Source organism: Cannabis sativa, chromosome 9 (assembly GCF_029168945.1).
Source record: "Cannabis sativa cultivar Pink pepper isolate KNU-18-1 chromosome 9, ASM2916894v1, whole genome shotgun sequence".
Lineage (NCBI taxonomy): Eukaryota > Viridiplantae > Streptophyta > Magnoliopsida > Rosales > Cannabaceae > Cannabis > Cannabis sativa.
The window spans coordinates 29,630,403-29,702,491 of NC_083609.1; the positions used below are offsets into that span (position 1 = coordinate 29,630,403).

Genomic DNA, 72,089 nt, shown 5'->3' on the forward strand with positions numbered 1-72,089 from the left:
TCTACTACCGAGAAAGAGTTGCTTGCCGTAGTATTCGCACTTGACAAGTTTCGTTCCTACCGGAGTCGGTTCCCCTATCACGGTCTTCACCGACCACTCGCTCTTAAGTACCTCCTTTCCAAAAAGGATGCTAAGGCACGCTTAATTAGGTGGATCCTTCACATGTTACGAATTTGACTTGACCATCAAGGATAAGAAAGGAGTTGAAAATGTGGTAGCGGACCACCTATCTCGTTTAGAGTTTTCTCGATTCCGCCGATGGCCCCGCTATCCAAGATGACTTCCCCGATGAACATCTACTACACCATCACTAAGTTACCATGGTACGCTCATATTGTTAATTACTTAGTGATTGGTGAGCTTAACGCTTCTGGAATGCACGGGATAAACGTAAATTTTTGGTCGAGGTCCGTAACTTTTTTTGCGATGATCCATATCTTTTCAAGGCACCGCCCGACCAAATTATGAGACGTTGCATTCCGAGATGATGAAATTTTTAGTGTCTTGAACTTTTGCCACAACGAAGCATGTGGTGGTCATTTTTCTATGAAAAGAGCCGCAAAAATCTTACGGTGTGGTTCTATACTGGCCCACTTTGTTCAAAGACACTAACAATATCTGTCGATCTTGTGAAAGGTGCCAGAAACTAGGTGCGCTATCCCGACGACACATGATGCCATTGAACCCAATGCTCGTAATAGAATATTCGACTGTTGGGGAATTGATTTTATGGGACCGTTCCCACCTTCTTCTACAGTTGCACTTTACATTCTCCTCGCCATAGACTATGTCTCCAAGTGGGTTGAAGCCGTGCCATGTCGAAATGCGATAACACAACCGTTTGTGAAATTCTTAAAAGAAAATGTGTTATCTCGTTTTGGCACACCACGAGCTATCATCGTTGATCAAGAGCACCCATTTACGCAACCACTCTTTTGAGCATTTGATGCAAAAGTATGGTGTACTTCACAAGGTTGCATTGCCTTATCACCCACAGACAAATGGCCAAGCTGAGTTAGCTAATCGTGAAATTAAGCAAATTTTAGAAAAGACGGTTAACCCTGACCGCAAAGATTGGTCCTCCCGACTTCTCGATGCTCTTTGGGCCTACCGCACTGCTTACAAAACTCAGCTAGGCATGTCTCCTTACAGACTAGTCTATGGCAAGGCCTGCCATCTCCCTGTTGAACTGGAACATAAAGCATACCGGCCGTAAAAAGCCTCAATTCTGATCTCAACGCAGCGGGCCTTAATCGTAAGCTTCAATTGTCAGAAATTGAGGAGCTACGGAATGATGCTTATGATAACTCTAGGATCTACAAGGCTAAATTAAAAGCGGCTCATGACAAGCAGATCTTGAGAAAAAAATTTGAGCCAAATCAGCGAGTGCATCTTTATGACACTCGCCTGCATATCCACCCTGGGAAACTGAGATCCCGGTGGACTGGGCCGTATATTGTAAAACCGCTGTCTTCCCGCGGTGTTGTTGAGGTCGAAGACCCAACCGATGGGAGAAAATTCAAAGTGAATGGCCAGAGACTGAAACACTACATAGAGAGGGTGCCCCAGCCTATCGAGGATATCCTCGTGGTCCGGTTTACCAGCCCTGAGTAGTGTTTCCCTGATCTTGTAGACAGGTTTGTTCTCTTTTTCCTTTTATCTTTGTCATCTTATTTTGTTATTTGTTATCATTTTTTTTGTTTTTCAGTTTTTATGTTTTTAGAGGATCAATATCGCTGCTATCCATGGTTGCTTGCTCTCGAGGTGTTCTCTTTCCCTATTCTTTTAATTTTTATATCTTTAGACATTGAGGACACTGTATTATTTTAGTTGGGGGTGGTGAGCATATTCAAGCATGTTTCTTAATTTTTGTCATATTAATATTTTCATGGTCAAATTTTTCAAAAATTACTCATTTATTCTTGTAAAATGTTATTTTCAAGCCAAATTTACTATCTTTGTTACTTAGAATTTTTCTAGAGTTATAAAATGCACATACCAAACTTTGTGGTAAGATGGGTGTTAGCACGTATTTGCTTAGAAACTTTGCCAAGTTTAAGTGTTCATATTTTTGTGAGTGGCGAGATTTGAGAAAACAACTTTTGAATTTTTATTGATTCTTAGACATGGTTATCATTATTTTGGATATGGTACTAGGGTTTTGATTGGATGTTGCTTTAAGGGATAATTTTTATAGACAAATCTTATTAAGGAGCCTTTTTGTAATTATTTTCTTTATGTGCAAAAAAAAAAAAAAAAAAAAACCAAGAGCAACATTTCCATCATTATATCCAACATGTTGCCTCTTGTTCAAAAAAAAAAATAAAAAAATGAAAAAAAAAAGTTTGTAGTATTTCATTTTTTTATTTTTTTTTGTTTTGGCTCTTAGAATAAATGTAAAAGATTGTCTATTTTTGTCCCGAAAAGCTGGTTTGTGGTACTCTTTATGGTGGTTGTCCAAATAATTCATAACCTATCTTCGTTTCAATGTTTATTCAAATGTTTGTCCTAAATTGATCTATCCAGTTCGAGTGCTCACTTTTCATTTTCCAACTCCATGAGTGAAATCCTTAGCCATGAATAAATACTTTCAAATACCTGTGAGGCTAATGGAGTTGAGACTTTCACTTAGTACATTTTTCGAAAGCATTTATGTGTTTTGGTTTGCGGTAAGAAGGTTCGGGTTTGGTGCACACACTCACAACTCTAGATTTATTCAAGGTAATTCTGTATAGTTCTTATTGGCTTGTTACTAATATTTTGCTTGAATATTTGTGCCATTTTTTTTTAAAACTTTTGACCAAGAAAATATTTTATTGACATTATTTTTGTTCGCTTGAATTGCTAGAGACTAGCAATAAGCTAGCTGGGGGTTGTGATTAAAGCTCAAATTTGTATATTTTAAGTATTTAATTGTATACATAAAATTAAGTTAATTAATTATTTTCACGATTTTAATTATAAAATTATTGTAGTTGGAAATATTTAATTTAATTTAATTTTTATGTTATTTTTGAGCAAAGTTGTGTAAATGAAAATTGTGGCAAGTCCAACAAAATAGGCCCAACTCCAATTATTTATCCATGCATTTATCTCTCTCCAATTAAGGATACATTAACTTGGACAATAGCTTCAACGAGCAACTACAATAAAATATTGGCCCATGATTCAATTCAAGGTGTGGACAACTTCTTTAATCAATTAATGGGCCTGCGTTTATGATGTTTTCACCAGCAACCAAAGCCCAATTGAAGAAGCAATCGTGTCTTTCTGTGAAGTTAGAACCACGTTAGTCAGTTTCACACGCCCAACATCCCAACTCTCCAGTTGTGACACACGTCTCCCACGTTTCCAATTTGCTCAGAAATAGAAGCCACTCTTCTCAATATTTTGTGGCATTTCACCCACTATATGGTACACGAAAATAGCAAGTATTGAGAGCATTTCATCACTATAAATAGACCCAAAGCTATTGAGAAAGCATCAGATTTTAGTAGTGTTATTATACCAAAATTTTATCTTTTCTTTATTTTACTTTATTAATTTTGGTGTAAAGACAATGCCTTTTCTAGGCTAATTTCTTTGGCAAGACTCAAGTGTAAGTTCATGTAATTTTTATTTTTCTAGTATATTGATTCTCTTTGTTCTTCATTTCCATATTTATTATATTAAATTTCTCTTCTTCTAAATTGCACTTTAAATTTAATAGTACCTTTTATATAAGTTCAGTCATGCTTTTCTTATGTAAGTTAGGCTATTAATTATTAGGGTGTTTATTATATTATATGATTTTTACTGCATTAGGTGGTATTTTGTCGATTTAAATTATATGATATGATAGTATTTTTAGAAGTAGTATTAATTTAATTAGAGAACATATTTTTCTAGTGGGCTTAATTATACACATTTTCCAACTATAATTAATGGTGTAGAATTATAGTTGAGGTTAAAGAATCAATTTTATTAGGAAAATATAATTGCATGTACAAAGCTTGTGTCTTCCATAATCATTTTCTGATCACTTCTCATTTTAATTACTTGTTTAATTTTTAAAAATCATTTCTCAATATTCTCATCACATTCAAGGTTCATATTTTATTCTTGTAAAATTACTAATTGTCCTTTTGAGTGTATTTTTCCTCCCTGTGGATACGACATATAGCCCGTTTACTACCGCGACCGCAGTGTAACTAATTGGGCGACATCATGTCACTATCTGGTTGGTCCACGTATATTGGGAAAAATCAGGGGCAACATTTACCCCCCAAGCCTTGTTTAATTGTGAAGTGAACAAGGCTTGCTTAGGTGCCTCCGGCTGGCTCCTCGGTTTCCTGGCACGTGCTTTGGGCGCGTGATGGCGTATTTAATGATCACCATTACTGCAGCGATTCACTTTTTGCAGGCGTCGATTCGTTTCTTGTCCATTAATTGATACGTCGCATTAATGGGTGTCAGACGGACACTCAAGCGTTTCCACCGTCTTGATGACGATCCAATCCAACCGTTGGATCCTGGGAATTCGAATCGTGTGCCTTCCCAACCGTTCGATTAGTAGCTGATCACAGCTGTTTCACATGTGTTTTGGCCTATAAAAGCCACCCTTCTTACTTCATTAGTTTACTTTCAGAATTTCACCAAATTTTCTTAAGTTTTCCAGAGAGAAAAAGAAACCCTCGAACAAAAACCCTCAAACACCATAGATTTCTTACTTATCTTCCTTCGCCGCTGCCAATCAATTCTTTACCGACGATCAACAACAACGCTCAGTTCTCAAGCTTTATGTAAGTTCTTCGCATCTTGTACTTTAGTTTACTGTTTGTGTACATCACATGCTTTACTGTTCATCTGCTTTTTCTGGGTTTGATGTTTGAGTTTCTGGGAATTTCTGTTTTGAGCTTTTGTGTAACGCATTATGTTCCTCCTTCGTGGTGTTCGAGTTACTTCTTTTCTTCGTATTTTTAGTCGAGGACCCATCTTTTTCTCACATAATGACATTCAAGGGTTTAGAGTAGACTTTGTCTTCTCGATTTTTATCCCTTTTCGTTTACTTATTCGTATTGTCGCCATCTGTGGGATTCTTGCACCCGACTCTTGTCAAGGAAAACATTCTGGGCCTTTCTTTTTGACAAGTGTCCGGAGGGGGCCTCTTTCCAGCGGTTAGGGGACCCCCATTCCGTTTTCTGAATTAGGATTTGGTTTGGGGCCTGACTGCTGGATTTTTTCAATCTTTTTCAGAACCAAAATGTCTGCATCCGGTTCCAAGTCTTCAAAGAAAGGGGGGAAGCGTCTGGCCACCATGGAAGAAGTTATGAAGGGTCCGGTGGCCCAAGAAGGGCATAGGTCCCGCGCCAATGGGTGGGAAGCGGCCGAGCTTCACTCCACCTTAACTTGCCCTCACCAGCTGGAACATATCGTGGTGGTGGCAGGTATCAAGCCTGCGACCTCCGGGACCTACCACCGGCCGCCCTGGGACGCGGAGACGCCCAACCACAACTACGGGGGCTTTGGAGCCTGGAGCCAAATGCACTTGATGGCCGGGGCCATGCTTCCCCTTCAAGATTACTTTATTAATTTTCTTGTATTTGTCGGCCTCGCGCCATACCAACTCATTCCCCAAGCTTACCGCCTACTTTCAGGCTTATTTATTTTTTACTCTGCTCGGGGCTGGGGCTCTCCCAGTCCGGCAGAGATTTTGTATTTTTACGAACTCGTTTCTGTCCCTAAAAAGGGAGATAAGTTTAAGGACGGTTTTTACGGTTTTCGGGCCCATCCTTTGAATGAGGGCCCGGTCCCTTTTAACTACCAGAAGCATGTGAAGGAATACCGTCACCGTTTCTTCTTCTCCTCCGGGTTCTAGGCTGTGGAGCATCCGGAGCTTCTCACGGAGTGGGTTAGGATCCCTCCTTATGCGCGGACTGAACCTACTCAGCTTTTTCTCCAACAGGCTAAGACCTTCGCCACATATGACAAGAAGGCCCTCGACGTCGGGGAGTTGGTCACGACAGAGCACTGTCGGAAGGCCAAGCTGATCTTGGGGCATCAGTCGGTGGACGACTCCAACCTTTCTAAAGTCGTCTGTCCTAATGTGAGGGCTCCGGTCGCAGAGAAGGTATTCCGGGATGACATCATCGCCACGGCAGAGGATAAGTACCAGAAGTACCTCTTCAAGAGGGAGCAGGAGCGGGCTTATAATAAGGCCCAGGTGACCACCGGAAGGGCCCTTCGTATTGGAGCTCCGGTGGAGCAGAGGACCCCCAGACCAAAGCCCGTGGTCCCGGTACCGAATACGGGGGCTCCTGATGCCAGCACTTCGGGTTCTGGTAAGTCTCCTTTAATGATACATTATGTCCCTTCCGTCCGTGAGTATGCTAGCCTTAGGCCTATAGGGTTTGATGAACGTCTCCATAGGTTTAGGATGCCTTCCACTCGGTGGGGGAATCATGCCAAGGAGTATTATTTCTCCCACTTAGACGATTATTTAGGTCGGTCCCGGATGGGTTTTGGACCTCCAGTGCCCGTTCCCTTGGACTCTTCAGCCTATCTATCTTCTAGCTGGTTCCGTCCCTCGGACAACTATCTTGGGGATGATGCAGCCAATGTTAAGATTCGGGACTTTGCTAGGGCTGAATTAGGGAGTCAGGGTAGGACTAGCTTGATTGCCTTTTTGTTAAGTGTATGCTGTTTTCACAGGTGTTCTAACACTTAACCTTTTCTCTTGTTGCAGCAGCCGTATCCATGGATGAAATCTTGGCCACTCTTGCTGGAGCCCATAGTCCTGGTGCTTCCCCTCCTCCTACTTCTTCTCAGTTGGCCACTCCCGGGAGGGCTTCCTCCAGTGCCCCTCCGAGCACTATTGACTTAGTGGACGAGGAGGAGGTACTTCTTGAGGAAGCTGAAGAAGGTGAAGAAGAGCAAGAGATTGCTCTTGTGCGCAAGCGCAAGGGCAAGATGGTAGAAGAGGAGCCTTCTAAACGCCCCCGAAGGGTGGACACTCCGGCCCCGAGTCATGACTCCGGGATCCCCTCCGAGGCGGAGGAATACACAGTGCCTCTCAACATTGTGTTGACTCCGAAACCTAGAGACGAGGAGAGGCAGAATCTTCGGATAGCCAAGCACAACTATGCCCTTGATGAATACACCCGGGGGCATGCCGAAGTGGAGGCCTTGAAGAAGGTCCTACGGGAGGAGCAGCAAAACGTCCTCAATGCGGAGGACTTCCGAAATCTGTGGGACCTGAATATGAATCCGCTGACGGACTGGTTTCATCGCTTCCTGGGGCCTACCTTGGCTGCTTTTGCCGCGGAGATGACCAGCGAGTATGTCTCTCATATGACTCAATTCCCGCCCAAACGGTACGCTGCTTGTGCATCCTTAAACTCCGTCTACCAAGTTCAAGATATCAGCAACGCCATGACCGCGGTAAGTACTTGATTCACTTCTTTCCTCAATATTTTGTCTAAGGCATTTAATCTCACTCTTGTCTCCTTTTTTAGATTTCTACGGAGACCAGCCGCCTCTCCAAGACCATCGTCAATCGTGGCTTTGTCCTGTCCGAATTTGGGGGCATAGACGAGGTCGTGAGGATTCTACGGGACCTGTTCGCTGAGAGGAGGGCGATCCAAGAGGAGGCTGAGCGAAAGGAGGCCCTCGCTAAGGCGAAGCTCAAAGAGGAGGCCAAACAGAGGGAAGCCCAGGCGGAGGCGATGCTCCGAGAGGAGGTCCTGTGGAGGGATAGGCTGGAGGCGAGGCACCGAAAGGCGATGAGGGCGGAGGGCGAGGCCACTGCCAAGGCCAAGCGCGAGCTTCGGGAGGCTAAGGAGACCATAGACGAGATGGCCGCCAAGGTGAGGTCCTTAGAGGAGTTGCACCAGGCGGACTTGCAGTCCAGGAATAACTTGGCCGTGGAGATGAAGGAGCTAAAGGACTTCAGAGATCAAGCCTTAAAGAAGGCTAAATGAGATGAGCTCCTGTCTCCCGTCTCCTGTAGCCGCTATGTCAAGCGTTTCGACGACGACGTCTATATGGCCTGGCAGACAAACAACCAAAACATCAAGCTCGACTTCTATCCCAAGCCTGAGGAGGCTATTGCTAAATTTCGGGAGAAGAAGAAGAAACTTGATGCCATGCTTGAGGCGAAGTTGGGGCCTCGCCTTCCTCCTCGCGCTGACTAGGCCGCGGAATCCAGCCCAATTTGCCAAGATTATCTTTAATTAAGTAGCTGCTTTATTTTCCAAGGGGAGACAATTATCTATGGCCTGTCCCCGGGCCCCTTGTATTGTATATATTACTATATTATATTTTTTTTGACCTCCCCTTAGGGCTAGGATTTTTATATATATATATGATCCTTTTTTTATGCATATTTCTCTTTTGGACCTGCCCTTTGGGTCAGGATATTTCTTTTTGACTTTGTTTTTACTTTGAGCCTGTTTTATATCTGTCCGTGCGGTATGCCTTAGTACCCGCCTGAGTGACATGAAAATTTTGTTTTTAAGACACTCAATTTTATTATAAAATTTAGAGGTTGCATACATTTGGACGGTACAAATTCTTTAAACAAGGAGTAAGTCAATTTATTTGAGCTATTGGTAATATTTCCGGAGGTGGTCAGCGTTCCAGGCCCTAGGCACAATGGTTCCATCCATCCTTTTCAGCTTATAAGTTCTGGAGCCGATCTCATCCTCGATTTCATATGGCCCTTCCCAATTTGGCCCAAGTACTCCCACTCCGGGTTCTTGAGTGGCTGGGAAGACTCTTCTTAAGACCATATCCCCAATAGCGAATTTTCTGTTTTTAACTTTGGAGTTAAAATATTTGGTCACTTTCTTTTGATAAGCTGCCATTCGTATTTGCGACTCGTCCCGGAGCTCTTCAACCTGATCCAGCGCTTCCTGTAATAAAGCTTGGTTCGTAGCTGGATCATAAGTCATTCTCCTGTGGGACGGGAATAACGTTTCTACCGGGACCATTGCTTCACAACCGTACGCCATTGAAAAAGGCGAGTGGCCGGTCATGGTTCTTGGGGTCGTTCGGTAGGCCCATAACACTCTTGGCAACTCTTCGGGCCAGTTATTTTTGCAGGCCAGCAGCTTTTTCTTCAGGGTGACCTTTAGGATTTTGTTGACTGCTTCTGCTTGTCCGTTTGTTTGCGGCCTTGCCACCGCGGAGAAGCTTTTTACGACTCCGTGTTGGTTGCAGAAGTCAGTGAATTCTTTGCAATCAAATTGCTTTCCATTGTCAGAGACTATCTTGTGAGGCAAGCCATATCGACACACTATGTTTTTAATAACAAAGTCTAGTGCTTTTTTAGCAGTTATAGTCTTCATTGGCTCAGCCTCCGTCCATTTGGTGAAGTAGTCTACTGCTACTATTGCATACTTTACTCCTCCCTTTCCTGTTGGTAGGGACCCAATAAGATCTATCCCCTAGACCGCGAAGGGCCAGGGGCTAGTCATCAGGGTAATCTCATTGGGAGGAGCTCTCGGTATGTTTGCGAACCTTTGGCACGAATCACATTTTTGGACGTAGTATATGCAATCTTTTTTCATTGTTGGCCAGAAGTACCCTTGTCTCAATATTTTCTTTGAAAGACTTGGTCCTCCTGTATGATCTCCACAGAACCCTTCATGGACCTCTAGCATAATTTGCCTAGCTTCAGGGTCCGATACACACCTTAAATAAGGCATGCTGAGTCCTCTTCGGTAGAGAATTTTATCCATCATTACATAATGGTGAGCCTGATACTTAATCTTTCTGGACAGTGCCCTTTCTTGGGGCAACTCACCTTTTGTTATGTATTCTATGATGGGGACCATCCAGTTGGGTTCTTGCCCAACCGTTGCTATGGCCTCTTTTATTTTGATGCTTGGCTCTGCCAAGCGTTCCACGGGTACTACCCCCAGTTCCTCAATCTCGTTGTCTGAAGCTAATTTAGCCAGACAGTCCGCGTGAGCGTCTTTTCCCTGGGGATTCTTTCTATTTTATAATCCGTGAACTCGTGGAGCAGTTCCCAGACTATCGCCACATACGCGACCATTCTTTCTCCGCGCGTCTGATACTCTCCCGACAGCTGATTCACTACCAGTTGGGATTCGCTGTAGACTTCTACTCTTTTGGCCCCCACAGCCTTTGCTAATCTCAGCCCTGCTATCAAGGCTTCATACTCGGTCTCGTTGTTTGAAGCCGAGAAGTCGAACCTGTTAGGTTTTATGCCCTAAATAAAACTCCATTTCAATGTAATCTATTTTATTCAACATCAATAAAGAAACAGAAGTATTTTTCATTCATTTGTGTATGTTTTGGCTCACTTTATCAATTGCTTGTCTAATTGATTTATAAATTCATCTTAAACCCTTTTCACATACTTGATCATGTTTATTGTGCTGTCATCACATTGGAAAGTAAACATGACTATGTGAATAAAGTTTCCTAGATTTATCAGACACAGGGTTTTACTGATATGATAATCTACAACAAGAGTTTACTTGTATTTGGAGAAATACTATGTTCTTTCCAGAACATTGGTTAAAGTAAAGCTCAGGTTGGATGCATGGAGTATGCATCGGAAGGGACCGATATTGAACTTTGATTTAGATTTAATTAAACTTACCGTAAAATCTATTCAAGTCAATATCGCCAAGTTGATCCTAGATCAAATGATCTTAATCCTGTTATGATTAGGCTCAATCTTGAAAGGCTATTCGTGTTCTTTGATTTTTTAGTTAAGCCTGCTTTTAGGTCAGGGTGATACGTACATTTTGGGAACACGGTAGTGCAATTGAGTGGGAGCGCTAGCATAAACATGGAATCTATAGCTTCTATCTGGCAAATAGTAAGCAAACGATGATCTCCTTCGAGCTTGACCAAACAAAAATAAATGGTGGAGATCTCATTTCACATAAGCTGAAATATCATTTATACGGGGTCAAGTGTTTTAAGGATAAAATACATAGTAGGGTGTTACGGTAATTTAATCCCTTTACTGTGTAGATCATTCATATAGAGGATCATTGATCACATTAGGATTATAACAATGGATAACTAATGATGTGTCTATATGGTGGAACATATAGAGCATTCTATATACTGAGAGTGCAATTCTAAGTTCTATGCGTGGATTCAACGAAGAATTAATAAGTTAGTGAATTTTAGTGCTAAATTCTTGATCTACTTATTGGAAGCTCGGTTATATAGACCCATGGTCCCCCCACTAGTTGAGATAATATTGCTTGTAAGACTCATGTAATTGGTTTTGATTAATCAATTATAATTCACGAATTAGACTATGTCTATTTGTGAAATTTTCACTAAGTAAGGGCGAAATTGTAAAGAAAGAGTTAATAGGGGCATATTTGTTAATTATGATACTTTGTATGGTTCAATTAATAAATATGATAAATGACAATATTATTTAATAATTATTTATAGTTATTAAATAGTTAGAATTGGCATTTAAATGATTGAATTAGGAAATTGGCATTTTTGAGAAAATCAGATACAAAAGGTGTTAAAATTGCAAAATTGCAAAAATCAAGGCCCAGTCCACCTAGCCATGGCCGGCCACCTTTACAGGTATTTTAAATTGATTTTTTCATTATTTTAATGCCATATAATTCAAACCTAACCCTAGTGGAATGCTATAAATAGATAGTGAAGGCTTCAGGAAAATTACACTTTCTGAATCAGAAAAACCTGAGCCTCCACTCTCTTCTCTAGCCGCCACTCTCTCTCTCTATTCTTCCTTCATATTTCGAACCTCTCTTAGTGATTAGAGTAGTGCCCACACACATCAAGCAATACCTCAATCATAGTGAGGAAGATCGTGAAGAAAGATCATCAGCAAAGGAGATTCAGCATCAAGGATTCAGAGAAGAAGATCCAGGTTCAGATCTTGATAATACTCTGCTACAGAAAGGAATCAAGGGTTAGAGATCTGAACGGAAGGAGTCATTATATTCCGCTGCACCCAATGTAAGGTTTCTTAAACTTTATATGTGTTTAATTTATCGTTTTAGAAAGTTCATATTTAGGATGTTAATAAACATACTTGTGAGTAGATCTAAGATCCTGGTAAAATAATATCCAACAGAACCGTAGGGCTGCCTGGAGTCGAAGTCCACTCGGAGATATCATTGCAACCCTCGCTCCGGATCCATTTTTGTTAGAGGCTCCGTCCATAAATACCTTCCATGCTGGGACTGACGGTGCCGGTATGTTCGCGTTTGCTTCGGCTTCATTACATTCGGTGATGAAGTATGCTAGCGGTTGCCCATTTATGGAAATACGGGGTACGTAGTGTAAGTCGAATTGACTTAACTCCATTGCCCATTTGAGGAGTCTTCCGGACGCCTCTGGCTTTTGTAGGACTTGCCGGAGTGGGTGATTGGTCAACACCTTAATTGGGTGAGCTTGGAAGTAGGGCCTCAACTTCCTCGAGGCCATTAGGAGGCAAAAAACCAGTTTTTCAATGACGGGGTACCGCATCTTCGCCCCTATCATGCGCTTACTGACGTAGTACACGGGATGCTGAGTTTTCTCTTCTTCCTGGACTAAGGCCGCACTGACCGCGTGCTCAGAGACGGCCAAGTACAGAAACAAGTCCTCTCCGAGAACGGGTTTTGACAGGACTGGAGGCTTGGCCATGTGCTCTTTCAATTTTTTGAATGCCTCCTCTCACCCTTCAGTGTTTATTATTTTTTCTTTTTCCTCCGGGTCTAGGCTCTTTCCTAGCCGGAGTACTTTGGTGGAGTCGAGGTCGCACACTGATATCTCCCATGTTGGAAATTATTTTACCAGGATCTTAGATCTACTCACAAGTATGTTGATTAACACCCTAAATATGAACTTTCTAAAACGATGAAATAAAAACATATAAAGTTTAGGAAACCTTACATTGGGTGCAGTGGAATTAAATGACTCCTTCCGTTCAGATCTCTAACCCTTGTATCCTTTCTGTCGCAGAGTATTATCAAGATCTGAACCTGGATCTCTTTCTCTGAATCTTTGATGCTGAAACTCCTTTTGCTGAAAATCTTTCTTCACGATCTTCCTCACTATGATTGAGGTATTGCTTGTTGTGTGTGGGCACTACTCTAATCACTAAGGGGTTTCGAAATATTCAAGGAAGAAGAGAGAGAGAGAGTGGCGTCCAAGGTAGAGAGAGAGGCTCAGGTTTTTCTAAATGAAAAGTGTAATTTTCCTGAACCCTTCACTACCTATTTATAGCATTCCACTAGGGTTAGGTTTGAATTATTTGGCATTAAAATAATGAAAATATCAGAGGTAAAACTCCTATAAAAGTGGCCGGCAATGGCTTATTGGATTTGGGCCTCACTTTTTGCAATTTTGCAATTTTATCACTTTTGTATTTGATTTTCTCAAAAACACCAATTTTCTAATTCAACCATTTAAATGCCAATTCTAACTATTTAATAACTATAAATAATTATTAAATAATATTGTCATTTATCATATTTATTAATTGAACCATACAAAGTATCATAATTAACAAATATGCCCCTAATAACTCTTTCTTTACAATTTCGCCCTTACCTAGTGAAAAATTCACAAATAGACATAGTCTAATTTGAGAATTATAATTGATTAATCAAAACCAATTACATGAGTCTTACAAACAATATTATCTCAACTAGTGCGGGGACCATGGGTCTATATAACCGAGCTTCCAATAAGTAGATCAAGAATTTATCACTAAAATTCACTAACTTATTAATTCTTCGTTGAATCCACGCATAGAACTTAGAATTTCACTCTCAGTATATAGAATGCTCTATATGTTCTACCATATAGACGCATCATTAGTTATCCATTGTTATAATCCTAATTTGATCAATGATCCTCTATATGAATGATCTACACTGTAAAGGGATTAGATTACCGTTACACCCTACTATGTATTTTATCCTTAAAATACTTGACCCCGTATAAATGATATTTCAGCTTATGTGAAATGAGTACTCCACCATTTATGTTCGTTTGGTCAAGCTCGAAGGAGATCATCCTTTGCTTACTACTCGCCAGATAGAAGCTGTAGATTCCATGTTTATGTTAGCGCTCCCACTCAATTGCACTACCGTGTTCCCAAAATGTACGTATCACCCTGACCTAAAAGTAGGCTTAACTAACAAATCAAAGAACACGAATAACCTTTCAAGAGTGAGCCTAATCATAACAGGATTAAGAACGTTTGATCTAGGATCAACTAGGCGATATTGACTTGAATAGATTTTACGGTAAGTTTAATAAATCTAAGTCAAAGTTCAATATCGGTCCATTCCGATGCATACTCCATGCATCCAACCTGAGCTTTACTTTAACCAATGTTCTGGAAAGAACATAACATTTCTCCAAATGCAAGTAAACTCTTGTTGTAGATTATCATATCAGTAAAACCCTTTGTCTGATAAGTCTAGGAAACTTTATTCACATAGTCATGTTTACTTTCCAAAGTGATGACAACACAATAAACAGGATCAAGTATGTGAAAAGGGTTTAAGAAGAATTTATAAATCAAATAGACAAGCAATTGATAAAGTGAACCAAAACATACACAAATGAATGAAAAATACTTCTGTTTCTTTATTGATGTTAAATAAAATAGATTACATTGAAATGGAGTTTTATTTAGGGCATAAACCCAACATCCTCGACGTCCTCCATTAGTTCTACGATTTTTTCGGATCCCACACGGGGATCCAACTCGTCTTCTTCAGCCATTTCTGGCTCAATAGTTTCTCAGACCATCAGCACGGGTAGGTGGGTAGCAACATTATAGCATTGCCTCGCCTCCCCTTGATTTCCTCTCACCGTCCCTATCCCAGCTTCCTGGGTTGGGAATTTCAGGCACAAGTGCCGTATCGATGTGACTGCGCCAAAGTCCACCAAGGCCGGTCGGCCGAGGATTGCGTTGTAGGCTGTCGGGCAGTCCACCACCACGAACGTGCATTACTTGAAAGTGCTCTAGGGTGTGTCCGGGCACAAGGTGACTGGAAGCCTCACTTTTCCCATTGGGATAAGTGTTGTTCCGTTGAACCCCGTGAGTTGGGAACCACTTGGTGAGAGGTCTCGGTCCGTCATGCCTATTGCAGTAAAGGCCTCTTTGAACAGCAAATTCACGGAACTCCCGTCGTCGATCAGGACTCTGGCCTCCACCTTATTGGCAATGGGGGTCTCTATGACCAACGGGTCATGGTGAGGAAAACGCACCGTCTTAGCGTCTTCTTCCGTGAATGTAATGGGTTGATCCATCAGCCGGGGCCTTTGAGCTGGGAGTTGAGTAACTTCCCACACCTCATCGTGTTTCACGGCCCCTACGTACCGTTTCAGCTCTTTGCAGGTGGTTCCTCCGATGTGGGGTCCTCCAGAGATCATAGCCACTCTTCTGTTGGGTCTCGGTGGCAGACCGGGAATATGCTGAGCATCTCCAGGGGGATAACTGAAGCCAATACTCCTGCTGCACCCCTGGTGCTACTTGTGGCAAATTTCCAGCCGCCTGACCTGGGTTGAGGTGAGGCAACCGATTCTTGATCCACTCGTAGAGGTGTCCCAATCGGATTAAGTTTTCGATCTCGTCTTTGAGATTTTTACATTCATTGGTGCTGTGCCCAATGTCGTTATGGTACTCACATCTCTTGTTGGGATCCCTCTGGGAGCTGTCTTTGTATAAAGGAGGTGGTCTCCGATAGTGCGTATTTTTCCTAGTAGCAAAGTACACACGTTCTTGGGAGTCCGTTAACTCCGTGTACTGGGTATATTGAGGAGTATACCCCCTTTTCTGTCGTTATTCCTCCGTCCGAGTGCTGCCTTTGGAGGACCTTTTACTCCTCGAGCCCTGGGAAGGACCGGCTAGGCTGGCTGTCGGAGCGGAGTGCGAGGGGGCTTGTCCATTTATCCCTGAGGGATTTCCAAAATGGGACGATGCAGGGGCCATGGCCTGGCCTTGGCTATATTCGGGAGTGGCAGAGAACTGTATGCCGCTCATCGGTGGAGCTGCTGCTGGCACAGTGCCCGAGGGCTGGGCTCCGAGCACATATCCCGCTATCCCGGTGGGATAATATCCTCAATAGGCCACTATTTGGGCCTCTGCAAGGTTAATGTATTTTTGGACTCTCTTCTGGAAGTCCTGAAGGTTTGCAACTCCTTCTTGTTGTAGTTCGTTCCAGAATGGAGTCCCTGTACGGATGCCTGCTTGGAGGAGGGCAAGCTTTTGTCCGTCATCTACTTTCTTTTTTGAGGCTTCCTCCCGGAACCTCTTTATGTAATTCTTTAGTGTCTCCGTAGGCAGCTGCTTGATGTTAGTCAAGGCGCTGACCTCCAGATTGACTTTTCTTGCGGCGACAAACTGTCTCCGAAAGTTGGTCTGTAACTTATTCCAGCAACCCACGGATCCTTGCTCCAATTTCTTGAACCACTCCTCCGCGGACCCGCTTAGAGTAAGCGGGAAGCACAGACACTTAGCGTCATTGCTGACTCTCGTGACTGTCATGACCCGGTTGAACCGTGACAAGTGATCACTTGGATCAGAGTTCCCGGTATAAGCTGCCATTTCGGGCATCTTAAAGTTCTTGGGGAGCTCTGCTTCCAGGATGTGCTTGGCACATGGCTCCCGGTCCTCACAGTCTGAGTCAGAGTCGTCGCCTTTCTGTCTCCGGGAGACTCGGGCGATGCCTTTTCGAAGTATGGCGAGTTCTGCCATGATTCCTTCGTTTACCGTTCCCGTGGAGACCGCGGGTTCGTATTTATTTTGGTCAAGGTGATCCCGGAGGTCACCTTGGTTTCTGTTGATTTGATTCCTCACATCAACGGGAGGACATTTCTGTCCCCTTCTTCCTCTCCCCCGGGCTCTTGGTGCACGGAAAGGCTTTTTCAATCCTCTCGATCCTGAGGGCCAAGACTCCCTCTTTGGAGTTTGCCCCTCTGCGGACCTATCCCTTTCGGGAAATCTGAGCGGACCTTTCGCGGGTCATTCACCTTTTTCTTTTTCTCGAGAGTAGAAGTAGGGTTTTTCTTTTGGTTCCCTTCAGCGGGATACCTTATAAGGCTTGGTTCCCTAGATTTTTACTTTTGGGTACTTGGCGAGGATTCCTCTGGTTCCTTTCCAAGTCCAGTAGGGATGGCTTTAGGATGCACGTGGATTCCTGCTGCCTCCATGGCTTTCTGCATGGCCAGCATCACCTCTTGCATCTTTTGGTTTTGTGCTTTTTGGGCTGCGATTTCAGCTTCATGATCTACAACCTTTTGCCTTAAGAGTACCAATTCTGAGTAGCTACCTTCATCGTAGGTGTACTCATCGAGGTTTCCCTCGTAGTCATCATCAGGAATTCCTTCTTCTTCCTCGGAACCCTCGGTTGCTCTTGAGGCCACGTCCTCCTCATTCGGATCTTGAGCATAGTGTGCGTTTACTTACAAACGCTTTCTTCAGCTCTCAATGAAAGCACCAAAATGTTGGCCGAGGTTTTCGGCAACCAATAAAATAATAATAGTTTAGAGAGCTATAAGAAATTAGGAGAGAGATTTTTACGTGGTTGGGGCGTTAATGAGCCTTAGTCCACGAGTCTGTGTATTTATGATAGTATTTAATACAGAGAATGTTCTTGGTGAGTTTTTTTTTCTCTTCTAGCACTTGTGCAACCCAAAATTCTCGACCCCTCTTTAATGAGCTTTGGGGGGTATTTATAGTGTTTTCATGGGGTGATCCCCAGAATTAAGGTACATGCATTTCTGTAACTATCAGTAAAGTTGTATATTCCCAATGAATATATCATGGGTAATGCATGGTCTAATCCCTAGGTGCCGTAGGGATTTTATGAGGGCAGTCCTTAATCCCTCTTGACTTATGTGATTCTTCATAGAGTAGCCGCCACTAGACTTTATTGGTCATAGCCTAGTAGGTACAAATCGGGGGTTGTGCCGTCAGACTTTATTGCGTGTGGCAGTTCCAATACGCCTCCTCCCATGCGACATTAAATGCGAGATGACTGCTCAGAAGAAGCCTGACACCACCCGGAGATGCTTTGATGCCATCTTGCTCTCCGGGAGCATATGAGACCTTGCATGCCTTCTCCGGGAGGCATATCCAAAATAATTCTTTGCTTTATAAAGACTTAGCTATTTAATTCGAACGCTAAACCCTTTCCATCCACGTGTCACTATCTGGTTGGTCCACGTATATTGGGAAAAATTAAGGGCAACATTACCAATTAAGGGCTTGATTGTAGGTTCTATTACGTAAGAATGGTTGTATGTATGGTAATTGTGTGCCTTGTGAAGTTTGGAATGGTTTGGACAGGTTTTGGTAGTATTTTGATGAGTGCGTAAATTGAGAATTGAGAGTTTTTGCCCCCTTCCCAACCAACTGGTTGTGAACTAGTCAACTGATTCTTGTGGAGGTGGTTAACCGGTTCTCAATCGGTTTACCATTTTCGGGTAGTCTCGGGAATTTAGGAATCGTATTTTTGCTGTAACTTTTCACTTGGTGTCCATTTTGGACGTACTATATGTTGGGAATATTTTATCAGGATCTAGATTTACTAACAATTATGTTGATTAACATCCTAAATATGAATTCTCTAAAACAATGAAAATAAACACATAAGGGTTAAATAAAATCTTACATTGATTGCAGTGGAATATAATGACTACTTCTGTTCAAGATCTCTAGCCCTTGATTCTTTTATGTCGCAGAGCATTATAAAGATCTGAACTTGGATCTCTTTTTCTCCTTCGGGTTTGGTTACCACCGTCTTACTCACTATGATTGAGTACTTGACTTGCTATGTGTGGGCATGGCACTCATTCACTCAAGGTTCGAATATGGAAGAATAATGAAAGAGGTGACATCACTAAGGAAAGAACTCTCTCATCTAGGTTGGTTGAATAGTCAAGTTGACATTAGTTGGATGAGTGAGAGCATCATGTTCCTTTTATAATGTTTCAACCAGGAGTAAGGGTTGAATTATATGGATTAAAAAAAATAAAATATTGGGCAAAAATTACTTCTAGGCCGTACACTCAATGGACCAGTCTCTAGTTAGATTTTTGCCACTTTATTTCAACTACTTATTCTTTTTTTCAATAATACTATATTTTCTAATTCAATCCTATAAATGCAAAAACTATTTATTTAATAATTATAATTAATTACTAAATAAAATTATCATTTATATAATTTATTAATTAGACCATGCAAAGTTTCTTAGTTAACAAATTGACCCCAATTAAGCCCTTGCTCAGTGAGAATTCTTAAATAAGACATAGTCTAATTTTAGAATTATAATTGATTAATTAAAATCAATTAACTGAGTCTGCAAGCAGTGTTATTTCAACTTGTGAGGGGACTATGGGCCTATATAACCAAGCTTTCAATAAGTAGATCTAGAATTCACCAAGTAAATTCTCAACTTATTAATTTCGCCTTGCGCCACTATAGATTTGGAATTGAATACACTCTCAGTTATATAGAACGCTCTATATGTGCCACGATATAGATACGTTATGATTATCCATTGTTACTATCCTAATAGTTAAAGATCCTCTATAAATGATCTACACTGAATAGGGATAAATTTACCGTTCTACCCTTCAATGTGTTTTATCCTTAAAACACTTAGCTACCTATAAATGATATTTCAATAAACTAATATAATTACTGAAATGAGATCTCAATCATTTATTTCTATTTAGCCAAGCTCGAAGGAAATCATCGTTTCAGTTCTAAATACTTATAGAAGCTGTAGATTCCATATCTATGATCAGCGCTCCCACTCAATTGAACTACCATGTTCCTAAGATGTAAATATTTGCCAGAACCAAAAGTTAGCTTCCACGAACAACTTGAAGAACATGAGTAACACAACTAAGTTGAACCTAACCATATCGGGATTATGATCCATAAACCTAAGATCAACCATTCATATTGACTTAGAAAGATATAACAGTAAGTTTATGATATCTTATCTAAGATCAATCTCGGTCCCTTCCAATGTATACTCCATACATCCGATACTGGTAAACTTTGCCAATGCCCTAGAAAGGACATAACACTTATCCAAGGTGTAAGTATACCTTATCGCTGATTATCATGCTAGTCTAAATCCAGTGAGCTGACAAATCATGGGAATTAAGCTTTTGAACATATAATCATGATTATATTCCACTATACTGATGACACTATAATCATGAACAAATATATACATATTTATATATGTTCTGGACTCAATAGCATTTATACATTAAATCTAATCATGAAATAAATCATGTAACCATGCAACATAAAAGAATGATTTCTGATCTTTATTAATTAGTAAACCTGATTATATTGAAATGGGTTTTATTTAGGGCACAAAATTCAACACTATATACCGTTTTGAAGCTTGCGACAAGCTCAATGATATGGTATATGGTATATGTATTTGTATTACAGGGTTCGGTAGGAAACTCTAAGTTGTCTTTTACAATTGTTAAGCAGTAATTTGGAATAAATACTTATTGGTTTATCATTGTTATGACATAGTGCCCAGGATCATCGATCGTTCTCCAAGAAGGTCGGCCAACATACCTGAGCCGGAACTTGAGGTAAGAAAAGTATAATGTACCACATGTTATGACAGGTTCTGTAATTGTCGATTACCCGATTAGGTATTGATGATGTGATAATACCATGGATATAATATATGGGCTCAACTTATTAGGTGATGCGTTATACCTGGCTGAGTTTGTGTGTCTCACGGGTGTTTTATGGTGCAGGTAAGGGCAAGGAAAAGTTAGAGCAGCTATGACAGTCTTCTCTAGAAATGTACATATTGACCCCACAGGACTATGTGCCAAGTTGCTAGGAGTTGTTAGGACTGACTGTATTTGCTGTGTATTTTGATTTTGTGTTTTGCACTGTCGTCATATATAGTCTTTTGTAAACTTTTTATAACATGGATCCATATAACTGTTGGGTTTTATGCCCTAAATAAAACTCATTTCAATATAATCAGATTTACTTATTAATATAGATCAGAAATAACATTTAATGTTGCATGGTTCACATGATTTATTTCATGATTATATGTACATAATGTATAAATTCATCTGAAACCCTTTTCACATACTTGATCCTGTTTATTGTGCCGTCAACACATTGGAAAGTAAACATGACTATGTGAATAAAGTTTCCTAGATTTATCAGACACAGGGTTTTACTGATATGATAATCTACAACAAGAGTTTACTTGCATTTGGAGAAGTGCTATGTTCTTTCCAGAACATTGGTTAAAGTAAAGCTCAGGTTGGATGCATGGAGTATGCATCGGAAGGGACCGATATTGAACTTTGACTTAGATTTATTAAACTTACCGTAATATCTATTCAAGTCAATATCGCCTAGTTGATCCTAGATCAAATGATCTTAATCCTGTTATGATTAGGCTCATTCTTGAAAGGCTATTCATGTTCCTTGAATTGTTAGTTAAGCCTACCTTTTGGTCAGGGTGATACGTACTTTTTGGGAACATGGTAGTGCAATTGAGTGGGAACGCTATCATAAACATGGAATCTATAGCTTCTATCTGGCGAATAGTAAGCAAAGGATGATCTCCTTCGAGCTTGACCAAACGAACATAAATGGTGGAGTACTCATTTCACATAAGCTGAAATATCATTTATACGGGGTCAAGTGTTTTAACGAATAAATACATTGTAGGGTGTAACGGTAATTTAATCCCTTTACAGTGTAGATCATTCATATAGAGGATCATTGATCACATTAGGATTATAACAATGGATAACTAATGATGTGTCTATATGGTGGAACATATAGAGCATTCTATATACTGAGAGTGCAATTCTAAGTTCTATGCGTGGATTCAACGAAGAATTAATAAGTTAGTGAATTTTAGTGCTAAATTCTTGATCTACTTATTGGAAGCTCGGTTATATAGACCCATGGTCCCCCCACTAGTTGAGATAATATTGCTTGTAAGACTCATGTAATTGGTTTTGATTAATCAATTATAATTCTCAAATTAGACTATGTCTATTTGTGAATTTTTCACTAAGTAAGGGCGAAATTGTAAAGAAAGAGTTTATAGGGGCATATTTGTTAATTATGATACTTTGTATGGTTCAATTAATAAATATGATAAATGACAATATTATTTAATAATTATTTATAGTTATTAAATAGTTAGAATTGGCATTTAAATGTTTGAATTAGGAAATTGGCATTTTTGAGAAAATCAGATACAAAAGGTGTTAAAATTGCAAAATTGCAAAGCCCAAGGCCCAATCCACTTATGTATGGCCGGCCACCTATATAGCTATTTTAAATTGATTTTTTCATTATTTTAATGCCATATAATTCAAATCTAACCCTAGTGGAATGCTATAAATAGATAGTGAAGGCTTCAGGAAAAACACTTCTTCTGATTCAGAAAAATTGAGCCTTCTCTCTCCCTATCTTTAGCTGACCACTCTCTCTCTTCTTCCTTGATAATTTCGAAATCCTTAGTGTATGAGTAGTGCCCACACACATCAAGTGATGCCTCAATCATAGTGAGGAAGATCGTGAAGAAAGATCATCTGCAAAGGAGTTTCAGCATCAAAGATTCAGAGAAAGAGATCCAGGATCAGATATTGATAATGCTCTGCTACAGAAAGGAATCAAGGGCTAGATATCTGAACGGAAGGAGTCATATTATTCCGCTGCACCCAATGTAAGGTTTCCTAAACTTTATATGTGTTTATTTATCGTTTTAGAAAGTTCATATTTAGGATGTTAATAAACATACTTGTGAGTAGATCTAAGATCCTGGTAAAATAATTTCCAACAATAACACCTTTTTTATTGTCGTTATGATGTCCGTTTTTAGTATTTTATTTTAGTTAAGTTTTTATTTGTTGGAATATGTTTTACCAGGATCTAGATTTAGTACCATGTATGTTATTTAACATCCTAAATATGAATTTATAAAACAATGTAAATAAACACATATAAAGTTTAAGAAACCTTACAGTGAGTGCAGCGGAATATTAATGGCTCCTTCCACTCAGATCTCTAACCCTTGTATCCTGTCTGTAGCAGGGTATCACCAAGATCTGAGCCCGAATGTCCTTCTCTTGAATCTGGATTCTTCACAGCCTTACACACTATGATTGAGTACCACTTGGTGTGTGTAGGCACTTACTCTATCACTATAGGGTATGAAAATATGAAGAAAGAAAAAGAAGAGAATGGTTCGAAAATAGAAGGAAAGATGGCTCAGGAAAATTTGACTGAAGGCTTGAATTTCATCATCTTTAAGTGTGAGCCATCACTATCTATTTATAGGCAACCACCTAGGTTTAGGTTAGAATTTATTAGGCATTTAAATATTGAAAAATTTAATGGTAATTCTCTCTCAAAGTGGCCGGCCATAGGATGTGGGCCCCACTTTAGAATTTTGCCATTCTTCAACAATTTTTCCTTATTTTCTCAAAAATACCATTTTTTTCCAATTTTAACTACTTAAATGCCAAAACTATTTATTTAATAATTAAAATTAATTATCAAATAAAATTGCCATTTAATATATTTATTAATTAGACTTAATAAAGTTCTTAATTAATAAATAAGCACTAGAATCTCTTTTCTTCACAATTAAGCCCTTGCTTAGTGAAAATTCATAAACTAGACATAGTCTAATTTTTAGAATTATAATTGATTAATTAAAATCAATTATCTGAGTCTTACAAGCAGTATGGTCTCAACTAGTATGGGGATCATGGGCTTATACAACCGAGCTTCCAATAAGCAGAACTAAAATTTACCAAGTAAATTTCTTGACTTATTAATTCCTTATTGCATCCACCATAGAACTTGAAATTGCACTCTCAGTCATATAGAACGCTCTATATGTTTCACGATATAGATACGCTATAAACATTTAACCATCGTTCTAATCTCAATAACCAAAGATTCTCTATAGATGATTTACACCGAGTAGGGATAAATTTACCGTTTCACCTCTCAATGTATTTTATCCTTAAAACACTTAACTTCTTATAAATGATGTTTCAGTGAGCTAATATACTCACTGAAACAAGAGCTCTTCCATTTATCTCTATTAAGCCAAGCTCGAAGGAAATCATCGTTTCACTTCTATGTCCAAATAGAAGCTATAGATTCCATATCTATGTTTACGCTCCTACTCAATTGCACTATCATGTTCCCAAAATGTACGCATCACCCTGACCAAAAAGTAGGCTTAACTAACAATCAAAGAACATGAATAGCACTCCTGAGATTGAACCTAAGCATGTCAGGATTAAGATCTTTTGGTCTAAGATCAACCAGTGATATTGACTTAGAAAGACACAACGGTAAGATTATAATTTCTTTACCAGGATCAATATCGGTCCCAGTCCAATGTATACTCCATACATCCGAAACTAGCATACTTTGCCAATGTTTTGGAAAGAACATAATACTTATCCAAGGTGTAAGTATACTTTATCGTTGATTATCTCATCAGTGTAAATCCAGTGCACTAATGAATCAGGGACATTGTCTTTTGAAGCATATAATCACAATTACATTCCACTGTGTTGACATCACTGTAATTGTAAATAACTATATGTTCTGGACTTAACAGATTTTGTATATATATTAAACCATAAACATGAAAACTACATGTAAACATAAATAACTTCTAGTCTTTTATTGATAACAAATTAGATTAGATTGACATGGGTTTTATTTAGGGCATAAAATCCCAACATTATTATCCTCACAATGTTTAATAATTAATTAATCTATTAGTATTAAACTAGTTTATAAAATCACACATGTGGCGTCCCTATGGGATAGGGCGTTACACCTTGCCGACTTACTGAATACCAAGTTATTGCCTTGAAGGCTAGCATTATAACACCCTACTAGATTAGGCGTGTTATTGTGTGTTTCTTAAGTACTGTGCACGCTTTTGCTAATTAAAGGGTTTAATGGAAAACATGGATAATTAAAATTTTCTTAAATTATATAACTTTTAAAATAAAAATAATTTTTATAAGTTCGGGATCCTATTAAAATACGCATAAGCCTACAAAATATTTGCATTACAAAAGTTGACTTTATATGACTATTAAAAAGGTGAGCCTAAACTGTCCCTAAGACCCTGAACGATCCAGGTCTAACCATCTTGATATGTACAATCTTCACCCTTAGCTTTAAACTCATCCCGGTTCGATTCTAACTCTTACCTACACGTACAAGTTATAACTGTGAGTCGACAGACTCAGTAAAAAAAGCATAATGATAAACATAAACATATATCCAGACCGTAACTAGGCGCCCATACACCTATTCACGATCTAATAACTGGGTCAAGAACGTTCTAGACAAAGTATGACTAACCGCGAATCCAACCTATACTCAATACCCTAGTCGTACTGATGTGGTAGCAATTAATTCATACTATCTAAAGGCCTAACATATATACGTTAGCCAAAAGATAGTACCTTTGGCTAATTATTTTTAGAATTTTTGTTGGTTGTTTAGTATTTTAGTAATGTTCAACTAGTGATATGGGTTGTGTTAAATTCTATGTTTGTTTATTAATTTTTATTTTAAATATTATTATTCTAATATAATTGTATTTTTTGGTTTAGTTTGTGATGTTTTTTTTAGTTTCGTTAGCTTTGGCGACAACTATAAACAATGAGAAAGTGTTGTTTAAATGTTATGAGGTGTTGTTTGAAAACGTTATAGTTTTATTGTCTAAAATTCCGGAGCAGTTTTGTTCTATGTGGCTCGCGATAAGAATTATGTAGCTCATGGTTTGATAAAACATGTTATTCGGTTAGACGATGAGCTATCCTAGTTCGATGAGGTTTTAACGCCGATTGTGATTTGCTATTTTATTAATTATGTGTGACTTTGTTCACCACGTAAAAAAAAAAAACGGTCATTACCTACTAAACAAAAGGTCGGACTTTCGTGAGTCAACAAAAACAAAGGTGGACATTAGAACTCCCATTATATTATTTTTTTAAAGTTAGATTATTCTTAAAAAGAGATTGGGGATTACTAAAAAAATAAAATAAAAATAAAAATTGGGGAGGATGTTAAGCTAGAATGGAGTGAAGAAAGAAAGAAAAGAGAAAGAAGAGAAGAGAAGAGAAGAGAGGGCGAATGAGATGACGGTTGCAGCGGGAGTTGGGTATGCCTTGATAGCATTGGGACCTTCTCTTTCCCTCTTCCTCTCAGTTATCTCCAAAAAGCCTTTTCTCATCCTCACCGTCCTCTCAAGGTCTTATTATAATATTATTTTCAAATTAAGGGTTTTTCTATTTCTTCTTCTCTAGTTCTTTTACTCTTTCAATTTTAATAAATATTATGTATGGAAACGATTTCTGTTCATTTTAATTCATGGAAGTTAGAAAAGCTCTTTTTGTTTTGGTTCAGTACCCTGTTATGGCTAATAAGCCTGATCATATTGTCTGGACTATGGAGGGCGTTTCTTCCTATGAAATCGGATACATGGTGGCTTTATGGAGTCCTTTTATTCACCGCGGTTGCCTTTCAAGAGGGCCTGCGGATTCTCTTCTGGAAAGTCTACAAGTATGTTTCATTCTCCATTACTCATTCATTTCTTGGATATCCTATACCTATGTAGTTAAATGAACTTGATTATCACATACGAATTTAAGCTACACATGCCAACTTCCTTTTCAAGATTGCATTGGACTCATTTCTTTCTTTTTCATTTGCTAGAATTGGAAATCTGACTCTCTCTTGCATTCTTAAATTGATAATTACATAAACCATCACTTTAGTTTTATAGTTTAGTAGTCTTGATGGGGTGCCTTGTTGGATTGAAAAATATGAGAAATTATAGAAAAATGAATGAGATGATCATATTCTAACAATAGATTAGAAGAAATTAGATTGGATTCTAAGTAACAACTCTTTTTTCTTACCATAGAAACGGATAGAGATGGGGATTAGATAGGTTTGATTTGTCCCAAATTTTCAAAATTTTCAATGGGATTACCTAGCCAGGAGGATTATTTTGGTTGTTCATTAAATTTTCAATATCTCCAATTTGATATTGAAATGATCCAGTCATATCCTAATTTCCAAACGTGATTTAATTGTTGTATGGTGTTAGAGAGTCCCACATTAATAATTTGTGAAAACTTAACACCATATATAATATGCATGGGCTACTCCACTTGATGGAATTCTGTACATCCTCCTTTCTAAACCATGTTTACACATTCTAATACATGGTAACAATTTCTTGGTAATACTACATACAACACATTCAGTCATGATGCAATAGGGTTGGACGCATCAGCATTCTCTAATAGCTCCAATAGACATTGAGTTTGCTTTGAAGAAATTTGGGAAGGGAATATAAATGTACTGGAAATGCCAAGATAAATTCTGGAAGAGCTTTAGATTTGTAAATTGTTTACAAACATTTTTAGGTTATAGTAGTACATCCTAGGGTGGTTATAAGATCAATTTTTACAATTCTGGTCAATTATAGTTGAGTTAATGGTAACTAGAGAACTTAAAGTGACTCTCTGGTTTTGGTTAAGAATACATGTTTCCTTTGGCATAGCTAGTCAGTTTTACTGGGCATCTTTTATTGCTTTTCCTCTAATTCTTAGTTTATAATGATGTACAGTAATTGCAGAATCCCAATACAGACTATACAGTCAATCATGGAATGATTATTATTACGTCTTGTTTATGATTGACGATTTATTTCTGTGACATTCTTTTTCTACTGGATTCATGAAGGAGACTGGAAGATATTTTGGATACTTTTGCTGATAGAGTCTCAAAACCACGCCTATTTCTGACAGACAAGATGCAAATTGCTCTGGGTAAGTTTAAAAAGGGTTGCATATTTTTCTCTTTGATCAAGAAAGTTACTTCTGTCGCGTAAATAACTGTCGCGTGTGGTGCTTTGTTTCTTGACATCTTAGCAAGGAATAAAAGCTGAAACAGTTATTGCTAATGACATCTCCTTCAGATATATATTCAAATCATAGCCATTGAATATAATTTATCTCATGTAAAACTTGATTTATTTTTTAAATCAGTTAAACATTTTAAATACTGTATTTGAAGATTATATTTTCTGCTAAGTGTGCCAACCAGTTTATGGAAGGAAGAGTCGATCTATCATTCAAAAGTTACTTGCATCTGTTTCTTTGAAACATATATCATCTTCTAGTTCATAATATGCAGGTTTTTGCTCATAAATTTTGTAACAATTGTTTGCAGCTGGTGGTATGGGCCATGGATTAGCACATGCTGTATTTTTCTGTCTTAGCCTCTTGACACCAGCATTTGGACCAGCAACATATTTTGTTGATAACTGCTCCAAGATACCATTTTTCCTTGTTTCTGGTGAGTCAATTTAGCATAGTCTTCTTATGCATTTATTTCTCTAGTATACTGTTTACTTGATGTAAATGTTAATATTTTGCTGTTGTTACTTTTAAATTTTTTTATTTAGGGTGCTCTTGACGTATCTTTTGACAAAATCCTTGTTCTGTGTTGCAGCAATCATTGCTCTTGCATTTGTTACCATTCACACTTTCTCAATGGTCATAGCATTTAATGGATATGCTGAAAAGAACAAAGTGGACCAGTTTTTTGTTCCTGCAGTTCATCTTGTTGCAGCTATGGGGGTAAAAGCCTTACACTTCATATGAAATAATTGTTGCAAAAAAGCAAATTGAAACCAGTTGGTAAAATTATATTTATATTTATATATATAGCCGTATCCCCTGCTAACATCAGTTGCCTAACTAAGGAATGTCTAGGATTTTGAATATAGAATGCCAAGAATTTTCCACCATTGAAATGGTGGTAACTTCATTTGTTTGAAATTGCTAAAATTTTACGTGCCATTTAGTGCTTTTGAGAAACTAAAATTACTATTGTTTTATCGGAATCTCTTTAAACGTGATCGTGGAAACACTGATTTGAGCACAATTTTTCATTTGATGTTGCTGTAATTTGCTGCTCAAGTAATCTGTAGTTTTAAATAGTTACAAGTCATTTGTTAACTCTAATTTAAAGAAACGCGGCAGAGAAACTTAAAAACTACTTTAAACTGCCACCTGTGGGAGGTAAAGCCCCTCCATTTTTTACCAGTAACTTCTGAACATTTTTCTTTTCATTCTTCGGCGGTTTCAGTTGTTTATGAGATGTAAATGTTTCATGAAATTCTAATTCATTCGACTGAAATTCGATTACATCTGTTTTTATCTCTTTTTTTTACATGATAAATTGTCAGAATGCTTGATAAAGAATCCACCATTTGCTGTGTATACTGATCTAACTCATGTTTTTTTTTTTTTTTGGTTTGTGATGTTTTAGACACTTGTTAATTTCGCATCGGGAGGTTGCATTATCGCTATTCCTCTACTTTACTTTGTCACATTCTTGACACTCTTATATTGTGGGAAGATGGTGCGGAGAAGGTTGACTGAAGATCAAAATAGACAGTAGTTAATTCCTTGTAGCCTGCCAATTTTGTGAAATCTCCCATTTTCGATTTCCATTGTGTAGTTATCTTAGTGTGTGCTAACTGAGAAGGATAGCTGAAATACAACATGGCAAATTCAAGAAGCCATAGAAAATGTTTTCTTTATGCTTTAGGTTCACTATCTTAAATGTTGAAACTAATCTGCTACCAGATTAGTCATATATTGGACCCTTAGTTCACCTCATATTATTCTTTCCTTTTTTTCCCTTTCAAATCTATGCCAAACAACCTTGCATCGAATCCATATGATGGGTGACTAAGTCTTTGTATGTATTGGCAAGGTAGGTGATTTTCACTTTTTCCTTTTCTAATATATATGAGAATTAGCTTGTTTTGATAGTTGCATTACTTTTCTATAACAATACCAAGGTTGTACGAGAAGAAAAAGTTATTTACTTGTTAAATTAGCTCAGGGTATGATAAGTTCCATGCATCTCGATATGTACAAGAGCATGAATATCACACGGACTGATGGGCAGTATTTGCTTAACAGATATTGAGGAATCATCTTTCTTGCTCTGTATATTTGATTTGTAACTTGTCATAGAAAAAAAAAAAAAACTATAGCATTGCCATATTACAAAATTTGATTTTAATATTTGTGTACTTAATGTAAAGGTAGAAAATGATGGATTGATAGCTAGCCAAATGACAGTTCCCCTAAACATAATCATGAACCCATGTAAGAATAATTCCACATTCAGCAAAGTGACAGTGATTAATTAAAATTCATCAAATTGTAAAACTTTCAGTATCTGCAGTATTAATTTCAAATTTGCAATTACACTGTATTGATTTACAGTACATCAAAAATAATTAAATGTATAAGAACGATATTTTGTTTTTGTTTTTTTTTTTTTAAAAAAAAAAAGAAAAATGCTAAATTACATTAAGGTATAAAAACAAAATCATATGCTTATGACTAATCTTTACGATCCCCATATTACTAACGATACAAGAAAAACCAAAAGGGAAAAAAAAGTGTGATCCATATAATACAAACACAAAATAATGTTGAAAACCGGTATTACCAAGTATTTTTGGGCAAGAACTTTTTGTATGTACTGAGCTTGTTGTCTCTCTTACTTGAGAAAAAATTTCCAGACATCTCTCTCAGTCATCTCCTTCACTAAGTGGGCTCCAAAAATGCCTTCTTCATCTACCAGACTTCTCAAATGTCTTGCTCCACTGTTGAAACCGACATAGTTCTTCTTTGTGGCCAGGTATGCAACTCCATAGGGAGGCCTCAAACACTGATCCAAAACAAATGATAATTAGAATGTCGTTCAACCTCGGTTCAGTATAATAACAATTAGAGCAGAAAAAAATAAAAAAAGCAAGAGGAGAATCATCATCAGCAAGCAGCCATATCGGTGTTATTTATAATTTTTTTTGTAATGTATTGTCATCCAAAAGACATAAGAGCAATTTCGGTACGGGTTAAATAAAGGCCGCAGAGAAAATTATTCATGATGAAGGCTCACCTTTTTAATGACCACATAAAGCTTCTTCAAAGCAGTTGAAGAGTACGGGATATCTGTCATCAAAATAATATCATATCCACCTTCCCCTTGATCTCTCTCATTAGCCCTTTCCCATGCACGGCTTCCTGAGAGCTTCCTCGATCGTCTAGAGGAAGATTCTTGTCCAATGATGCTTCCATCTTGGCTACTGCATCCATCCATGAAATCCTCCTCAGAAAAGCTCAGACTCATTCCAGTTGGTGCTTCAAACCCCTCACTCCTTACAACAGACAGAACAGTAGGGAGTTCTTCCCAGTCACCTGCATAAAAGTGCACCGAAGGAGCTAGAGTTTGTCTTGATGGAGTAAGGGGGCTCTCTGGTTGTCGGCTTTGCTTGTCTCGAGCTTGCTCAAGGTTGGCAAGAACATTTGGTATTGTAGTGCATCTTATAGTTTCTGCACTGAGGTCTTGAAAATGAACTGTTGAAGCTCCCTGTAAAAGTGATCAATCAGAAAGAAATCATGTACCTTCTAAAACAGAAAAATATATTTTACTCTTCAGCAAATCTCAAGGCTCGAACAACATTTATCCTCCATTCCAACAAATTTGGCTAGATTCTTTATGCTGATCTAACATTAAAATAAATACCGAACAAAACACTAGAACATAAGCATATATTTCTGGAACCAACATACTAATTGAAGAAAAAGTTTTGAGAAAGCTTCTCTGTATGAACACAGAATCAAATACATGTGATGTAAATAACACATGCAGATGATTACAAATTGTCTTTTACTTTTCATCATTCATAAATTGCTCATACTCTTCCCTTAAATTCATCATTTCCATTTTTCCTATTCAAAATAATTAGTATTAATTTCTTAGCTTGATCATGAAAAAACATGACTAACTTTTAAAAAGTTCGATTTTTTACATAGGTCTTTGATAAACAGAATGTTGTTCAACATTATTTAGTATTTACAAAGATGTCAAAAACCGGTAAACTCAGAGTCGAAAGCAATTTGAGGCAACAAAATGAAAATTCACTAGCTACTGTACGTGATATCATCAACCAACTTTGTCTAGAAATTCCAGCAATCAATACAGCTATAGCCAGAATCCAGTACATATAATCATATAATTATACTTGAAAGTAACTGATTAGTGATAATTAAAAATTATAAGCAAAGAAGGGAGTAGAAATTATACAATAATGATAGGGGTATTTTATTGATATCAAAGAAAGAATTACAAATTTTCCAAGCTTTTCGAGACACTTGGATATCTCCCTGACTAAATTTTACTCTAAACAGTACAAATTAATTCCTATCCCTTGCAATTAATAAGCCCCTCTAACCCCTAATTGTTTCCTTAACAAACCCTCTAGGACTATTAAGAGTTGGACAGCTCAACTTCTATAATCCTAATCAATTTTAATATTAGGGCGTACGAAAAAAAAAACATATAAGCCCTTTCTGGTGCTTCTTTTAACAACTTTGATGGAGACCAAGCTTATATTAAAAAATGTTTTAAAAGTTCAACTGATCTAATACAGAAAGTAAGCAGGGGAGTGGCTGAAAGAATTGGCTAAAGAAAGGGCATTAAAAGGAGCTAGTAAACAAAGTAGCCTCCAAAACCGGATAAATTGTCAAAAACACAAACAAACATAATACATACCTTCAGGCAAGTAAAAATTCCTGGCAGTCCATAGCTGCAACCTAGCTGCAGAAATGATCAAGCAAATAAATTAATATATAAATTACGAAAAAATATATAGCTATAAAGATTTGAAACCTAGAATACTCACAGTCGTATTCACCCGCTTACCCTTCTAGCTAAAATCAAATATAAGAAGTTTTGACAAATAGAACATCTTACTATAAGACATTAATATAGAAAGATTTTTTTTTTTTTCTGGATGAACAGCTACGGGAAATATAGTAACAGCTCATGAAACAGAAATATTTCAGCATAAGAAAGAATAAGAGAAAAAAGAAAGAAAGACAGTTTCCAAAGTTACACTGCTGAAAGAGAAGAAAGCTTAGTTTGAAAATGTGGCACACTTTAGCCTTCATCTATTGTCATAGTTTCATCTTGGAATAAGACCATGACTTAGTGAAGCTAAAATGCAAGTGCAACATTCCTAGCACAGATCAAACAACTTTTTCATGTTGTTTCTTCTAGAGAAAACTATCATCTTCCAGCAAATGTATTTCTCTTTAAGCTCAGGAAAAAAGTCTGGTTATTTCTCTTTAAGCCCAGGAAGGAGGTCGGATAGTACCAAATGAAATGAAGCATTTACTACGACAAAATTTCCTCTAACAGAAATTAATCCATGCTTAGCTCAACACATAATTGGACTGATCAATCAATTTCAAATACTAAAATGAATTTATAATAAAGGCTCAAGTAAGTCATCAAACAACTCTCCTTAAACTGCATTAATTAAAGTCTAAGCTGTTCATTTGAGGTATGGACATTCACAAGAGAAAAAAAATCACAGAATAGTTAATAGGAAGGTAAAACAAAAAATGAGTTGTATATTTACCTCAAGTACTCTTTTCCCTCTAAAACTCAGTTGTCCATCTCGAATCTCATGCTTAAGCACATTTACAAGATCAATAGAGCTGTCCCAGGATTTTAGGTACCCTGCAAACCAGATAATGAATTTTTGCAACAAATTATTTTGATATTCCTTATAAAATAATCAAAAAGAAACCTACACATGCAAACATCACTGCTTACATAGCTAAGCATTACACCAAATTTCAGCATGAATACCGTAAATCATATACTTACCATCAGGTTTTGAGGATATCATTTCGGAACTGTTGAATCCAATGATATCAGCAACACTAACTCTTCCCTGCACAAATGGAGCAGAATTTTATGAACAAGACTATCAGAATTCAACGTAAGAAGAGAAGAAGTTGTCTGTCAATTGAGATGGTTCATTCCAAAATAACAAATATTCGTAACATCAAAATCCACGTTAAGGTTGCAATGCAAAGAAGTAATCATGTCCACTACACAAATAGAAATGAATGAGATCAAGTGTGTCTTAATTTATTCTGTTTCTACTTTATTTAAGTGTGTTTATATATATATATATTAAGTTTGCTACTTAAACCCAGACCACTAGCACACATCTAGTACACTCCAACTAGATCATTTTGTATTACATGAAGGAAGCTAACTATCGTAGAAAGTGCAAATAATATGGCCAGCAAGCTCGAGACAGAAAAATACGTTGACATTATGTGATTGATCAAAACAACCACCATAAACAAATTTTTCCATATAGTAGAATTTTCTTCTCAAGATTATAGTCTGGGGGACCAACATGTCAGCATATATCTGTTAGGACCAAACACTCCCCTTAATACAATGACCCAATACATTGCACCAAAGGAGCCTAAGGGCTCCTATCTTTTGTAATTGGTTACTCAATACATTGCATAACCACCAATCCTCCTAAGTATTCTATATATACTATTGTAATCTCACTCAAACACTCCCCTTAATACAATGACCCAATTACCCTTTTATTTAATATATGTTAGAACACCACACTAATCCTAGGTCCTAACAATATCATTGATAAGTATTGAATTTCATCTGTCACAGATTATAGTCTGAATCCAACCACAAAAATATATCAATGTCGCTTGAAATTACCTTGAACACATTAAGGCCCTGCAGGTCTACATTCTCCCCAGCGTACTTGTATGGGTGAGCCATCTGTACATTTCCAAAAAAGAAACAAAAGAAAATGGCATTATAGCTCAAATACAGCTAATAGAAATCTCTTAACTGTATCACACTAAGATTTGACTAGTAATTGTCGACAGAAGCAATACCTTTGATGGGAGAATCTCAACGGCTGGTGAGGGGAGATACAAATCTCTCTCCGAAAAGGATGTCAAGCTCTGACTTCCTTTGTCATTGGGAGCCAAGCCAGGCAAGCATTGCGCAAGTAATGATGGTGTACGCATTGTATCAAGTCTCTAGAAAACAATTCAAGGAAATAAAACCTGTAATAACAAAAATTAAGCAAGTCCTTAAAGCAATCACACAATACATTGACGATGAATTCAAATGCTGATACATTTCATGAAGATTCTAGCACCAAAATGAAAAATCCATAAGTGTTAACAAAGGTATAGCACTTTTGTAGGAATAAGGATGCATAATATTGATAGCACATATTGAAAATGAATGCAAATCAAATTCAAAATCGACATTTTTGTATAGAAATGCAAACAGTGCTTACCAAATTAGGATGTCAATGAACATTATTTGTGTGAGAGGATAAAAAAAGAAAAGACTGACTACCTAACAATGTGCAAGGACTTGCTTGTAAACATGTAATCACCAAATAAAGTGAAATGAAATCTGGACGACAAACATGAACAAGTTTAGTGGGTCCAATTGTTAAACTAATGAATCATCTCAGAAATAAAGCTTCAAAAGATAAGAATAAAATAAAATCAATCTAATTCCTTCAAAAAATAAAATTAAAAACAGCAAAAAATTAAATAAACTTGCTACCTTTGAGGTGTTTATTCAGCAAAAAAACAAAATTAATAATTCCTTCAAACTTGCTCATAAAAATAAATTATTATACAGTGTGAGGGAACACATTTTCAAGAAAAGCAACATTCTAGTGCATTCAGCCAGGACAGGCATAAACTAAAATTCATCAGCTTTGCTTAGCGATAAGCTCTAAACAAAATCCAGAAAGAAAAAAAACGACGAAGAGTTCGCGTCTTGATTTACATCCGAACATAGCAAAAAGGAAAGAAAGCAGAAACATGTATTATTTTTATCTCCAGAGAAAATGCATCAACGAACCCAGGAATCGTATCGAAAATTGAGAAACTTCAACTCATCATACAAAACCAAAGCAAACCCACATCAGTAATTACATTAAAGAACAAAACAGAAGCGAAATCACGTACAATTGCATATGAGATAACGCCATTGAAGAAGAAAGGGATAGAGAAATGAAACATACCCAAGATAGTCAATGGCCAGCAAATTTTTTACACCACTCAGAATCTCAACTCTAAAAAGCAGACTTTTTTTTAAATCACGGCCTCAGCGATCAAATAGAAAGATCATACACTTGAAATTTGAGAGAAAAAGTATGTTCTTTTTTAATCAAAGTCAAAATTACCCAAAAATATAAATAATAAATTTATTACATTCCACAAGGCAAAGTAGAACAAAAAAAACTGGTGCAGAGATAGAAGGGAACAGAGAAAGAAGGTTCCGTTCAGAGCTGAACCGTAATGTAACCAGGTTAATTTCCCATAATACCCCTTTCTTGCTCAATAAATATGCGATACGACCACTTTAAATGGGTTTTGTTAGACGGTGTCGTTTTAATGAAACAAAGGAATACGACAAGAGCATTTATGGAGAGAGGTTGGTTAGTTAGTGTCGTTTTGTTGTAATGAGGAGACGAGTGTGGATGGTCGGCGCGGTTGTTCAGCACCGTGTCAAACGGAGTTGTCTCTCCACCTGGCCCCGGCAACAACTGACACGTGTCTAAACATATAAATATATATATTTTCTAAAATATTTTTTGGTATATTCTTTCTTCTTTCTTTTTCTTCTTCTTTTTTTTTCTTTTTTTTTTTTCGAGCTCCTTAGTCTTCATGTACTGTTTGGCGGCTAAGAAAAATGAGAGTGTTTTCATGATAGAGCGTCGATAATAAGGCCTCTACCATTGACTTTGAGCCGTGTTAAGACGAAGTTTTAAGTGTTTTTATTATTATTGTTATTAATTTCTTTTTGGAATGAAGAAATATTAGGTGGTTTCACAATCTACCTAACTATGAGAAAAATGGAGAGAATATAAATTCGAAGCCAACGTCTTTAAATCAATATATCAATTAATTGTTATTTTTCTCTTATCTCCTTAACTCTCTCATTTTTAAATATTTTATTAGAATATAAATTTACAAATTAATATTAAACTATTATTTTAAAAAATTTTGCACAAAAATATTTAATATAAACTAATTATTTTTTTTTTCAAAACAAAAATACTTTATATAATAATACTTATGCCAACGTTTCTTCTTCTTCTTATTATTATTATTATTATTATCAATCATCAATATATTATATATCTATATAAAATGATGACATGACGCTCTAAAATCGTACGTTATTATTATTATTCTTATTAATCATTGTTGACCGAGGTTTTCGGCAACCAATAAAATATTATATGATTTGAGAACTGTAAAAAAATTAGAGAAGAATTTTTACGTGGTTGTGGCGTTAATGAGCCTTAGTCCACGAGTTTGTGTTATTTATGGATGTATTTAATACAGAGAATATTTGTGGTGAGTGTTTACTCTTATAAATACAGAGAATGTTTTTGGTGAGTATTTACTCTTCTTGCTCTTATGCAACCCAAAATTCTCGACCCCCTTTAATGAGCTTTGAGGGGGTATTTATAGTATTTTTGGTAGGGTGATCCCCAGAATTATTGTACATGTGTATCTGTAAGTATCCATAAAGATAGGCATTCCCAATGAATATACCATGAGTAATGCATGGTCAAATCCCTAGGTGCTGTAGGGCTTTTATGTGGAATGTCCTTATTGTCTTTTGACTGATGTGACTCTTCACAGTGCAGCCGTCAATAGATTTAAATGATCATTACTTCGCAGCTGCAGGTTGGGGGTTGTGCCGTCAGACTTTATTGCGTGTAGCAGTCCCAACACGCTTCCTCCCATGCGGCATTAAATGCGAATTGACTGCCCAGGGGAAGCCTGACACCTCGCGGAGATGCCTTAATATTAGCTGGGCATCCGGGAGCGTATGGGGCTCAGCTTGCCTTCTCCGGGAGGCACGTCCCGGATGCTGCCTTATATCACAAAGACTTAGCAAATAATTCTAGCATTAAGACGTTTGAATCCACGTGTCCCTGTCTGGTTGGTCCACGTATATTGGGCAAAATTAGGGGCAACATTTACCCCCCAAGCCTTGTTTATTTGAAAAAGAAAACAAGGCTTGTTCAGGTGCCTCCGGTTGACCCCTCGGTTTCCTGGCACGAGCTTTGAGCGCGTGAAGGTGTATTTAATAATAGCCTTTAATGCAGCGATTCACTTTTTGCAGATATCGATTCGTTTCATGCCCATTAATTGATACGGCGCATTAATGGTGTCAGACGGATACTCAAACGTTTCCACCGCCTTAATTACGAATCAATCCAACCGTTGATTTTTGGGAATTCGAATCGTGCGCCTCCCCAGCCGTTCGATTGGTAGGTGATAGCGCTTGTTCCTCATGCACTTTGGCCTATAAAAGCCACCATCTTTCCTTCATTTGGTTACTTTCCATTTCTTGCCAACTTTTGTTCGAGTTTCTCAGAGCAAAATCCCCAGACTAAGAGAAAAACCTTCGAACACTTTACAAATTTCCCTGCTATCCTTCATTCACCATGGTCAGCCTACATTTCCTTTGTTTGATCGACAATAGAACCCCCAGTTTCAGCACTTCACTGTAAGTTTCTCGCATCCCTTGCTTTACTGTTCGTGTTCATGGCATGCTTTACTTATCTGTTTGTTTTTTCTGGGTTTGGTATTTGAAGTTCCTGGAAATGTATTCTTTTGAGTTTTCCACGCAACAGGTCTAGACTCACCTTCTATGGTGTTAGGGTTACTCTTGTCACGTACCTGTCGTTATTATTTTTTTTTTGTAAAGGACCATACACTCTTCGTGTACTGGCCTTTTAGGGCATAGAGAAGACTTTGTTTTTCTCGATTTTTTGCCCTTTCCTTTTCTTTTATGCGCAATGTCGCCTTCTGTGAGTTCATTGCACCCGAATTTTGTCCAGGAAATCCTTCTAAGGTTTTCTGGTTGACAGATGTCCGGAGGGGGCCTCTTTCCAGCGGTTAGGGGACCCCCATTCCTTTTTTTTGATTTAGGGTTTGGTATGGGGCCTAACTGCTGGAATCTTAACTCTTTTTTCAGAATCAAAACATGTCTGCGTCCGGTTTAAAATCGTCCAAGAAGAGCGGTAAGCGTCTGGCTACCCTTGAAGACGTCTCGCTGGGTCCCGTTGCCCAGGAGGGGTATAAATCTCGGGCCACAGGATGGGAGGCGGCTGAGCTTCATTGCACCCTAACCTGCCCCCACCAGCTGGAGAATATCGTGGAAGTGGCTGGAATCAAACCCTCGACATCCGGGACGTATCACCGACCGCCCCGAGATGCGGAGACGCCCAACCATAACTATGGCGGCTTCGGGGCTTGGAGCCAGACGCACCTGATGGCCGGGGCCATGCTTCCTCTTCAAGACTATTTTATTAATTTTTTAGTATTTGTCGGCCTTGCGCCATACCAACTGATTCCTCAAGCATACCGCCTGCTTTCAAGCTTGTTTATTTTTTACTCCGCCCGGGATGGGGCTCTCCCAGTCCGGCGGAGATTTTATATTTTTACGAACTTGTTTCTGTCCCCAAGAAGGGGGACAAACTTAAAGACGGTTTTTACGGATTCTGGGCCCACCCTTCTTATGATGGGGTGGTCCCTTATAATAGGCAAATTCATGTTAAAGAGTTTCGCCACCGCTTCTTCTTCTCCTCCGAGTTCCGAGCTGTGGAGCACCCGAAGCTTCTCACAGAGTGGGTCAGGATTCCCCCCTATGAGCGGACCGCGCCTACTCAGGTCTTTCTCCGGAGGGCCCAGGTCTTTGCGACTTACGACCGGGCGGATCTTGACGTCGGGGGCTTAGTCACGACGGAGAACTGTCAGAAGGCCAAGCTTATCCTGCCGCACCAATTAATGGAGGACTCTAATCTTTCCAAGGTTATCTATCCGAATGTGAGGGTGCCCGCTACGGAGAAGACCTTCCGGGATGAACTCATCGCCACCGCAGAGAAGAAGTACCAGGAATATTTCTACCAGAAGGCCCAGGAGAAGGCTTATTCCAAGGCCCAGGCAGCATCCGGGAGGCCCCTTCGTGTGGGGAGCCCGGTCGAGAGGGGAAGCCAGGTGATCACTGGGAAGCCCCTTCGCATTGGGAGCCCGGTTGAGAGGAGGGCTCCCAGGCCAAAGCCTTCGGTTCAGGTGCCGAACACCGGGGCTCCTGATGCCAGTACTTCCGGCTCCGCTAAGTCTCCTTTAGTAGTACATTACGTTCCTTCCGTTGGCGAATATGCCAGTCTTAGGCCCGTAGGGTTTGATGAGCGTCTCCATAGGTTTAGGATGCCCTCGACCCGGTGGGGAGACCATACGAAGGATTATTATTTTTTCAACTTAGGAGATTTCCTAGGTCGGTCCCGGATGGGTTCTGGTCCTCCGGAGCCCGTTCCCTTGGACCCTTCGGCCTACATTTCTTCCAGCTAGTTCCGGCCTTCGGACAGCTATCTCGGGGACGATGCTGCCAGCGTTAAGATTCAGAACTTTGCTAGGGCCGAATTAGAGAGTCAGGGTAGGACTAGCTCGATTGCTTTATTCGAGTGTTTACTGTTTCCATGGATATTCTAACACTTGCCTCTTTTCTTTTGTTGTAGCAGGTAATTCCATGGATGCCATTTTGGCCGAACTTACCAGAGCTCACACTCCTGACGCTCCCCTTCCTTTAACTTCCTCCCAGGTGGCCACTCCCTTGAAAGCTTCTTCCAGTGCCCCTCCAGACACTATTGACTTAGTGGATGAGGAGGAGGCGCTTCCGGAGGAAGCTAAAGAAGGTTAAGAAGAGCAATGGGCTCTTCCTGAGGAAGTTGAAGAAGGTGAAGAAGAGCAAGAAGTTGCTCTGATTCGCAAGCGCAAGGGAAAGATCGTTGCCGAGGAGGTGCCCAAACGGTAGCAGAGAGCTGATACTCCGGCCCTTGCCCCTGATTCTGGGATCTCTCCCGAGGCGGAGGAATACACAGTGCCTCCCAACATAGTGCTGACTCTGGTTCCTGGAGATGAGGCGAGGCAGGAACTCCGGGTAGCTAAACACAACTACGCCATGGACGAGTACTCTCGGGGGCATGCTGACGTGGAGGCTTCGAGGAGGGTTTTGCGAATTGAAATGCAAAATACCCTTAGCGATCAAACCTACCAGAATCCGTGGGATCTAAACTTGGACCCCCTGTCGGATTGGTTCAATCGTTTCCTCGGGCCCACCCTGGCTCCCTTTGCCGCGGAGATGACCGGCGAGTTTGCGTCTCAGCTCACCCGGTGTGCACCCAAGCGGTTCGCTGCTTGTGCATCCTTGAACTCCATCTTTCAAGTCCAGGATCTCAGCCACTCCCTGACTGTGGTAAGTATTTCGTAGTTTGCTTTTTTCCTCGTTATTTTCTCTTAAGGACTTTTACTCATACTTGTATCCTTTTCCAGCTCGCTGCCGAGGCCGGCCGCCTTTCCAAGAACCTTATTAACCATGGCTTCGTCCTGTCTGACTTTGGGGGCATGGACGAAGTCATGAAGATCCTTCAGGATTTGACTGCTGAAAGGCAGACGTACCAGGAGGATGCTGAGTGCTGGGAGGCCCTTGCCAAGGCCAAGTTCGAGGAAGAGGCCAGGCGGAAGGAGGCACAAGCGGAGGCGATGATCCGGGATGAGGCCCTTCGGAGGGATAGGCTGGAAGCCAAGCACCAGGAGGAGCTGAGGGCGGAGGGCGAGGCTACTGCCAAGGCCAAACGTGAGCTTCGGGAGGCTAGGGAAGCCTTGGATGAAATGGCTGCCAAGGTGAAATCCCTAGAGGAAGTTCACCAGGCAGACTTGGAGTCTAGGGCCAACCTGGCCGTGGAGCTGAAGGAGCTCAAGGACTTCAAAGACCAAGCCTTGAAGAAGGCTAAGAAAGATGAGCTCCTTTCTCCCGTCTCCTGCAGCCGGTGCGTCAAGCGTTTCGACGATGGCGTCTACATGGCCTGGTCTACAAATGACCAGAATATCAAGCTTAACTTCTACCCCAAACCCGCGGAGATGATTGCAAAATTCCGGGAGAAGAAGAAAAAGCTCGATGCCATGCTGGAGGCGCGCATTGGCTCTCGCCTTCCTCCTCGCATTGACTAGGCCGTTCTGATTACAACCAAGATTTTTCTTATCTCACTCTCTTTTTTTTTTTATTTACAGCCAATTATCTTATATTTAAGATAATTTTTATTTACATAGCTGTTTTTATTCAAGGGGAGACAATAGTTGAGGCCTGTCCCCGGGGCCTGTCCCCGGGCCCTTTGTATATATTCTTTTTTTTTTTGACCTGCCCTGAGGGCCAGGATTTTTATATATATGATCTTATTCGATGCACATATTTCTCTTTTGAACCTGCCCTGTGGGTCAGGATGTTTATGTATGCTTCTTTTTTGTGCATTTTTTTTTGACCTGCCCTTTGGGTCAGGATATTTTACTTAGCCTGTATTTTGTCCTGTCCGTGTGGTATACCTTAGTACCCCCCTGAGTGGCATAGAAACTTTGTTTTTAAGGCACTCAGTGTTATTTAACATGCGGAGGCTGTATACATTTGGACGGTACAAACTCTTTAAACAAAGCCTAAGTTACATTTTTGGACTATTGGTAATATTTTCTGAGGTGATCGGCGTTCTAGGCCCTTGGCACAATGGTTCCGTCCATCCTTTTTAGCTTAGAAGTGCCTGAACCGATTTCGTCCTCGATTTCATATGGTCCTTCCCAGTTTGGCCCAAGTACCCCCACTCCGGGTTCTTGGGTGGCTGGGAAGACTCTTCTTAAGACCATATCCCCAATAGCAAATTTTCTATTTTTAACTTTGGAGTTAAAATATTTGGTCACCTTCTTTTGATAAGCTGCCATCCGTATTTGAGACTCGTCCCGGAGTTCTTCAACTTGATCCAAAGCTTCTTGAAGTAAAGCTTGATTTGTGGCTGGATCGTAAGTTGTTCTCCTGTGGGACGGGAATAACGTTTCTACCGGGACCATTGCTCCACAACCGTACGCCCTTGAAAAAGGTGAGTGGCCGGTCGTGGTTCTAGGGGTCGTCCACTAGGCCCATAACACTCTTGGCAACTCTTCGGGCCAGTTGTTTTTGCAGGCCAGCAGCTTTTTCTTTAGAGTAACCTTTAGGATCTTTTTGACTGCTTCTGCTTGTCCGTTTGTTTGCGGCCTTGCCACCGCGGAGAAGCTTTTTACTACTCCGTGTTGGTTGCAGAAGTCAGTAAATTCTTCGCAATAAAATTGCTTTCCATTGTCAGAGATTATTTTGTGAGGCAGGCCATATCGACACACTATGTTTTTGATAACAAAGTCTAGTGCTTTTTTAGCAGTTATAGTCTTCATGGGCTCAACCTCCGTCCATTTTGTGAAGTAGTCTACTGCTACTATTGCCTTATATCACAAAGACTTAGCAAATAATTCTAGCATTAAGACGTTCTAATCCACGTGTCCCTGTCTGGTTGGTCCACGTATATTGAGCAAAATTAGGGGCAACAATCATCAATATATCTATATATCTATATGAGACAGTGACATGACACTTTAAATTTTTTTTAATTAATTTATTTGTTTTCTTCTTAATTCTCTCATTTTTTAAAATTTTTTGATTAACTTTATAAATATATATCTCTATTTATTTTTTTCTTAAATCTTTTATTTTTTTTTTTGAAAATAATAACTCTAAATCTATCATCACTTTTTTTTAATTTTTTTTACAATTTATTAATTATATATGTTGTACATTATTTTTTTTAAGATTTTTTTTAAACACAAATATCACGTAATTTAAAAAATATCTCCAAAATTACTTTTTTATTTTTTGAAACCAAATAATTTTTTTTCTTTATTAGTTATTTTTTTTAAATATGATAACTCATTTCTTTATTAGCTATTTTTTTTTTTCAAATATCACATAATTTTAAAACTGATAACTCACACATTTTTTACAATCACTTACTAATTAAACTCTCTCTATATATGTGTATATCTTAAATTATTTATTTTACACCTAACTTATCATATTATTCAAAGAAAAATTGTATAAAAATAAGTTAATAATGTTAACTCATTGCTTGATTTGTTTTTTGGTAAGCCAAAATTATAGCGAGTTAGTGAGGTACGGTGATGACAACAGGTGATATACAATGATGAGAATAATTTTGAATGATCAAGATATACAGAAGAGTATTATATGAACCATGTCGGGCTTCCATTAAAAAAAAAAGATTTTGTACTTACATGTTAAGTTGAACCGTTTGTACACCTAACTTTTTATATTATTCAAATAAAAATTATATGAAAATTAGTAATATAAAATTTTTTTACACTTCCGCCGCGAAGCGCGAATTGTTAACTAGTTATTAATAAATTAGTAAATAAATTGCTCCTACCTTTTTTTTATAAAAAATTTAAATTATACATATAAATATTAATTAGACAATAAAATTATATCAAATAATTTTTAAAGTATTTTTTAATGTATAATTTTAAAAAATATATTATACATTCAAAAATAATAAATTAATATAAAAAACGCTAATGAATTCTAAAAAAAATAATTATATAAAAACAAACACACACAAAAAAAATATCTTCTAATATATAATCTCAAAATAACTATTATTACCGTATCTTATAGTAAATATAAATTTGATAATAAATAAATAAATGTAATAGTTCATGGAATAATAATTTTGTTTTATATTTTAAAACTTATATATTAAACTTTGTATCTATAAAGAAAATTAAAAGTAGACAATTTTACTTTTATTTTCTTTGTATCTTGGCCATTAAAAATTAGTGTCATTCCCATATTTCAATCTATGAGCTTTTAGTATTTAATGAATAAAAGATAATATAAATACTTATAAAATTGTCAACTAAATAATTTAAAATATAAATATATCATTGAAAAGAAAGTTATTTTTGAGAATTTCAATCATCCTAAAATTTTCAAATTTAGTTCATAGCATCTCGCATAGTAACTTTTATTAAAAAACAAAGAAAAAAAAACTATATTAAGTTTCAAAATATTTTTATTAAAATTAAGTATAACTTGTCAAAAATTAAATTAGCACACATTACTTTTTAATTATTAATTATTTAAAAATTAATTTAAAATATATATAAACTACTATAGATATTTTTTTTAAAAAAATAATTATAAATATTTTAAATAGATATTAATTATTTTTTTGATCTATTTATTTTTAATTATATAAATTATTTTATTGCTTTGTTAGTTATCTTTAATTTTTTTTTTTAAAAAAGGAATACATTAAAACGAAACATTACACAGGAAATGGCAAATCGAGCATAACAACCCCACTAGCATGAGGGGGTGAAACCCCAATCTACATAGCACTAACTTTGTTTACCAAAGCATAATTGGCTAACAAATGAGCCACCTGATTAGCTTCTTGATACACAAATTTGAGTTCAGCTACAAAATGGTGTTGTAACAAATTTCTAATTTCATTTAAAAGACCATCAACATCTCTGCATCCCGCTTCATTATCCAACAAAAGTCGTACCGCCTGAAGACAATAAGATTCAACTCGAAATATAGGAAAACACTGCTGCATCGCAACCCAAAGCCCTGTACGTATAGCATAGAGTTCAACAATCAAAGGGTTACTAACCGGTTGCAGAACCTTGGTGGAAGCATACTGGATAGCCCCATTCGCACCTCGCGCCACCACTCCTGCCGCATCATGACCATCTTCCTTTCGGAACCCCACATCAACGTTAATCGAAACTACACCATCTACAGGTGGCACCCAACGGCTCCCTTCCCTGCTGGTTTTTCGTGATACACATCCATTAGCATTTTGATATTCCTGCAAAAACTTGCAGCACCATTCCAATAAATCTGTTGGAATTTATTTTACCAGGATCTTAGAACTACTCACAAGTATGTTGTTTAACACCCTAAATATGAACCTTCTAAAACGATAAAATAAACACATATAAAGTTAAGAAAACCTTACATTGATGCAGCGGAATTAATGTCTCCTTCCACTCAGATCTCTAACCCTTGTATCCTTTCTGTCACAGAGTATTATTGTAACACCCTAACTAGCATAGGCGTATTACGTGATTTTTAAACATACTGTGCAGCTCATTGCTAATCAACGAGGTTTATGGAAATCGTGATTAATTAAAATTTTTGCTTTTTAATTAAACTTATAAAATATTTTATACAAAAATACTCGGGATCCCCATTACAAAACACTTTACAAAAGTTTACTGTCTAATACAAAATACTTGTCGCCTAGCGACTAATTACAAAAAGCACTCCTGTCCCGAGGATCGTACGCTCCAGGCCTAACCGCCCCGACATGTACAATCTTCATCGGCTCGCTCTCACGGTTCCTCAGCCTTGGCCTTGCCCTTACCTACACATAAACATAGCACTGTGAGTCGACAGACTCAGTAAGAAAAGCATAAATCATAATCATACATAAATCCCGGGTTATGATCAGACGCCCATACCCCTGACCATAACCCTAACTGTCGTGTCCCACACGATACTGAGTCCCGAGCATTCGTATGACGGTACTATTGACAAAGTAACAGCCTATACTCGGTACACTGGTCGTACTCCAGCTGCTAGTCATACTCTAGCCTTACCGATGTGTTACAGTATCAGCCTATACTCGGTTCACTTGTCATACTCCAGCTGCTAGTCATACTCTAGCCTAACCGATGTGATACGGTCAAATAGCACAGTACCACCAACCTTAGAATCAGCCTATACTCGGTACACTGGTCATACTCCAGTTGCTAGTCATACTCTAGCCTAACCGATGTGATTTGGTCGGATGGTACGAAGCCAATATACATATCTAATATAATCTAACAGGCTTCCTAACATGCACGCTAAACATGTAATATATATGCATACTGTTATACTAATCTTACCTCAATTCCGAATTCAGGTGTGCCGGTCAACTTGAGTGGAACTATCAGCTCGGCGAATTACAGGCTCCTAAACCGTAACAATCACAACACCGATAAGTGACACGCTAAATCACTACCGGGACAAAGGTTTAAAAACCAAACTTAACCTACTGTAACTTAATACAAAAATACCCCAAACTAGCAGGGAACAATCTGCCTGAAAACCCGAAACTAGCACGAAACGACAAGTTGAGAAAAACCGGTTTCACACCCTACTGCAAAATTCGGGTAACCGGTTTTACAAGCAGTGTAAAACCGGTTAGCCGGTTTTACCCAGAAAACCAACAAAAATCAAATCTCCAACCAAAACGTTTCCAAACTCAACCAAACTTTCCAGACCTGCTAATTAGACCCTAATAAACATTTTCCAAGTGATAAAACAAAGCTTCATGCACAAAATCAAAATCCACCATTAAAGTTCCAAGCTTTGAGTTCAAAACTCAAACTTGGTTAAACATCACTAACATGCATTCAAACCAGCTCAAATCTTCCTAAACATGCATATAAAAACTTCTGATAACATAGGAAATCGACCCCAACAAACACAGCAACAAAACTCACATTTTCACTTTGAAAAACCATAGCTTTTGAACCAAAAATTCTCAAACTAGAACAAGGATAACTAGCATGCATTTCAACCTGTCTAACTCACTTAATTCAGCATTTTAAATCACAAAAACAACAACAACAACTAACAGCAACAACAACACCAAAATTAGCATGCAATACTCAACTTTTCTAAAATTTCAATAAACTAAAAGAGCAAGATACTTGCCAAGAGTTGAGACTACAAGAACCTTGATGAATTAAGCTAGAAACACACAAAGAATCCCCCTCCCCCCCAATCTCAGTTGCTCAAAACCGAAAGAGAGAAAGAAAGAGAGAAAGAGAGGTTTTGCTTTTCTTTGATTTTTCTTCTAATTTTGTAAAATGAAAATAAAGAGTTTCAATTATTCATTTCAGCCAATATAACACTAATAAATCAATTATTTTCACATCACTAAGTCCACTAAAGGACAAAATAACATTGGGGCAAAAAGACCATTTTGCCTCTCCACACTAAAATAACATAAAGGGCACTAAAGGGGGTATTTTGGGAAATTCTAAATTCCCGGCCAATCCCGACATTCCCAATGTCTAATAAACCGTCCCACAATACTGAAATACTAATTTGTGATTCTACTGAGCCATACACCGAGTTCCATGTTGCCGGACACCGAAAATGCAAAATTATGAAATTTCACTATAGGACATAAAAATGCATTCTGAATTCAAAAAATAACAGCATAAATAATTATTTAAATATCTATAAATACTTTTCCATAATTAAACATGATTAGCTGCTAATTTCCAAATTAAACTAAGCGGTCTTTACAACTATTCCCCCCTTAAAAGGATTTCGTCCCCGAAATCTAACCTGAACAACTCTGGATAATGAGCTCTCATATCTGACTCTAGCTCCCAGGTGGCTTCCTCCACCTTACTGTTACTCCAGAGTACCTTGACCAATGCTATGGTCTTATTCCGAAGGACTTTATCCTTTCTATCCAGGATCTGCACTGGCTGTTCTTCGTAAGTCATATCTGGCTGCAGTTCAAGATTCTCATAATTGAGTATATGAGAAGGATTTGAAACGTACTTTCTCAACGTAGAGACATGGAATACGTTGTGAACTGCTGAAAGAGCTGGATGCAACGCTAACCGGTATGCCACTTGACCTATCTTCTCGAGAATCTCGAAAGGTCCTGTAAATCTAGGGCATAACTTGCCTCTTTTCCCGAAACGTTTGATCCCCTTCATTGGGGACACCCGTAAAAACACATGGTCTCCTACTTGGAACTCAACATCTCTGCGTTTCGGATCTGCATAACTTTTCTGTCTACTCTGTGAGGCAAGTATTCTAGCTTTTATTTTCTCAATTGCCTCATTAGTCCGCTGCACTGACTCCGGACCTAGGTATTTTCTCTCCCCTGTCTCATCCCAGTGGATGGGAGATCTACACTTCCTACCGTATAACAGTTCATAAGGAGCCATCCCTATCGTACTCTGATAACTGTTGTTGTAAGAAAATTCTATCAACGGTAGGTATTTATTCCAAGAGCCTTCAAAATCCATAACACAGGCTCGTAACATGTCCTCCTTTCTGTAGCAGAGCATTATCAATATCTGAACCTGGATCTCTTTCTCTCCTTCTTTAGTGCTGAAACTCCTTCTTGTTGAATGTCTTTCTTCACGATCTTCCTCACTATGATTGAGGTATCACTTGCTCTGTGTGGGCACTACTCTAATCACTAAGTATTTCGAAATCTTAAGGAAGAAGAGAGAGAGAGAGAGAGAGTGGGCGGCCAAGGTAGAGAGAGAAGGCTCAGGTTTTTCTGAATGAAAAGTGTGAAAGTTAAGTGTAAATTTCCTGAAGCCTTCACTATCTATTTATAGCATTCCACTAGGGTTAGGTTTGAATTATTTAGCATTAAAATAATGAAAATATCAGAGGTAAAACCCTACAAAAGTGGCCGGCCCTGTACAATGTGGATATGGGCTTGACTTTTTGCAATTTTGCAGTTTTATCACTTTTGCATCTGATTTCTTCAAAAACGTCAATTTTCTAATTCAACCATTTAAATGCCAATTCTAACTATTTAATAACTATAAATAATTATTAAATAATATTGTCATTTATCATATTTATTAATTGAACCATACAAAGTATCATAATTAACAAATATGCCCCTAAAACTCTTTCTTTACAATTTCGCCCTTACTTAGTGAAAAATTCACAAATAGACATAGTCTAATTTGAGAATTATAATTGATTAATCAAAACCAATTATATGAGTCTTACAAGCAATATTATCTCAACTAGTGGGGGGACCATGGGTCTATATAACCGAGCTTCCAATAAGCAGATCAAGAATTTATAACCTAAATTCACTGACTTATTAATTCTTTGTTGAATCCACGCATAGAACTTAGAATTGCACTCTCAGTATATCGAATGCTCTATATGTTCCACCATATAGACACATCATTAGTTATCCATTGTTATAATCCTAATTTGATCAATGATCCTCTATATGAATGATCTACACTGTAAAGGGATTAGATTACCGTTACACCCTACAATGTATTTTATCCTTAAAACACTTAACCCCGTATAAATGATATTTCAGCTTATGTGAAATGAGTACTCCACCATTTATTTCGTTTGGTCAAGCTCAAAGGAGATCATCCTTTACTTACTATTCGCCAGATAGAAGCTATAGATTCCATGTTTATGTTAGCGCTCCCACTCAATTGCACTACCGTGTTCCCAAAATGTACGTATCACCCTGACCTAAAAGTAGGCTTAACTAACAAATCAAAGAACACGAATAGCCTCCTGAGATTGAGCCTAATCATAACAGGATTAAGATCATTTGATCTAGGATCAACTAGGCGATATTGACTTGAATAGATATTACGGTAAGTTTAATAAATCTAAGTCAAAGTTCAATATCGGTCCCTTCCGATTCATACTCCATGCACCCAACCTGAGCTTTACTTTAACTAATGCTCTGGAAAGAACATAGCATTTCTCCAAATGCAAGTAAACTCTGTTGTAGATTATCATATCAGTAAAACCCTGTGTCTGATAAATCTAGGAATCTTTATTCACATAGTCATGTTTACTTTCCAATGTTTTGACAGCACAATAAACAGGATCAAGTATGTGAAAAGGGTTTCAGATAAATTTATACATTATGTACATATAATCATGAAATAAATCATGTGAACCATGCAACATTAAATGTTATTTCTGATCTATATTAATAAGTAAATCTAATTATATTGAAATGAGTTTTATTTAGGGCATAAAACCCAACAAACTCCCACTTGCACTAATATAAAACAAAAAGTGTGTTTCAAATAATCTCAACACCTTGATATACAAATCAAGTGTAGTAGTAGTAAACTCCTCGTAATAGGATCTGAAAGGTTGAATTAAACACAACCTTTTCTCCACCATTACTCTTCCTTAATCAAAAAATCATTGATAATGTGAAATTCCTCTCTATATGTCTACTCTTTTTGGGATACTGGATTCTATACTTTTGGCAACTACTTTTGGTTAATCAGGAAATAACACTAGTAGTTAAGGCAATTTGGAATAGTGCCAAAAATGTATAGAACTTTCCTTAGACTGAATAAGTACCTTTCTTGCAACTTTAACATTCAGTCCTTTTCTGGTAGACCTAGAGACTTCAGATAAGTTTTTTAAACTTCTCCGAAATCACTATTCCACCCCCAGAGTAATCACCATCTTATCAGAAAGATTTTCTAGCACAAAGGCAAATCTTGAAATCTGATGTGGTGTAGTCTAAGAGTTTCAAATACACCCTTACAGACTAACATATAGTTCCTCTTCTTTATCTTAAGATTTACTTGATTGTCTTCCAATGTTCTTCTCCTGGATTAATCTGATACCTACTCATTACTCCCACTCAACAGCAGGTGTCTGGTCTAAGGCATACTAAAGCATATCTGAGACCTCTCACTGTTGATATAATAAATTCTTTCATGGCTTTATCTTTTCTGGAATAGTTGAGACTTCTCCTTAGATAAATAAAATCTATGCCTAGAAGTCGAGAAGCTTCTATAGATTGCCATTAGAAAGAAAATGCTTCAGCATCTTACTAAAGTAAGTTGCTTGCATTAGAGTAAGTAATTACTAGGTATACCATAAGCCATAGGTTTAGATAAACTTAAACCTATAATACTAGGAACAGGAAGTCTTGTTAAGTCCATTGAATAGACTTATACAGGAAATTTCCGTTTATGTCCTTGTAATAGAAAGTTTAGGTTACTCCATGTGAATGGATTAAACCATAGTTCTATTGGCTTTTCTTCTTAGTTTCTTATCTTGACAATCTATTATTTGTTTAAACTCACAATGGATTTTAATCACTAGTGTCTTCCAAGTCATAAGAAGGTGAGTTCCTAGAAGCTCTCCCACTACGACAAGGTACCATGAATTATGTCTAAGAAAACTAAATGGTATTGACCTCTTCGGTTGTGACAAGACAACAGAGGCAGTGGGATCATCATATGTCAAATAAAATGATAGAACACTTTTGGAATCAAGAAATAAATATCTCCTTTATTTGCTACTTTATTTTCAGACTTAGTCATTTTCTTAGAAAAGTAGTATTTGTTTAAACAAACACTTTCTTATCTAATGACTATGGGATGGTCCACCCCTAATCACTTAGAATAGCTAACAAACATGCAAACCATGGTTAACAGTTCTAGCTTTTCTTAAGATTTTGATTAGGTCATCCATGAATCTAGTAATGATTTACATTAAGTATACAACCATTACATCATTCTCAAATTGTATTACCATAGAAAGACTTAGGCAACGACTAGTGACTAATCATCAATATGCAAATCAAAATTTCTGGGGAGGTAAGTTTGGATATAATTCAAAAATCAATTTAATGATCTTTGAACTGCATATCTACTAACTATTTCTCCACCACTATCAGTTCGCAAGATCTTTAACCACTTACCTTAATGGTGTTTCACCATTGCTAGAAATTATTGAAATTTTTAAACATTTCAAATTTCTTTGCATAAGGTATAATCTAGAGTGATCGTTTTAAGAATACAACGAAAAACTCATATCCACCCCTGAATGTACATCCATCTGCGAATGAGATGAACTTACTTTCAGTGGATATAGGCATATTTACTCTTTGCAGAGATTGATCTTTTTAAAACCACTATGAACAAGATACAAATGCCATAGATTAAAAAAAATGTGGTTGTGTCTTTTTGATGACTTAGTTTTAGTTACTTCAAAGAGTTCTTAGAATAGTGTAAGTGGATCCTGGTCACAGAATACTAAACTCATATTCCATACAGTTTGAATCCATTGATAGAAAATGGTTATTAAAGACTTGTGAAAGTGTAACTGTATTGTATTATGGAAATAGAAATATAAGAAAATTTCTTTTTTGGAATCTAAAATTAAAGTCAAAGACTTAAAATTTATACCAAATATAATGAGTAATTCTTTCTTGGACCACCACTACTAATTTAAACTCTAGGATTTGCCCATACAAGTAGGAGATTTCTAAGATTGAGGATTTATATCATTTTGGGATAGAATTTCGGGGATATAATCAAAAGTGTCGTTTAATTTCATTAAAGAAAATACAATGACATTAAAAGATTTATAGACCATTCATCCAATGATATGTTATTGAGCTAATTCGAAATGAATAAGCTAAGAGGAATTAGGATAATTTCGTTTATAAATAAGAATCCAACGATGCTTCGATTAGCGAAAGTCAAAGTAATCTTATTTATACAATCTTCTTGTTTCATATCGTAAAAATACTAGTCTAAGGTGTCATCAATTGATGAACAACTAGATGTTGCATATACAATATTTATCTTTTGAGATCTAACACTATTATGTATGTCTAATGGTGAAAATCCATTAGGGATTTATCTCATTAGATAAACAAACCAAGTTAGACCAACAATGAAGATTCGAAACTAAACTACAACTTAATAACAGAAAATAACATGGTTCAATATAAATTCATACACAATTCAGAAATTATTAAACATATAGCAAGTAGGAATGACAAGTGAAAATACTAAAGCATACAATCCTAAATAATTTCTAAGGTTTTCAACAAACTGATATCAGTGTCCCGTTTAGGCGAGAGTCAAAGGTACCATCCATTGAATAGAGTTGTCAGCTCATCTAAAATGTTAAACATTCTAGCAACCTTTTATTCGATCAAGATTGGAATTCAGCGTTGTCCCGTTTAGGCGAGAGTCAAGGCAATTCTATCTTATGAGCTTCCACCATTGTTTCATAATTTGTAAGTCAAATATGGTCGCCACCATTAAGGTGATCCATACCATATAAAACACTTACAAACTACTTATCTTTCGAGATTAAACGATGCGAAATTGCTAATGAACGTTCCTCCATTAGGGAGGATTACTCACTAAAACAAACGCGATGTAAAACCTGTTGGAAATTATTTTACCAGGATCTTAGATCTACTCACAAGTATGTTTATTAACATCCTAAATAAGAACTTTCTAAAACGATAAATTAAACACATATAAAGTTTAAGAAACCTTACATTGGGTGCAGCGGAATAATATGACTCCTTCCGTTCAGATATCTAGCCCTTGATTCCTTATCAATATCTGAACCTGGAGCTCTTTCTCTGAATCTTTGATGCTTAAACTCCTTTGCTGATGATCTTTCTTCACGATCTTCCTCACTATGATTGAGGTATCACTTGATGTGTGTCGGCACTACTCTTATCACTAAGGATTTCGAAATTCAAAGGAAGAAGAAAGAAGAAGTGGTAGCTAAAGATAGGGAGAGAGAAGGCTCAGTTTTTCTGATTCAGAAAGTGTCAGAAGAAAAGTCTTATTTTTCTGAAGCCTTCACTATCTATTTATAGCATTCCACTAGGGTTAGATTTGAATTATATGGCATTAAAATAATGAAAAAATCAACTTAAAAACCTACAATAGGTGGTCGGCCATGCCTTAGTGGATTGGGCCTTGGGTTTTGCAATTTTGCAATTTTAACACCTTTTGTATCTGATTTTCTCAAAAATGCCAATTTCCTAATTCAACCATTTAAATGCTAATTCTAACTATTTAATAACTATAAATAATTATTAAATAATATTGTCATTTATCATATTTATTAATTGAACCATACAAAGTATCATAATTAACAAATATGCCCCTATAAACTCTTTCTTTACAATTTTGCCCTTACTTAGTGAAAAATTCACAAATAGACATAGTCTAATTTGAGAATTATAATTGATTAATCAAAACCAATTACATGAGTCTGACAAGCAATATTATCTCAACTAGTGGGGGGACCATGGGTATATATAACCGAGCTTCCAATAAGTAGATCAAGAATTTAGCACTAAAATTCACTAACTTATTAATTCTTCGTTGAATCCACGCATAGAACTTAGAATTGCACTCTCAGTATATAGAATGCTCTATATGTTCCACCATATAGACACATCATTAGTTATCCATTGTTATAATCCTAATGTGATCAATGATCCTCTATATGAATGATCTACACTGTAAAGGGATTAAATTACCGTTACACCCTACAATGTATTTATTCCTTAAAACACTTGACCCCGTATAAATGATATTTCAGCTTATGTGAAATGAGTACTCCACCATTTATGTTCGTTTGGTCAAGCTCGAAGGAGATCATCCTTTGCTTACTATTCGCCAGATAGAAGCTATAGATTCCATGTTTATGCTAGCGCTCCCACTCAATTGCACTACCGTGTTCCCAAAATGTACGTATCACCCTGACCTAAAAGTAGGCTTAACTAACAAATCAAAGAACACAAATAGCCTCTCGAGATTGAGCCTAATCATATCAGGATTAAGATCATTTGATCTAGGATCAACTAGGCGATATTGACTTGAATAGATATTACGGTAAGTTTAATAAATCTAAGTCAAAGTTCAATATCGGTCCCTTCCGATGCATACTCCATGCATCCAACCTGAGCTTTACTTTAACCAATGTTCTGGAAAGAACATAGTATTTCTCCAAATACAAGTAAACTCTTGTTGTAGATTATCATATCAGTAAAACCCTGTGTCTGATAAATCTAGGAAACTTTATTCACATAGTCATGTTTACTTTTCAATGTGTTGACGGCACAATAAACAGGATCAAGTATGTGAAAAGGGTTTCAGATGAATTTATACATTATGTACATATAATCATGAAATAAATCATGTGAACCATGCAACATTAAATGTTATTTCTGATCTATATTAATAAGTAAATCTGATTATATTGAAATGAGTTTTATTTAGGGCATAAAACCCAACAAAACCAACAATGGAGATCGAATATCTTAGTAATAAAGCTCATTATTTAAAATTTATTTTCATTATTATTTATAATATATTCATTAAATATCGAATTTAGAATTAAAATTCTAAATTAAAATTTAATTTAATATTTATAAAATTATACTTAGATGGTGATTAAAATAAGTTGAATTATTTCCATCTTAGTAGTAATTTTGATATATAAATATTAAGAAAATTATTTAAGTTGTATTAATTTAAATTAATTTGCAACTCAAAATAAATTTTCATGAGAATATATTTATTGTATTTTGAAAAAGAAAGTATAAAAACTTTATGTTTTTCGAAATACTTAAATAATAATTACTTAGAAAAATACTTCAAGTAAAAATATCACCTATCTAGATTTTCCTTTGACTAATTAATTCAATTTCTAATAATATATTTTAATTCATTTATTTTAAATTAATCAATAAATGAAAAAAATCATTGATTTAAGTTCGTCCAAGAATTAATTAAAATAAATAATTAATTTACAACTTAATCTATTTTTCAAGATAAATTCAAAATCATCTTGCATTATGAAATAAAATTTCGAAAATTGATTAATAAAATAAAGAATATATATATTTTGAAAATTATTTAAATTTAGTTGAAAAAATAAATTTCAACTAGAAATAATTTTCTATTTAATTAAGTATCATGATGAAAATCAACTTAGATATTTAATTTTCAATTTAATTTAATGTATTAAATTCAAGAAATAATTTCCGCACACGGACAGTATGCTGAGCATACATGTCCGCGCGCGCATGGGGTGTGCTTGGGCGTGGAACCTCGGCGCAGGGAAGGAATTGCATGATTTCCGCACACGTGTCCCTGTTGCACGATCCCGATTTTTTTCGAAACTTCAAAAAATCATAACTAATTCAAATTAAATCGAAATTGAGTTCTGTAAAAAGGTAACTTGCTTAATTTTTTCCATACTATCCAATAAAAATAATTCCAGAAACAAAATTTCAATTATTTTTCACGAAAATTCACAAACATCAATCAATCATCATATAACACTCAATACAACATGAAACCATCCAAATAACAAACAATCGTTTTAAAGTCCAAATTTCTTGCAAGCAAATCAATTACCATGGCTCTGAGGCCAGTTGTTTGAAATTATTTTACCAGGATCTTAGATCTACTCACAAGTATGTTGATTAACAACCTAAATATGAACTTTATAAAATGATGAAATAAACACATATAAAGTTTAGAAACCTTACATTGGGTGCAGCGGAATAATATGACTCCCTCCGTTCAGATATCTAGCCCTTGATTCCTTTATGTAGCAGAGCATTATCAATATCTGAACCTGGATCTCTTTCTCTCCTTCTTTAGTGCTGAAACTCCTTCTTGTTGAATGCTTTCTTCACGATCTTCCTCACTATGATTGAGGTATCACTTGCTGTGTGTGGGCACTACTCTAATCACTAAGTATTTCGAAATCTTAAGGAAGAAGAGAGAGAGAGAGTGGGCGGCCAAGGTAGAGAGAGAAGGCTCAGGTTTTTCTTAATGAAAAGTGTGAAAATTAAGTGTAAATTTCCTGAAGCCTTCACTATCTATTTATAGCATTCCACTAGGGTTAGGTTTGAATTATTTGGCATTAAAATAATGAAAATATCAGAGGTAAAACCCTTCAAAAGTGGCGGCCCCTATACAATGTGGATATGGGCCTGAATTTTTGCAATTTTGCAGTTTTATAACTTTTGCATTTGATTTTCTCAAAAACGCCAATTTTCTAATTCAACCATTTAAATGCCAATTCTAACAATTTAATAACTATAAATAATTATTAAATAATATTTTCATTTATCATATTTATTAATTGAACCATACAAAGTATCATAATTAACAAATATGCCCCTAAAACTCTTTCTTTACAATTTCGCCCTTACTTAGTGAAAAATTCACAAATAGACATAGTCTAATTTGAGAATTATAATTGATTAATCAAAACCAATTATATGAGTCTTACAAGCAATATTATCTCAACTAGTGGGGGGACCATGGGTCTATATAACCGAGCTTCCAATAAGCAGATCAAGAATTTATAACCTAAATTCACTGACTTATTAATTCTTCGTTGAATCCACGCATAGAACTTAGAATTGCACTCTCAGTATATAGAATGCTCGATATGTTCCACCATATAGACACATCATTAGTTATCCATTGTTATAATCCTAATTTGATCAATGATCCTCTATATGAATGATCTACACTGTAAAGCGATTAGATTACCGTTACACCCTACAATGTATTTTATCCTTAAAACACTTAACCCCGTATAAATGATATTTCAGCTTATGTGAAATGAGTACTCCACCATTTATTTTCGTTTGGTCAAGCTCAAAGGAGATCATCCTTTACTTACGATTTGCCAGATAGAAGCTATAGATTCCATGTTTATGTTAGCGCTCCCACTCAATTGCACTACCGTGTTCCCAAAATGTACGTATCACCCTGACCTAAAAGTAGGCTTAACTAACAAATCAAAGAACACGCGAATAGCCTCCTGAGATTGAGCCTAATCATAGCAGGATTAAGATCATTTGATCTAGGATCAACTAGGCGATATTGACTTGAATAGATACTACGGTAAGTTTAATAAATCTAAGTCAAAGTTCAATATCGGTCGCTTCCGATGCATACTCCATGCACCCAACCTGAGCTTTACTTTAACTAATGCTCTGGAAAGAACATAGCATTTCTCCAAATGCAAGTAATTTTGTTGTAGATTATCATATCAGTAAAACCCTGTGTCTGATAAATCTAGGAATCTTTATTCACATAGTCATGTTTACTTTCTAATGTGTTGATAGCACAATAAATAGGATCAAGTATGTGAAAAGGGTTTCAGATGAATTTATACATTATGTACATATAATCATGAAATAAATCATATGAACCATGTAACATTAAATGTTATTTCTGATCTATATTAATAAGTAAATCTAATTATATTGAAATGAGTTTTATTTAGGGCATAAAACCCAACAGGATCTAACCATGTCCTCAACTATTTGAGGTGAGATCTGAATCATGCTAGCTACCTGCCCGGGACCCTTCCTGCTCAGGGCATCGACCACTACATTGGCCTTCCTAGGATGATAGAGAATCTCACAGTCGTAATCTTTCACTAACTCCAACCAACGTCTCTGTCTCATATTCAAATCTTTCCGAGTAAAGAAATATTTGAGACTTTTATGGTCAGTATAGATTTCACACCTTTCTCCGTAAAGGTAATGCCGCCAGATCTATAATGCAAAAACTACCGCAGCCAATTCTAGATCATGAGTCGGGTATCGCTGTTCATAATCCTTTAACTGACGGGAGGCATAAGTGATAACCCGATCGGCTTGCATCAGCACACACCCCAGACCCTGTCTAGATGCATCGCAATAAACTACGAATTTCTCTTTGTCTGAGGGCAAAGCTAGCACTGGAGCTGTAATCAACCTCTGTTTCAACTCTTGAAAGCTAGCTTCGCACTTGTCTGACCAGACAAACCGCTGATTCTTCTTCGTGAGTTCGGTTAAGGGTGTTGAAATTTTAGAAAACCCTTCCACGAACCGACGATAATAACCAGCTAAGCCCAAGAAGCTTCTAATTTCTGTCACTGTCTTCGGTCTTGGCCAATCCCTGACGGATTCTATTTTCCCTGGATCCACCTTGATCCCATCTTTGCTAACTATGTGCCCTAAGAAAGACACCTGAGATAGCCAAAATTCACATTTCTTGAATTTGGTGTAAAGCTTGTGTTCCCGAAGCCGTTGCAGAACCATCTGAAGATGTAACTCATGCTCCTCTTCTGATTGAGAGTACACAAGGATGTCATCGATAAACACAATAACACAGATATCGAGGAAATCCTTGAATACTCTATTCATCAAATCCATAAATGCAGCAGGAGCATTGGTTAGTCCAAACGACATAACCAAGAATTCGTAATGTCCATACCTAGTACGGAAAGCCGTCTTCGGAATGTCCTCCTCTCGGATTTTTAACTGATGATAACCCGATCGGAGATCAATCTTGGAAAAGACTGTCTTCCCCTGAAGTTGATCAAACAGATCATCGATCCTAGGTAATGGATATTTATTCTTCACTGTTAGCTTGTTTAATTCCCGATAATCGATGCACATCCTCATAGTTCCATCCTTCTTCTTGACGAATAAAACCGGAGCTCCCCAGGATGACACACTAGGTCGGATAAACCCTATGTCAAGTAACCCTTGAAGCTGAATCTTTAATTCCTTAAGCTCAGCTGGAGCCATTCTATACGGAGCCTTGGAAACCGGTTCCACTCCGGGTGCCAAATCTATAATAAAATCAATCTCTCGCTGAGGTGGTAAACCTGGAAGTTCTTCGGGAAATACATCTAGAAATTCCCGAACCACCTTGATGTCCTCTGGCCGAATGGTATCTGGCCGAGTGGTGTCCATCACCACGGCCAGAAACCCTAAACACCCACCATGCAGTAACTCCCTAGCTGACATGGCCGAAATCACCGGGATCCGAGATCCCCGAACCGAACCAACAAACACAAATGGTTCTTCACTTTCCGGTTGGAAGATCACCATCTTCCTTTTGCAGTCAATACTAGCTGAGTATTTAGATAGGAAATCCATTCCTAAAATAATATCGAAATCCACTAGGCTCATCTCTATTAAGTCAGCACTTAACTCTCTACCATCTATTCTGATCGGCATAGACCTAATCCACCTTTTGGAGATAACTAACTCTCCGCCAGGTAATAGGGTTCCAAAACCAGATTCATAACTATCACACAGTCTATCCAATTTACTAAAGATTCTGGCTGCCACATAAGAATGTGTAGCCTCAACATCAAACAAAACTGAGTAATAAGAGTTGTTAACTGAGAGCTGACCTGTTACGACTGAAGGGCTGGCTTCTGCATCAGCCTGAGTAATGGCGAACACCCTAGCTGGAGTGGGTCTCGCCGGAGCCCTTGGTGCCTTTGATCTAAGCTGGGGACAATCCCTCTTGTAGTGTCCGGGCATGCCACACTGAAAGCATCCCTGACCTCTGCACTCACCCAGATGATGCTTTTACAACTGGGGCACTCTGGGTAAGAAAACCGGGTCTCAGCACCACCCTCACGAATGCCTCTACTCTGGTTCCCCCGGAACCTCTTGTTCTGCCCCAAGCCACCAGATGCAGTGGATGCTTTCCTCTTCTGGTCCATGGCCGAACCACTACCTCCCCTGCTAAAGCCTGATGCAGGAGGGGTAGGAGCCTCGCCACTCACTGGAGTCCTAACTGGCTCCGACATACATCCAACTGCGCCCTCAGCTCGCAGTGCCTTCTCCACCATCTCAACATAGGTGGTCTTGTCGTCTGTGGTGATCATAAGGTCATGCTTGATCTTCACATTTAATCCGTCCAGATATTTTTCCTTCTTACTGAAATCGGTTGGCACGATTCCCGAGGCCAACCTCGCCAACTGATCAAACTGGGTAGTGTACTCAGTCACACTCATATTCTCCTTCTGGGTCAGGTGGGTGAACTCTTTCCTCTTGGCACTTCTAACGGCCTCATTATAATACTTTGCGTTGAAGAGTTCCTGGAAGCTTTCCCAGGTCATAGTGGTGACATCATGAATCTGAGACACCATGTCCCACCAGACTAAGGCGTCTTCTTAAAACTGGAAGGTGGCACACACCACCCTGTTATTCCCGGTGACACCCATAAAGTTTAGTATCTTAGTAATCACCGTTAGCCACTGCTCGACTTTCATGACGTCCGGACCTCCCAAAAAAACCGGAGGTGCCTGCTTCCGAAACCTTTCATACAAGGGTTCCATTCTGTTTCCCGCTACCACTATCTCGACCTGAGCAACAGGGGCAGGTGCCACAGGAACTTCCAGCACCGGCACCGCAGGAGCACCCTGCTGCCTCAATCTCTGAATCTCAAGATCTTGCTCCTCTATTCTGGCTTGCATTTCAGCAAACCTAGTCTCCCAATTCTAGGCTTCCTGATTGGCTTGGGCAGCCTGGGCAGCTTGTGGCGGGTTATCGTCACCCCGACCACGGGCCTTGCCCCTGGGACCTCTACCACGGTGTTGGAAATTATTTTACCAGGATCTTAGATCTACTCACAAGTATGTTTATTAACATCCTAAATAAGAACTTTCTAAAACGATAAATTAAACACATATAAAGTTTAAGAAACCTTACATTGGGTGCAGCGGAATAATATGACTCCTTCCGTTCAGATATCTAGCCCTTGATTCCTTTCTGTAGCAGAGCATTATCAATATCTGAACCTGGATCTCTTTCTCTGAATCTTTGATGCTGAAACCTCCTTCTTGCTGAAAGTCTTTCTTCACGATCTTCCTCACTATGATTGAGGTATTGCTTGATGTGTGTGGGCACTACTCATACACTAAGGATTTCGAAATTCAAGAGGGAAGAGAAAGAAGAAGTGGCAGCTAAAGATAGGGAGAGAGAAAGCTCAGTTTTTTTTGAATCAGAAGTGTGGAAAATTTAGTGTAATTTTCCTGAAGCCTTCACTATCTATTTATAGCATTCCACTAGGATTAGGTTTGAATTATTTGGCATTAAAATAATGAAAATATCAGTTTAAATTTCCTACAAAAGTGGCTGGCCCTATACAAGTGGATTTGGGCCTCACTTTTGCAATTTTGCAGTTTTATCTTTTCTGCATCTGATTTTCTCAAAAACGCCAATTTTCTAATTCAACCATTTAAATGCCAATTCTAACTATTTAATAACTATAAATAATTATTAAATAATATTGTCATTTATCATATTTATTAATTGAACCATACAAAGTATCATAATTAACAAATATGCCCCTATAAACTCTTTCTTTACAATTTCGCCCTTACTTAGTGAAAAATTCACAAATAGACATAGTCTAATTTGAGAATTATAATTGATTAATCAAAACCAATTATATGAGTCTTACAAGCAATATTATCTCAACTAGTGCGGGGACCATGGGTCTATATAACCGAGCTTCCAATAAGTAGATCAAGAATTTAGCACTAAAATTCACTAACTTATTAATTCTTCGTTGAATCCACGCATAGAACTTAGAATTGCACTCTCAGTATATAGAATGCTCTATATGTTCCACCATATAGACACATCATTAGTTATCCATTGTTATAATCCTAATGTGATCAATGATCCTCTATATGAATGATCTACACTGTAAAGGGATTAGATTACCGTTACACCCTACAATGTATTTATTCCTTAAAACACTTGACCCCGTATAAATGATATTTCAGCTTATGTGAAATGAGTACTCCACCATTTATGTTCATTTGGTCAAGCTCGAAGGAGATCATCCTTTGCTTACTATTCGCCAGATAGAAGCTATAGATTCCATGTTTATGCTAGCGCTCCCCCTCAATTGCACTACCGTGTTCCCAAAATGTACGTATCACCCTGACCTAAAAGTAGGCTTAACTAACAAATCAAAGAACACGAATAGCCTTTCAAGATTGAGCCTAATCATAACAGGATTAAGAACATTTGATCTAGGATCAACTAGGCGATATTGACTAGAATAGATATTACGGTAAGTTTAATAAATCTAAGTCAAAGTTCAATATCGGTCCCTTCCGATGCATACTCCATGCATCCAACCTGAGCTTTACTTTAACCAATGCTCTGGAAAGAACATAGCACTTCTCTAAATGCAAGTAAACTCTGTTGTAGATTATCATATCAGTAAAACCCTGTGTCTGATAAATCTAGGAAACTTTATTCACATAGTCATGTTTACTTTCCAATGTGTTGACGACACAATAAACAGGATCAAGTATGTGAAAAGGGTTTCAGATGAATTTATACATTATGTACATATAATCATGAAATAAATCATGTGAACCATGCAACATTAAATGTTATTTCTGATCTATATTAATAAGTAAATCTGATTATATTGAAATGAGTTTTATTTAGGGCATAAAACCCAACAAACTCCCACTTGCACTAATATAAAACAAAAAGTGCGTTTCAAATAATCTCAACACCTTGATATATAAATCAAGTGTAGTAGTAGTAAACTCCTCGTAATAGGATCTGAAAGGTTGAATTATACACAACCTTTTCTCCACCATTACTCTTCCTTTAATCACAAAATCATTGATAATGTGAAATTCATCTCTATATGTCTACTCTCTTGGGATACTGGATTCTATATCTTTGGCAACTACTTTTGGTTAATCAGGAAATTAACACTAGTAGTTTAAGGCAATTTGGAATGATGCCAAAGATGTATAGAACTTTCCTTAGACTGAATAAGTACCTTTCCTGCAACTTTAACATTTAGTCCCTCTCTGGTAGACCTAGAGACTTCAGATAGGTTTTTACACTTCTCCAAAATCACTATTCCACCCCCAGAGTAACCACCATCTTATCAGAAAGATTTATTAGCACAAAGGCAAATTTCGAAATCTGATATGGTGTAGTCTAAGAGTTTTAAACACACCCTTATAGACTAACATATAGTTCCTCTTCTTTATCTTAAGATTTACTTGATTGTCTTCCAATGTTCTTCTCCTGGATTAATCTGATACCTACTCATTACTCCCACTCAACAGCAGGTGTCTGGTCTAAGGCATACAAAAGCATATCTAAGACCTCTCACTGTTGATTTAAGAAATTCTTTCATGGCTTTATCTTTTCTGGAATAGTTGAGACTTTTCCTTAGATAAATAAAATCTATACCTAAGAAGTTGTGAAGCTTCTATAGATTGCCATTAGAAAGAAAATGCTTCAGCATCTTACTAAAATAAGTTGCTTGCATTAGAGTAAGTAATTACCAGGTATACCACAAGCCATAGGTTTAGATAAACTCAAACCTATAATACTAAGAACAGGAAGTTTTGTTAAGTCCATTGAATGGACTTATAAACGAAAATCTCCTTTTATGTCCTTGTAATGAAAACTTTAGGTTACTCCATGTGAATGGATTAAACCATAGTTCTATTGGCTTTCTTCTTAGTTTCTTATCTTGACAATCCATTACTTGTTTAAACTCACAATTGATTTTAATCACTAGTGTCTCCCAAGTCAAAAGAAGGTGAGTTCCTAGAAACTCTCCCACTACGACAAGGTACCGTGAATTATGTCTAAGAAAAACTAAATGGTATTTATCTCTTCGGTTGTGACAAGACAACAGAGGCAGTGGGATCATCATATGTCAAATAAGATGATAGAACACTTTTGGAATCAAGAAATATATCTCCTTTATTTGCTACTTGTTTTCAGACTTAGTCATTATCTTAGAAAAGTAGCATTTGTTTGAACAAACACTTTCTTATCTATTGACAATGGGATGGTCCACCCCTAATCACTTAGAATAGCTAAGAAACCATGGTTAATAGTTCTAGCTTTTCTTAAGATTTTGATTAGGTCATCCATGAATCTAGTAATGATTTACATTAAGTATACAACCATTACATCATTCTGAAATTGTATTACCATAGAAAGAATTAGGCAACGACTAGTAACTAATCATCAATATGCAACTCAAAATTTCTGGGGAGGTAAGTTTGGATATAATTCAAAAATCAATTTAATGATCTTTGAACTGCATATCTACTAACTATTTCTCCACCCCTATCAGTTCGCAAGATCTTTAACCACTTACCTTAATGGTTTTAACCATTGCTAGAAATTAATGAAATTTTTCAAACATTTCAAGTTTCTTTGCTAAAAGGTATAATCTAGAGTTATCGTTTAAGAATACAATGAAAAACTCATATCCACTTCTGAATGTACATCCATCTGCGAATGAGATGAACTACTTTCAGTGGATATAGGCATATTAACTCTTTGCAGAGATTGATCTTGTCAAATCCACTATGAACAAGATACAAATGCCATAGATTAAAAAAATGTGGTAGTGTCTATTGATGACATAGGTTTAGTTACATCAAAGAGTTCTTAGAATACTGCAAGTGGATCCTGGTCACAGAATACCTAACTCATATTCCATACAGTTTTAATCCATTAATAGAAGATGGATATTAAACACTTGAGAAAGTGTAACTGCATTGTATTCTGGAATTAGAAATATAAGAAAATTTCTATTTGGAATCTAAAATTAAAGTCAAAGACTTAAATTTATACCAAATATAATGAGTAATTCTATCTTGGACCAGCACTACTAATACAAACTCTAAGTCAGATTTGCCCATACAAGTAGGAGATTTCTAAGATTGAGGATTTATATCAATTGGGAATAGAATTTCGGGATTATAATCATATGCATCATTTAATTTCTTAAGAGAAAATATAATGACATGAAATGATTTATAAACCATTCATCCAATGATATATTATTGAGCTAATTCGAAATGAATAAGCTAAGAGAAATTAGGATAATTTCGTTTATAAATAAGAATCCAACGATGTTTCGATTAACGAAAGACAAAGTAATCTTATTTATGTAATCTTCTTGTTTCATATTGTAAAAACACTAGTCTAAGGTGTCATCAATTGATGAACAACTAGATGTTGCATATACAATATTTATCTTTCGAGATCTTACACTATTATGTATGTCTAATGGTGAAAATCCATTAGGGATTTATCTCATTAGAAAAACAAACATGTTAGACCAACAATGAAGATTCGAAATTAAACTACAACTTAATAACAGAAAATAACATGGTTCAATATAAATTCATACACAATTCAGAAATTATAAACATATAGCAAGTAGGAATGACTAGTGAAAATACTAAAACATACAATCCTAAATAATTTCCAAGGTTTTCAACAAACTGATACAGTGTCCCGGTAGGCAAGAGTCAAAGTATCATTTATTGAATAGAGTTGTCAGCTCATCTAAAATAGAAACCATTCTAGCAACCTTTTATTCGATCAAAATAAGAATCCAACGTTGTCCCGGTAGGCGAGAGTCAAGGTTATTCTTATTTTATGAGCTTCCACCATTGTTTCATGTTTTATGAGTTTATCTCTAAGTAGTCACCGTAGGGGAGAGTCTAAATAGAGACGAAAACTCACAAAACACTTATCAAATGAAATCTTACGGTGTTAAATGCGTTCAACGAATAACCATCCATAGGGGGACGAAGTCTAGCGTCTCGAGGTTATATTGAAAACATTTAACTTTTGTAAGACCAACAATGGAGATCGAATATCTTAATAATAAAGCTCATTATTTAAAGAGAGTTGTATTTTCTTTAATTCTCTTTATTTATTCTATTTATCTTAAATATATATTTATTTAATTAAAATTTCTAATTTAGAATGAAAAATTCTAAATATAAATTTTAATTTAATATTTATAAATTTTACTTAGATGGTTATGAAAATAACATGAATTATTTCCCTCTTAGTAATAATTTTCAATAAATATTTAGAAAAATATTCAATTTAAGTTGTTACAAAATTAATTTAAATTAATTTACAACTCAAATTTTATTTTCTATAAATATATATATTGCATTTCGAAAAATTAAAGTATTTAAGAATACAATTTTCGAAAAATGCATGTTAAAATAAAAAATAAATCCTGGAAAAATTATTCTAATTTAATGTTGGCCCAAAATTAATTAATAAAATTAATTTACAACAAAAAATATAATTTTCCTATTTAATTAAATATATATAAGAAAATTTCAAATATTTAAGTATGATGATGAAAATCAACTTAAATATTAATTTTCTATTTAATTAAATACACTAGAAAAATACTTCAAGCAAAAATATCACCTATCTAGATTTTCCTTTGACTAATTAATTCAATTTCTAATAATATACTTTAATTCAATTTATTTTAAATTAATCAATAAATGAAAAAATCATTGATTTAAGTTGATCCAAGAATTAATTAAAATAAATAATTAATTTACAACTTAATCTATTTTTCAAATAAAATTTGAAATTCCAGCATTTAAGAAATTAAATTTCGAAATTTGATTAATAAAATAAAGAAAAAATATATTTTGAAAATTATTTAAATTTAGTTGAAAAAATAAATTTCAACTAAAAATAATTTTCTATTTAATTAAATGTCATTAAAAAGAAATATTTAAGTATCATGATGAAAATCAACTTAGATATTTAATTTTCAAATTAATTAAATGTATTAAATTCAAGAAATAAATAATTAAGTGTAGAGAAGGCTTAATTATTAATCTCCAGTTTAATACTAGGAAAAAATATACTTAAAATAAATTGTACCAAAATTAATTATTTAAATAATTAATTTCACAATGTATAATATTTTCCTATTTAATATTAGAAATAATAAGTAGTCTAGAAATAACTATCTAGAAAATATCTTATTTGATTTAGTATCTTTTCCAGAAAATTTGAAAAAATATCTAATTTAAGTTGTATTAGAAAAAATCTAGAACTTAAATATTTTCAAATTTAAATTTAATTAAATATAAAAAATTAAGTTGTAACCACTTAATTTGAAAATATTCCATTTTAAGTTAATATTCGAAAAGATATTAACTTAAAAAATATCTAAAGAATCTTAATAACCAATGCCTAAAATTCCTCAACTTAATTTTGAAATTTGAAATTCAAAAGATATTCAGATTTAAGTTGGTTAGTTGTAGATAACTAAATATCAACTTAAATAAGAATATTTAATGAAAAATTTAAATTAAGCTTCAGAAAGAATCTAGATGGTTATAATTCTATATTTAATTAAATACAAGAAAATACATATAGTTTAGCTTAGAATAAAAAATTCTTTAAACTATATTTTTCTTAAATTAATTTCAAAATAAATGAAATTAATTATGTTGCTAATCAATTTTATTAGGTTAAACTAGTTTAATTAACCTAGTACAGTTATTCAAATCAGGCAAATGGGCCTTCACAATTGGGGTGATTTATGTGAGGGGGTGCTGGGTTCAGTATGTCGTACCCACTACTATGGCTCCCAACTCTCACACAAGGCCCAAAAGAGAGGAATTTAACCTTAATAAGAACAACTGCTATTAATTGAATATGCCCAAAAACTAAATGGGCCTAAATAAATTCTATCAAGAACTATGATAATTTATTTTAGCAACAACAACCTATATGTATCTATAATCAAATTAAACACATAGGCTCACACAGGCACACTTTGGATGGGTCCTATCATGTTGCTAGGTCATACACAGATGAAAGAAGATTGTAAATATACCTGTTACAAATTATTATCTTGACCAAGGGAGCCATCAAATCATTAGCTCTGGCAAAAAGTAACCATGGCTATTTGCAATCAAGTAATAATAGGTTTTGAAAACTTACAAACAAGCTAAAACACATACTCCTGCAACAAGGTTAGCTGGATAGTTGGATGTAGGATTTATTTAATTTTAAATTAAATATTTAATTTCGAAAATAATTAATTAAATAAAAAAAAATTTCGAAATTGTTTTTAAAAAAAATTGAAAAATTCGAAAATTAAAAAAAAATTAAAATTAAACCTACAATTTTTGAAAAAATTAGGTTTCAACCAACCTAAATATCATTTTAAAAATTTGCTAACTACTTTTAAATTTTAAATGTTATTTTATAAATAAAAATTAAATAAAAAATTAGAAAAGATAAATAAATATCTTTTCAGATTTTAAATTTAATTTAAATAAATAAAATAACAAAATTTAAAAGTTAGCAAAATATCTTACATCAATTTAAAATTACATGATTATAAATATCTTATTTTAAATTTAAATAAGGTCAAAATATCTAAAAAGATTTAATTTTAAAAAAAATCTTAAAAGATAAGATATAATTAAAAATATCTTAAAAGATAAGATATCTTAAAAATATCTTAAAAGATTTTATAAATATCTTATAAAATCTGACCTTAAATTTTAAAAAAAATAAGATATAATCAAATTTAAAAATAAAATAGATTTTTAAACAAGAAGATAGATACTAATTCTATTCCAATTCAAATTACACTAATATCTTGAATTAAATTTAAAAAATATTAAATTAATTCAAAATGATAATTAGAATTGAATTAGGAATAGTGATAGTATAAATACAAAACTATACAAAAAATTGGAAGTTAATTCCATGAAAAAGCATGAAAAATCGAAGAAAAATGAAAAAATTCGAAACTGTACGGACAGATTTGCGATCGGAGGAAAATATCAGCACAACCCCGATTTTTTCAAATCTTCAAAAAATCATAACTAATTCAAATAAAATCCAAATTAAGTTCTTTAAAAGGCTAACTTGCTTAATTTTTTCCATACTATCCAATAAAAATAATTCCAGAGATAAAATCGCAATTATTTTTCACGAAAATTTTACAAACATCAATCAATCATCAAATAACACTCAATACAACATGATACCATCCAAAGAACATACAAACAATCGTTTAAAAGTCCAAATTTCTTGCAAGTAAATCAATTACCATGACTCTGAGGCCAGTTGTTGGAAATTATTTTACCAGGATCTTAGATCTACTCACAAGTATGTTTATTAACATCCTAAATAAGAACTTTCTAAAACGATAAATTAAACACATATAAAGTTTAAGAAACCTTACATTAGGTGCAGCGGAATAATATGACTCCTTCCGTTCAGATATCTAGCCCTTGATTCCTTTCTGTAGCAGAGCATTATCAATATCTGAACCTGGATCTCTTTCTCTGAATCTTTGATGCTGAAACCTCCTTCTTGCTGAAAGTCTTTCTTCACGATCTTCCTCACTATGATTGAGGTATTGCTTGATGTGTGTGGGCACTACTCATACACTAAGGATTTCGAAATTCAAGAGGGAAGAGAAAGAAGAAGTGGTAGCTAAAGATAGGGAGAGAGAAAGCTCAGTTTTTTTTGAATCAGAAGTGTGGAAAATTTAGTGTAATTTTCCTGAAGCCTTCACTATCTATTTATAGCATTCCACTAGGATTAGGTTTGAATTATTTGGCATTAAAATAATGAAAATATCAGTTTAAATTTCCTACAAAAGTGGCTGGCCCTATACAAGTGGATTTGGGCCTCACTTTTTGCAATTTTGCAGTTTTATCTTTTCTGCATCTGATTTTCTCAAAAACGCCAATTTTCTAATTCAACCATTTAAATGCCAATTCTAACTATTTAATAACTATAAATAATTATTAAATAATATTGTCATTTATCATATTTATTAATTGAACCATACAAAGTATCATAATTAACAAATATGCCCCTATAAACTCTTTCTTTACAATTTCGCCCTTACTTAGTGAAAAATTCACAAATAGACATAGTCTAATTTGAGAATTATAATTGATTAATCAAAACCAATTATATGAGTCTTACAAGCAATATTATCTCAACTAGTGCGGGGACCATGGGTCTATATAACCGAGCTTCCAATAAGTAGATCAAGAATTTAGCACTAAAATTCACTAACTTATTAATTCTTCGTTGAATCCACGCATAGAACTTAGAATTGCACTCTCAGTATATAGAATGCTCTATATGTTCCACCATATAGACACATCATTAGTTATCCATTGTTATAATCCTAATGTGATCAATGATCCTCTATATGAATGATCTACACTGTAAAGGGATTAGATTACCGTTACACCCTACAATGTATTTATTCCTTAAAATACTTGACCCCGTATAAATGATATTTCAGCTTATGTGAAATGAGTACTCCACCATTTATGTTCGTTTGGTCAAGCTCGAAGGAGATCATCCTTTGCTTACTATTCGCCAGATAGAAGCTATAGATTCCATGTTTATGCTAGCGCTCCCACTCAATTGCACTACCGTGTTCCCAAAATGTACGTATCACCCTGACCTAAAAGTAGGCTTAACTAACAATTCAAAGAACACGAATAGCCTTTCAAGATTGAGCCTAATCATAACAGGATTAAGAACATTTGATCTAGGATCAACTAGGCGATATTGACTTGAATAGATATTACGGTAAGTTTAATAAATCTAAGTCAAAGTTCAATATCGGTCCCTTCCGATGCATACTCCATGCATCCAACCTGAGCTTTACTTTAACCAATGCTCTAGAAAGAACATAGCACTTCTCCAAATGCAAGTAAACTCTATTGTAGATTATCATATCAGTAAAACCCTGTGTCTGATAAATCTAGGAAACTTTATTCACATAGTCATGTTTACTTTCCAATGTGTTGACGGCACAATAAACACGATCAAGTATGTGAAAAGGGTTTCAGATGAATTTATACATTATTCACATATAATCATGAAATAAATCATGTGAACCAT

At 36.4% G+C, this 72,089-nt stretch overlaps 2 protein-coding genes across 4 annotated transcripts; one reads left to right on the plus strand and one right to left on the minus strand.

Annotated features, from left to right (window-relative positions):
* The first annotated feature begins 26,053 nt into the window (after positions 1 to 26,053).
* LOC115722203 (gamma-secretase subunit APH1-like) lies at positions 26,054 to 29,894 on the plus strand. The gene is made up of 6 exons (XM_030651341.2): positions 26,054 to 26,291; positions 26,447 to 26,602; positions 27,794 to 27,879; positions 28,283 to 28,408; positions 28,565 to 28,692; positions 29,387 to 29,894. Exons 1-6 carry the CDS (start codon positions 26,179 to 26,181, stop codon positions 29,516 to 29,518), a joined length of 741 nt encoding a protein of 246 aa, XP_030507201.1. The 5' UTR covers positions 26,054 to 26,178; the 3' UTR covers positions 29,519 to 29,894.
* A 398-nt stretch (positions 29,895 to 30,292) lies between these two features.
* LOC115722201 (uncharacterized) lies at positions 30,293 to 36,612 on the minus strand. 3 transcript variants are annotated; one of them, XM_061103650.1, is made up of 9 exons: positions 36,036 to 36,611; positions 35,354 to 35,413; positions 34,879 to 35,052; positions 34,697 to 34,759; positions 33,818 to 33,884; positions 33,567 to 33,667; positions 32,696 to 32,740; positions 31,040 to 31,510; positions 30,293 to 30,808 (listed from the first exon to the last, which is right to left on the minus strand). In XM_061103650.1, exons 3-9 carry the CDS (start codon positions 35,011 to 35,013, stop codon positions 30,638 to 30,640), a joined length of 1,053 nt encoding a protein of 350 aa, XP_060959633.1. In that variant the 5' UTR covers positions 35,014 to 35,052; positions 35,354 to 35,413; positions 36,036 to 36,611; the 3' UTR covers positions 30,293 to 30,637. The 3 variants fall into 3 exon arrangements, with proteins under 3 accessions (XP_060959633.1, XP_060959634.1, XP_030507199.1); XM_061103651.1 differs by lacking the exon at positions 35,354 to 35,413 and having other exon boundaries at positions 34,879 to 35,025; positions 36,036 to 36,612; XM_030651339.2 differs by lacking the exon at positions 35,354 to 35,413 and having other exon boundaries at positions 36,036 to 36,609.
* Between the last annotated feature and the right edge of the window lie 35,477 nt (positions 36,613 to 72,089).

Coding starts and splice junctions, on each gene's coding strand:
- LOC115722203 (XM_030651341.2), top strand. CDS start 26,179: ATGACGGTTGCAGCGGGAGTTGGGTATGCCTTGATAGCATTGGGACCT. Junction 26,603..27,793: donor CTCTTCTGGAAAGTCTACAA/GTATGTTTCATT, acceptor GGATTCATGAAG/GAGACTGGAAGATATTTTGG. Junction 28,409..28,564: donor ACCATTTTTCCTTGTTTCTG/GTGAGTCAATTT, acceptor TCTGTGTTGCAG/CAATCATTGCTCTTGCATTT.
- LOC115722201 (XM_061103651.1), bottom strand. CDS start 35,013: ATGCGTACACCATCATTACTTGCGCAATGCTTGCCTGGCTTGGCTCCC. Junction 33,668..33,817: donor GATATCCTCAAAACCTGATG/GTAAGTATATGA, acceptor TCTGGTTTGCAG/GGTACCTAAAATCCTGGGAC. Junction 31,511..32,695: donor GAATTTTTACTTGCCTGAAG/GTATGTATTATG, acceptor TCACTTTTACAG/GGAGCTTCAACAGTTCATTT.